General features: G+C 46.6%; 2 protein-coding genes, 2 long non-coding RNA genes and 1 pseudogene across 5 annotated transcripts; 3 read left to right on the forward strand and 2 right to left on the reverse strand.

Moving 5' to 3' along the window:
• Nucleotides 1-2,109: 2,109 nt before the first annotated feature.
• Nucleotides 2,110-3,988, reverse strand: LOC148005394 (uncharacterized). The gene is made up of 3 exons (XR_015623233.1): nt 3,757-3,988; nt 3,488-3,674; nt 2,110-2,217 (listed from the first exon to the last, which is right to left on the reverse strand). It is a non-coding gene; the product is annotated as an uncharacterized LOC148005394 (long non-coding RNA).
• Nucleotides 3,989-4,429: 441 nt separating this feature from the next.
• Nucleotides 4,430-7,298, forward strand: Fos (Fos proto-oncogene, AP-1 transcription factor subunit). The gene is given in 4 exon segments (NM_022197.2): nt 4,430-4,722; nt 5,483-5,734; nt 6,139-6,246; nt 6,360-7,298. Coding segments are annotated over 4 exon segments (1,143 nt in total). The 5' UTR covers nt 4,430-4,581; the 3' UTR covers nt 7,002-7,298.
• A 6,028-nt stretch (nt 7,299-13,326) lies between these two features.
• On the forward strand, nt 13,327-40,272 carry LOC148005395 (uncharacterized). 2 transcript variants are annotated; one of them, XR_015622504.1, is made up of 6 exons: nt 13,365-13,891; nt 14,505-14,628; nt 22,824-22,951; nt 23,236-23,452; nt 38,399-38,498; nt 39,514-40,272. It is a non-coding gene; the product is annotated as an uncharacterized LOC148005395 (long non-coding RNA). The 2 variants fall into 2 exon arrangements; XR_015622503.1 differs by lacking the exons at nt 22,824-22,951; nt 23,236-23,452; nt 38,399-38,498; nt 39,514-40,272 and adding an exon at nt 18,722-19,128 and having other exon boundaries at nt 13,327-13,891.
• Nucleotides 40,273-44,473: 4,201 nt separating this feature from the next.
• LOC148005396 (large ribosomal subunit protein eL21 pseudogene) lies at nt 44,474-44,815 on the reverse strand (annotated as a pseudogene).
• Nucleotides 44,816-45,030: 215 nt separating this feature from the next.
• On the forward strand, nt 45,031-45,950 carry LOC148005397 (GPI alpha-1,4-mannosyltransferase I, stabilizing subunit). Its single transcript, XM_087554963.1, has one exon. The coding sequence runs from the start codon at nt 45,437-45,439 to the stop codon at nt 45,887-45,889; it is 453 nt and encodes a 150-aa protein (XP_087411089.1). The 5' UTR covers nt 45,031-45,436; the 3' UTR covers nt 45,890-45,950.
• The last annotated feature ends 24,793 nt before the right edge of the window (nt 45,951-70,743 follow it).

Here is a 70,743-nt window from a genome sequence, read left to right on the forward strand (position 1 = left end):
GCCAGATCCAAAGCCATCCCCCTTCCTCAGCTGGCTGAGCACTGGGGCTACAGGCCAGAGCTAATATACCCACCTTGAATTTATTTTATATTTGGGTTAAAGCCAGACTAGAGATTCTGTGGCCTTTTGGCTCTTGATTTCCAATGAGAGGAACTCAGCACACAGATAAGGATTCATTGTCAATGTTGGGGTGCTTCTGTTCAAGCTTGCCCAGGGCACAGAATCCCTGCCCTACCGGGAGACAGCACCAGGCAATGTGTAGCTCAAACACCTGCCTCAAAGTTGCTCTGACCTTTGCAAATGACAAAGATAATTTCTCATGCTGGGGACGATTTGTCTCTATTACCAGGCTACATCAAGTACGCTTCATTTTTTATTTTAAAAAAAGTTTATTTTTAATTGACAGCTCATTGTATAGATTTGTGTGTGGGGTATTTTAATACATTTATATTTTTCGTAATGATCAAAGCAGAGTTGATTAGTGTCCCTACCATCTCCAATGTTTATAATTTCTTTGTGGATAGAGGGATCGAAAATCCTTTCTTCTGTTTATGGATATTTTGAAATATATGTAATTAGCCAGGTTTAGCAGCATGTGTCTGAAATCCTAGCACTTGTGGGGAGGTCAGGGGGGGTCAAGATTATCCTCAGCTATGTACGTAGTGAATGTTGGCCAGCTTTGAGGCCCTGTTTTAAAATATGAAAATCTGTGTGCTTATGCGTGTTTGTGCTTCTGCATGTGTGGGTGTACATGTGCATGTGTACACATGCATGTGTGAGTGCATGCGTGTGAGCATGCATGTATGCATGTATGTGTGTGTGTGTGTGTGTGTGTGTGTGTGTGTGTGTGTATGGTCTATTAATACAAGACCACAACCTATCCTTCCTGCCTAACTGTATCTTTCTACTTGCCCACCATCTTTCTGGCTCCTGGTAATCCGGTTTCTACTCTCTTCTTCCAAGAGTTCCACACTGATCTTTCAAATGTAAGTGAGATCACATGCTATGTATTTTTTTGGTGTCTGACTTATTTTACCTAGCATGATGTCCTTTAGGTTCCGCCATACTATTGCAAATAACAGATTTTTTAAAAGACTGAAAATACTATTTTGCTGTCTGTGTACACCATATTTTAAAAATCGATTTGTGTGTTGATGGATGCGGGTGTTTCTAGCTACTGTGATGAACACTGCTGTAAATACCTGTGCCAACACACTTGGCACAATTTCTTCTTCCTGCTTGCTATCAGGTTTTGTAGTGGTGGGATCAAGCTGAGGGCCTTGTGCACATCAGGAGTCACTGTGCCACTGAGCCATACCCCCGGTCTGCCTGTTTTTAAGGTGTGACGTTCATACTAATGAATGGGGGCCATGAACAAGTTGAGATGTAAGAGTGTCTTATAGGTCGGGGAGGAGACAGGAGGATCTGATTAGATGGCTTGGATCCCATATGATGATCTGACCTTTGCAGTCCTGGTCTTACCTGAAGGGGAGATGTTTTAGGCCCCACTCTGCATTGCAGTCACTTCCTCTGAATTCTGTCTCGAAATCCTCACTGTGCCCCTGGCTATTCCATTCTTAGATCTGTCAAGCCACTTAATATTCTATTGACTTACTTATCTATCTTTCCCAGAGGCTGGCTCCATGTGAAGGTAAGGATAGGTACACCCCATTCGCTACAGGAAGTGCCAGCCTCTACCCTAGTCCTAGTCCTTCTATAGTTCTTTGCTAGGCAAACACAAGAAGGTACAAGACAATGGTCTGTCCTTTTAAAATTGTATTGTTATATATGTGTGTGTGTGTGTGTGTGTGTTTTGTCTGCATATATGTATGTGCAATGTATGTGTGCCTGATGCCCAGGGATGCCAGATGAGGGCATTGGAGTCCCTGGAACTGGACTCACAGGCTGTGGGGTAGCCATGTGGCCAAGGGACTTGAACCTGGGTCCTCTGGAAAAGCAGCCAGTGCTCTAACCACTAAGTCATCTCTCCAGTCTCTGGCTTGTCCTTTTCAGAGGACAGATGTATTAGATGTCCAACTCTCTGGCCATAATGATGCCAAGAAGGAAAAAAAGACAAGCTATTTGGAGGAGAAGGCTCACCCAAAGACCTTTTTTTTTTTTTTCGTTTTTAATTGCCAAAGTAAGTGATGTACGAGATAAATCCTGGATATAAAATCTTGACACATCTTTGAGGTGTTGGCCAGAGCTGCTTCAAACCTGAAAAGGAAATAAAATCAAATCACTGTGGTTTTTCTCCAAGAGCCCCTGAGATGTGGTTATGAGTGGAAGGCAAGGCCAGACAGAACCAGGAATTCAAAGGTTGACCTACTTTGTCGAAACTAATAAGAGGGAAGAGGTCTGCATAATCTTTCTGTCTCTTCCTTTCATAGTAAAGAACAGTGAAAGCACATGACAGACTAGAATTCACAGAGAACTGAAGGCCAATGAAATCGCTTCAGGATTGACCGGCTATACGAAGCCTGTGTTTCTACATCATGTTGTCCTCTTTCCCTTCCCCCTCTTTCGAGTGAGAAAAAAAAGCGCCTAAATTCCCACCAACATAAACTAATGACATACAATGATGAAATTCTGTTTTCACCTCTGCCTGTGACAGGGAATGCAAAAATAGCAAGTGGCCTATTTCCACGAATCCCCGCCTCCCTGCCCTCCCCGCTCCTGCTGGGTTTGGATCTCTAAGAATGGAGGCTAGCGCATAGGCAGGAGCCAGCCGGGATCGGCCCCCCAACCCGAGGGTGATGTCAGTCGGCGGAGCGGCCGCAGCCTGGCCAGGGAGGCCACGGCTCTTGGGGAGCAGGGAGGGCGGGTGGCCTGGATGGGCGGACCGTGAGCCCGGCCGCGCGGCGTCGCCTGGAGACGGCCCTGGCGGCGCTGTGTTGCTGTAAACAGCCGCTTCGCTGTTACTATCTATAGCAAAATCGCCTAGCTCCCGGGTGCGGCGGCCCAGGGCAGGTTTGTGGTTCTGCACCTCTTGGGCCCCTGAAGATCCATCCGCTGCCCCAATCCTCTCTAGTCCGTCTCGGAATGCCCACCAGTTAGTTTGACCCTTGGGATCCACAGAATGGAGAAGAGGGGACACATGAGTTCTGCGAGGATCTGCGGTTTCCTTTCCCAGAGGTGACCAGCGCTCTGGGGCCGAGCCCAGTCAGTCTAACCCGGCTTGTCCTCTGCTGAAGGACAGGAGGCTGAGGGCAAGTAGGGGTGTGTTTGTTCTACACCGAAGCACCCGGCATCTCCAAAGTTCCATCTTCCAAGACTCAAAGCTGTGCTCAAAGCAGACGCCAACATCTCTGCACAGCTGGGAACCGTGCTTCCAGTCCGTCCTCCCCTCCTCCCCCATCCCCCCCTCCCCAAGTCCGAACTGGAAAATCACCCGCTGCGGGTTCCTTGTAAGCGCAGTTTCCAGGCTGCACGGATTCAGGTCCCCACCTCCCCTGTGCACCGAATTGCCTTCTTCCCGGGAGCTCACCTCACTTGTAATTCTGAGCAGACCCCTGCCTTCACTCGCCCTCTGGCCTCCGCTCAAAACTGAGCAAACGACCCCTTCAGGCATCCTTGCAGGGTGGTTTTGCACAATGTTTATCCGTCAGTGTCTCCCGGGACAGTCACCCTGATTGTTCTAAGTGGCCAAGGGTCGGGGAGTGGGTGCTGTCGTCCTTTAAAACACGAATGTATGAATGAACTCAGTATTGTAGGTAAAGCGGGTTATTGAATACTTACTTAGAATCCTTCACTTACTGCTTCCAACCTCAGGCCTAATGTTGCACTGATTTGGGACGGAGAGAGGTCTGATGTGGGCTAGCTTTCCTTTGGGAACAGAGACTTGGAGCCTTTAGGGCTGCGTGCCTGCTTCTCCTAATACCAGAGACTTTTTTAAAAAGCTCCAGATTGCTGGACAATGGAAAGGAGATGACCCCCAGTCTCATCCCCTGACCCTGGGAACAGAGTACACATTGAATCAGGTGCGAATGTTCGCTCGCCTTCTCTGCCTTTCCCGCCTCCCCTCCCCCGGCCGCGGCCCCCGCTCCCCCCTTGCGCTGCACCCTCAGAGTTGGCTGCAGCCGGCGAGCTGTTCCCGTCAATCCCTCCCTCCTTTACACAGGATGTCCATATTAGGACATCTGCGTCAGCAGGTTTCCACGGCCGGTCCCTGTTGTCCTGGGGGGAACCATCCCCGAAATCCTACATGCGGAGGGTCCAGGAGACCTTCTAAGATCCCAATTGTGAACACTCATAGGTGAAAGTTACAGACTGAGACGGGGGTTGAGAGCCTGGGGCGTAGAGTTGATGACAGGGAGCCCGCAGAGGGCATTCGGGAGCGCTTTCCCCCCTCCAGTTTCTCTGTTCCGCTCATGACGTAGTAAGCCATTCAAGCGCTTCTATAAAGCGGCCAGCTGAGGCGCCTACTACTCCAACCGCGATTGCAGCTAGCAACTGAGAAGACTGGATAGAGCCGGCGGAGCCGCGAACGAGCAGTGACCGCGCTCCCACCCAGCTCTGCTCTGCAGCTCCCACCAGTGTCTACCCCTGGACCCCTCGCCGAGCTTTGCCCAAACCACGACCATGATGTTCTCGGGTTTCAACGCGGACTACGAGGCGTCATCCTCCCGCTGCAGTAGCGCCTCCCCGGCCGGGGACAGCCTTTCCTACTACCATTCCCCAGCCGACTCCTTCTCCAGCATGGGCTCCCCTGTCAACACACAGGTGAGTTTGGCTTTGTGCAGTCGCCAGGTCCGCGCTGGGGGTCGCCGAGGAGGGCACATTGGGGTGTGACTGTCAGGGAAGAGTAGGGGTCTTCCTTGTTTGCTCCGGAGGGAGACTGGCGCGGTCAGAGCAGCCCTAGCCTGGGAACCCAGGACTTGTCTGAGCGCGTGCACACTTGTCATACTAAGACTTAGTGACCCCCCTCCCGCGCGGCAGGTTTACTCTGAGTGTCCTGCGCTCTTCTCTCGGTGACTTGTTTCTGAGATCAGCCGGGGCCAACAAGTCTCTAGCAAAGACTCGCTAACTAGAGCCTGGGAGGCGGCAAACGGCGGCAATCCCCCCTCCCGGGGCAGCCTGGAGCAGGGAGAAGGGAGGAGGGAGGAGGGTGCTGCGAGCCGGTGTGTAAGGCAGTTTCATTGATAAAAAGCGAGTTCATTCTGGAGACTCCGGAGCAGCGCCTGCGTCAGCGCAGACGTCAGGGATATTTATAACAAACCCCCTTTCGAGCGAGTGATGCTGAAGGGATAACGGGAACGCAGCAGTAGGATGGAGGAGAAAGGCTGAGCTGCGGAATTCAGGGGAGGATAGAGGATATTGGGAGACCTTTTTATCTCGGATGAAGTGCATACAGGAAGACACAAGCAGTCTCTGACCAGAATGCTTCTCTCTCCCTGCTTCATGCGACACTAGGGCCACTTGCTCCACCTGTGTCTGGAACCTCCTCGCTCACCTCCGCTTTCCTCTTTTTGTTTTGTTTCAGGACTTTTGCGCAGATCTGTCCGTCTCTAGTGCCAACTTTATCCCCACGGTGACAGCCATCTCCACCAGCCCAGACCTGCAGTGGCTGGTGCAGCCCACTCTGGTCTCCTCCGTGGCCCCATCGCAGACCAGAGCGCCCCATCCTTACGGACTCCCCACCCCGTCGACCGGGGCTTACGCCAGAGCGGGAGTGGTGAAGACCATGTCAGGCGGCAGAGCGCAGAGCATCGGCAGAAGGGGCAAAGTAGAGCAGGTGAGTAGCGATTCTGGACCTGCGCGGGGAGTTGGGGGGGGCGGGGGGGACGGACGCACAGGCGACACGGCAGAGTGGGTGAAACCCTACGCTACTGACTGCACTTCCTGACCAGGGACCGTGGCTGCAGCCCTTTCCCACCCTCGTCAGACACTGACAGTTGGCCCCAAGAAATACTCTAGTTTCCCTGACAGCTTCCAACCACATTCTCTAGCTTGGGAGCTTCTTTGTTCCCCTCCTAAAGATCTCACTTTAAATGCAAATCACACTCAGCCTGCCAACTGCAGGTTAGAAAAACTGCTTCACCGTGAGAGGTGCGGGTGCTGTAGGAGCCAGTTTCACTGGGGTGACTGAACAGAGGTGACACTAGACCACCTTATTGAATGTTGGTCCTTTTCTTATAGCTATCTCCTGAAGAGGAAGAGAAACGGAGAATCCGAAGGGAAAGGAATAAGATGGCTGCAGCCAAGTGCCGGAATCGGAGGAGGGAGCTGACAGATACGCTCCAAGCGGTAGGTTGAACCAGCTGCTGCTCCTGAAACTTTATTAAAGTTGGAGGTTGGGACTATGGGGTCAGGGTCCTTGAGGAAACCTGTGTCTTATGCTTTCTTACATCTCTGTGCAGGAGACAGATCAACTTGAAGACGAGAAGTCTGCGTTGCAGACCGAGATTGCCAATCTACTGAAAGAGAAGGAAAAACTGGAGTTTATTTTGGCAGCCCACCGACCTGCCTGCAAGATCCCCAATGACCTGGGCTTCCCAGAGGAGATGTCTGTGACCTCCCTGGACTTGACTGGGGGTCTGCCTGAGGCTACCACCCCAGAGTCTGAGGAGGCCTTCACCCTGCCTCTTCTCAATGACCCTGAGCCCAAGCCATCCTTGGAGCCGGTCAAGAACATTAGCAACATGGAGCTGAAGGCTGAACCCTTTGATGACTTCTTGTTTCCGGCATCATCTAGGCCCAGTGGCTCGGAGACTGCCCGCTCTGTGCCAGATGTGGACCTGTCTGGTTCCTTCTATGCAGCAGACTGGGAGCCTCTGCACAGCAGTTCCCTGGGGATGGGGCCCATGGTCACAGAGCTGGAGCCCCTGTGCACTCCCGTTGTCACCTGCACTCCCAGCTGCACTACCTATACGTCTTCCTTTGTCTTCACCTACCCCGAGGCTGACTCCTTCCCTAGCTGCGCAGCTGCCCACCGAAAGGGCAGCAGCAGCAACGAGCCCTCCTCTGACTCACTGAGCTCGCCCACACTGCTAGCCCTGTGAGCAGTCAGAGAAGGCAGGGCAGCCGGCACTGACTGAGCTGGTGCATTACAGAGAGGAGAAACACGTCTTCCCTCGAGGGGTTCCCGTAGACCTAGGGAGGACCTTATCTGTGCGTGAAACACACCAGGCTGTGGACCTCAAGGACTTGAAAGCATCCACATCTGGACTCCAGTCCTCACCTCTTCCGGAGATGTAGCAAAAAAACAAAAAAACAAAACAAAAAAAAAAAAACAAAACAAAAAATCAAAAGCAACCGCATGGAGTGTATTGTTTGTAGTGACACCTGAGAGCTGGTAGTTAGTAGCATGTGAGCCAGGCCTGGGTCTGTGTCTCTTTTCTCTTTCTCCTTAGTCTTCTCATAGCATTAACTAATCTGTTGGGTTCATTATTGGAATTAACCTGGTGCTGGATATTTTTCGGATTGTATCTAGTGCAGCTGATTTTAACAATACCTACTGTGTTCCTGGCAATAGTGTGTTCCAATTTAGAAATGACCAATATTAAACTAAGAAAAGATAGAACTTTATTTTCCGGTAGATAGAAATAAATCGCTATATCCACGTACTGTAGCTCTTCAGCGTCCATGTTCATTGTCATGTAACTGATCATGCATTGTTGAGGTGGTCTGAATGTTCTGACATTAACAGTTTTCCATGAAAACGTTTTATTGTGTTTTCAATTTATTTATTAAGATGGATTCTCAGATATTTATATTTTTATTTTATTTTTTTCTATCCTGAGGTCTTTCGACATGTGGAAAGTGAATTTGAATGAAAAAATTTTAAGCATTGTTTGCTTATTGTTCCAAGACATTGTCAATAAAAGCATTTAAGTTGAATGCGACCACCTCGTTGCTCTTTTATTCTGAGAGTTTTGGAAGTTTCGGGAAGGCCTTGGAGAGAGACCAGTTTGTCAAGATGGGTGGGTCCTGGAGGGGACACGCCCTCTGTTCCCTTATCACTCAGAGGAAACGCTAGTTCAGGGTATTTTACAGATATGTGTGTTCATATTGCATTGCTAAGATTTTCTACCTGCCTGCCCTGGGGGCTGAGAGTTGCCTGTAACAGCTTGTGCAAGGCTGACGTGCCTTCCTGCTTCTCTGGAGGGAGCATCCTTAAATGTATTTGCCTATCTTCGCCTTAGTGATTTTCCTGGGAAAGGGATCCTTTGAACAGAGCCTAGCTCTATGCAAACTTTTCTCCTTTATTATTATTATTATTATTATTATTATTATTATTATTATTATTGTTATTATTATTATTATTATTTTGGTATTGTTGGAGATAGGATCTTGCTAGGTGGTCCAGGGTAGCCTCCCAACTCCCAGCAGTCCTCTTGCCTCAACCCTGACAGTGGTGGTTATTACAGACAACCAGCAAGTTTAGCATCTTATTCCCATGAAATCAAGGGAAGAGTTACTTTTATCTTAAAAGTGAGTGAACTGAAGAATAGTTGAAATAAGCCACCTTCCTTCCACACTGCAAACCCAATTGCCGCTTCCCCCTCCTGTCCATTAGGCTGAACTGCCTCTTTAAAAAATAATTAAAATATATATTTATTTATGTGGGGAGGGCATTCATGTACTACGGCACTTGAGGTCATGGGACAACTTCCAGAAGCATCTCAAGAAGAACAGGATCTTTGTCTGGGAATTAAACTTAGGTCACCAGGCACCTTTACCCACCAAACCAATCTTGCCAGCCCCCTTCCCTCCCTAAACATATATTTACTTTTATTTTCTGTGTAAGGGTTTTTGCTGGCATGTATGTCTGTGCACCGTGTGCATATACAGTGTCCACAGAGACCAAAAGAGGGTAAGGGGTCCCATGGAACTGGAGTTCAGAGACAATGGCAGCTACCCAAGCAAGTGCTAGGAACTGAAATCTGGGTTCTCCGCAAGACTAACAACTGCCTTTAAGATCATCATCCCAGCCCTCATCATACTTGACCTTAAAAGTTTTCCCTTGGTTAAAAAAAGCAAAACAAAATGAATTTTCAATTGTTTGCTTAAGATAGGTCTAACATAGTCTAGTCCAACCTCAAACTTGCTATGTAGCTGAGGCTGGCCTTGAACTCTTGATCTTTCTGTTTATATCTCCCAAGTGCTGGCTTTACAGGTATGTCCTATCATACCTGGCTTCGGTTCCTTACCCTAACATATGTTCATTTAGTCAACCCTTTTTAATCTCCATAGAGAGCAGGCTATCGTCCTAGGCCACCATGAGAGTCAAATTCCAGCTTCTGAAGTTCCTTTAACACTGGGTGTGATTCACAGTACAGAAGGGGAAAAGGAACCGACAGATTCAAAGATCTTGAGCAGCCTAAATAATGACTGACCAACCAGTCTGTAAATAAGAAGTTACATAATAGCCCAGTAGGGAAGGGTCAGAAGACTCCAGATAAGCTTAGCTTAGAAAGTTTATCATCTCAAAGAAGAAAACGACCTTTGTCTGGGACACCTCAGGTAATTAATGCTGCTGCATGTGTGCAAACCAAAAGGAAAGGAGACTGATCCCCTACCCTTGCTCTCTGGTACCTAAAAACCAGAGACTGTTTCTACCCGTGCTGGGTCGAAGGGGAGCCTTCATGTCATTAGTGGTAATGAAAATCACTTTGTGGTCATGGTGGCCCTCATTCTCTGTCGAGTTACGCTTCAACTTCAAATGACAGTTCCATTACACTTGGGCTGTTAACCTATGATCTACCTGCTCCAACCATAACGATTGACACTTCAGAGCAACTCACTCAAGTCTTTCTAGAACATTCTTTACATCACGCTCCACTTGCATACTGCTTTTGCCAGTCCTGAGTTATGCCGGGCCTTGTCGGTATACCAATAATCCTAGAGCTGAGGAGAGAGTTCCAGGCTACACTGTGAACTCTTATATAATCTAAATGAAAAAAAAAATAAAGGTTTAGGCTTAGCTTCATTATCTGCTGTTTAAAGGGTAAGTAGCCTTTAAATATGGTGTCTAACTTTAGAATTGATGGAACATTTTAAGGACCCAATGAGCTCCTTTAAATGTGAGGTGATAACAACCTGAGAGGAATTTCCCAGATTGGAAAGAGAAGCAGGAAAAGCAGCTTGCCCCCAGGGCCTCACGAATGGCTCTGGCAACTGCAAACTCACCACAGGAGAAGAACATCCCCCTTTCTTTGACAGGTCTGTCACAAAGCCTTCTTCCAGGTCACCACAGCCTGGACTACATTCCATCCACAGGCAAACACTGAAACTCTAGGAAGACAGAATCTCTGAAAGGTTTCCCCGAGTTCATGGGATCCCCTGTAGGACTGACACCTTCTATGCTCCCTGCTAGCTACTTCCATGGTCTAGACAAAAGAAAGGGGTATCTTCCCTGTCTGGGAAAAGGACTCCTTCCAAATCCCCCTCACCAGAGACTCTGGATTTAGAAGCTCCTGAGGATGTCTGAGACTAAGAATGTCACCTTTCTTTTGGGGACACTTCCATCCCTTCTCAGAAGATGAAGCCTCAAACTAGTTTCAGTGGAACAACTACCTGCCTGTCTTCAGTGCCACAAACATTGATACAAGTCCTGAATATGCAACACAAAGGGCTAAAGACCAGGGGCCATTTCCCTTTGGGGACCATGTCAAGCCTGAGCCACCAATGGACTCTAAGACCTAGTTCAGAGGTATACTACAAGACGAAGGAACATTTGGCTCAGTGGGCGAATGAATAAATCCTACACTCTTTTTACAACCAGAAAGTAGTCTTTGCATGTTCTGTAGCTTCTGTTCCAGGCCCCCTTAGGATGTTAGGCAATAGTAATGTTACATCTTTTACATCTGGCTGCAGACACACAGGCCACATCTGTCCTTCATTCCTGGAATTCCTTCATCGCCTCCCCTGGAATCCTTGTGCCATTTCAGCAAAGTGAATGACTGTGCAATGATTGAAATTAATTTTAGATAATGGAAGAAAAAATACTCACCTTTGTAGAATAGAGGATAACCAGCCCCCTAACACCTTTGCACAGGCCTAGAGCTCGTGCAATCATCAGAACTAAAGAGTACTTTTGGCTCTAATTACAGTTACTTTGTATCAACAGCGATTCCCAAGTAAACCAATCATGCTTTGTTTAATTAAGGGACAACAAAAACTCTAAGATGGTTACCCTAAGCAAATGATCCCAAGTTTCAATACATCTGAAGTAAAAGAAGAAACAGAAGCAAAAGCAGCCTTTCAACTGTGTACAAGTTTCCTCTGAAACAGTTCGACAGAGGGCAAGGGATAGAGTGACATTTGAATGCCAAAAGGTGCTGGAGCTTTAAATGGTGCTGGCTTTGCTGTTAACATCAAGGAGTTGACCCCTCGAGGAGTCTCCGTATCCCCTCGAGTCTCCATACCCTATAATCACACAGTGCAAGGGACTCCCTTCCACTCTGCACACGTCTAGTGCTCATTCCTTGAAGAGGGTGTTTGTTTGTTTGTTTGTTTGTTTGTTTGTTGCCACTGAGCCTCTACCTGAGTCTCTTTGTCCAAACTGGCAAAGACATTCAAGGCTCAGCTCAAGGCAAGTCTCCTAGACACCCTCCCTGGCCACTCTATCTAGGGTGTCTTCTGTGTACACTCCTGCATGACTTTCTCATGATTGAATTCATAGCATTTCTCCTGTAGCTGTAACATTCGATGTTGGTTTCATTTTACTTAAAATAATAAATGTCTCCTCCCATGAGAACAATGACCTTTTGTTACTTGATCACAACCGTCTCTCAGGGTTGTTGATTGAATGTAAATAGATGAATGAATGCAGATGACAATTATGAAAATATCATAAGAGAGCTGCACCTTTGGAGGGAAGATTAACCTCATAGACTTCTTCGAGGGTAGAAGACCATGGCCATTTATTAAATACCAATTCCAGGCAGGACAGATAGCTCAGCTGCTAACACCAGTGGCTCTTCCAGAGGACCCAGATTCAGTTCCTGGCATCCACAATGAGTGGCTTATAACTGCCTACCACTCCTGCTATGAGGGAGTAGGGATCGAATATACCTGGCTTTGGTGGGCCGCACCACTGACTCATGCACACATGTTCATGTAAGTGAAGAGTTAAATAAATAAAATGTAAGGAACACAAATAGCCAGCTATCCAAGTGTCTCAGTAGATAAGAGAGCCAGGTGACCGGAGGCCATCTCTGGAGACCATGTGAAGGTGGAAGGAAAGAACTGATGTCACAACATATTCTCTGGCCCCCAACATTTGTGCACCCAGACCTGTTTTATAAAAAAAAAAAATCATGTTGCCCTAAGAATGGTGATTCACACTCCAACACTGGGGAGGCCAAAGCAAGAACATTGTCATGAATTTGAGGTTAGCGTAGACTATAGAGTGAATTCCAGGCCAGCCTGAACCTACAGAATAAGACTCTGTTTTGTTTGTTTGTATGCTTTTAAACGAAAGAAAAAGGAATTGGAATGTTTTCACTTTGGTACGAGATGTTCAGAGTCTAACGCAAGTCTGATGAGTTCCTTCAGTGTGCCGGAGGACGCAATCTGTAATTGAGCCTGTGTTAGAATAGAAGAGTAAGGGTTGCCTGTTCTGTTATCAAGATCACTATCGTTAGTCAAGAGAAGGTGCAGACCGCCGTGGCTAAGATGCACTGGATGCTGGCGAATCACTTTGGTCTCTGGAAGGGGCCAGTTGGGTCATGTCCCTTGTCTTTTCATGCAGGAAAAAGCAACAGAAATCTAAACAGGTTTGGTTGCGATCCATCCCACAGTTCCACAGACCCACTCATGGACTAAGCTAATTGCATTTCCTTTGTCCAGAAAGCATTGTCCTGTTACTCAGAGTAGAAAGGGTTCTGGCTATTGTCCCAAGGAGGCTGCCGGTTCTGGTCATCAGCTTTACCTCTAATCCCTTTCTTACTTTCAGCCCTGGTGCTTGGGTTTGGTTAAAGCAGGTGATTAGAAGTCTGGGGACCCACAGGTGTCTAATTGTCAGTTACGTTAGAAACTCATTGTTCTAGAAAAGGCCCAGAGGCTCAGGAAGCCAAGGTATAGGGCTTGCTAGCCTGTGTGAGGCCTGGGGTTGGCTCCCTGGCCCTGCAAAATGAATAAACATTAGCCGTAAGCCTGTGTGGAAAGGACCCAGTTTAAAAGGTTTGGGACAAAAAGCACCTTTATCCTGACTGTAGGCGGCCCAGGGTCCAGCTGCTATGTTTATTTAGGGGAGAAACTTACTGGGTTAACTGATCATAGGACTGTCATGACAGGTAAATTTATCGAGACAACGTGATAATGGAGTCTGGATCCAGTATTGCAAAGTGTTCCAGAATGTAGACTTGGTTCTGAATTCCTGGCTTCTTGACCTTAGGCAAATCAAGCAGTCTGCACTCAGCTTCCTCAATGGTAAAAGGGAGATGGTAATTGTGTCTGCCTATTGAGACTGTTAGGAGCATTCAGCAAAGCAAATCAGCATGCAGAGAGGGCGTATCACAGCTCCTGGGTGTGAAAAATGCAGTAGAAGAGCCGGTTGTTATTACAACTTTGGGAGATCGTCGTCAGTCAGAGAAACACAGAGGGACCGCATTATGTAGACTAACAGGGTTCTGGGTACCTACTGTGTAATCACGCTTTGGATTCAGAAGTGAGCAAAATATTGCTGTATTTCCAGAGTTTGGAAATCAATAAAGGCAAAAGACACATAAACACATACACTATAATACACGGTGATACCAGAAGTAGGCTTGAGGGATGAAAGGGAAAGGGAATCCTCATTAGAGGGGGGGTCTCTAAGTGACCCCTGAGTTGGACTTTGGAGGTGGAAGTTCAAGGCATTGAAACCACTTTAAAGGCACAGACTCATAAAACAACCAATTTGAATTTGCCAGGCGAAGTCTATGAAATGCTCGCTCGGGTAGAGGTGAGTGGAGGGGAGGGTGGGGATCTAACAGTCACATCAATATTGTAGCATCACAAGCAAAGGGGGTTAAAGGTAGGTCAAGAAGAGATAACCGTGGCCAGATTGCTCCGAGCCTGGTATTTAATTAGATCAGTCTGTTCGAAGACTTAGTTATGGCAGTGGTGGCGGGGATGGAGAGGAACAAGTGATGATCAGGAGGAAGGACTGCCCAGGCTTGGTGATGGGGGAGAGGTGGGTTGTGAGGGAGAGGGAGGAATCTATGCTCACAGCTAGGTTTTTACCAAGCTTGATACACAGGGAGGCTTATGGCTCCCCAGGGACTCTGAGTCCATAGAAAGAAGCCTGGGTTTAGGGGATGTGGGTTGTGTATGGAGCATGTTAGCTTGCAATGCCTATAGGATCCATCTAGCGGGAGAGGGAGGGTAGTCCCAGCAACTCAGTAGAAAATGGAAAGAGTTAATAGGATTTATTCAGAGCCCAAGGTTGGCACAGAACCTGTGGCCCTGGGGTTAGGTTTCACAACCTGTTCTGTGCCAGGTTTTGCTTTATACTTTACAGAATGTTCTGGGTCAGGGATTGCACTGCTAATCAGTGTCCCTCTAACAACCCACAGCTGATAGGCACACAATCATCACGTTGTCAAATGGCTGCCTCGTTTGGTCCTCTCAACGCCAACAGTCCACTGAGGCAGATATTAGGGTCTTCATTCACAGGAGCAGAGCACGATCTGGGAAACAGTAAGTCCATTGGTCAAGGGCCCACAACTGTTAAGTAGCAGACTTATGAGATTTGAACATACGCTTTGTGACTCTAAAGCCCAAATTGCTTAATCACATTACCAGATCATTAGAATTTGACTCTAGTTATATGATCTACTCCTCTGAGAAAATTTTTATGCCCATTAGGGGTGGTGGGATTAAAATATCTCTAAGCTGGGGCTGGAGAGACAGCTCAGCAAGTAAGTGCTTGCCAAAGCCGGACAACCCGTGTTTGATCCCAAAGACCCACACAATAGAAAGAAAAAAGTAACTACAGAATGTTCTCTGACTGCCACATACATTCAATGTAAATAAATAAACAAAGAAGCAAACACATGCACTCTTGGGGCTGAGGAAGATAGAGCTCTGGATTTTCCATTTATTTCTGTATGTGTGTGTGCACACACACTTGTGCCATGGTGGTATGGAGGTCAGAAGATGACTTTTGGGAGTCAGTCCTCTCTTTCCATTTCTACATGGCTTCCAGGATCAAACTCAAGTCATCAGGCTTGCTCTGTGAGAGGTTTAACAGGTGAACTCTCATCATCACCACCACCACCACCACTACCACCACCATCATCATCATCACCATCACCACCACCACCATAACCACCACCACCACCACCACCATCTTTTTTTAAAAGATGTGTCATTAATGTATTTTATGTATATGAGTACTTTGTGTGCATGTACATCTGCACACAAGAAGGTGGCATCAAGACAGGTCTGAGCTGCCATGTGGATGCTGGGACTTGAACTCAGGACCTTCAGAAGAGCAGAGAGTGCTCTTAACCATTAAGCCATTTCTCCAGCCCCCACAACCCTTGCCCCCAGCTGAGCTATCTTGCTGGCCCCTTTAAACCAATTGTGTTTGTTTGTTGATAAAGGATCTTATCATTTAGTCTTGGTTGGTCTGGAAATTGGGAGTAAACCAGACTGGCTTTGAACTATAGAGATCCTACTGCCTCTGCCTCCTGAGTGCTACCCACACCCCCCCAACCTCCAAACAGATCTGACATGAAGTAGTTAGTTATGGCGCTCTATATGTGTAACCCCCAAATTGAGGAGTGGATAAAGGAGGTTCACCTCTGAAAGATATTCAAGGCCAGCTTTGGCTGTATACCAAGTTTGAGATCAGCATGAATAGTACAAATCCTTTCTGGAAAAAGAAAAATCAGGCAAAACCAAACTGATACAACATAGCTACTGCGAAGGCAAACGGAACTTGAGATATTTCAGTTAGCCCTGTTACTGTTGTATGAGCACTGGGGTTTTGATGTGTGTTTATAGGTAACCTTTTGTCGTGCTTACTGGCAAATGCAAAAACATTTTGTATGTTTATTATTAGCTGTACTCTTTAAAACGGAAGATTTCTTTAAAATTGTTCGCTTTGAAACTGCAGGACAATCAGGAAAACATGACACCGGCCGTCGAGGTACAGTTAAGCTACTCTCCTGCTTCCAAGGAATAGGCAGTCAGCACTAAACACTGCTCTAAACTATACAACTTTTACATTTCTTTTTGCGCGGGGGGGGGTGTGCTGTTGAGATGGCTCAGTGGTGTACAGTGTACACTGATCTTGTAGAAGACCTGAATTTGGTTCTCAGCACGTACCTGCACCCGGCACATCTGTACAAACGTGCACAGACACAGACATAAAAAATAGTAAATGTAGATTTTTATTAAAAATAGTCACAGGGCTGGCGCTGTGCTTTAGTGGCTAGAATGCTTGCCTAACGTTAAAGAAGTGCTGGGTTTGAGCGCTAGAACTGTTTGTACAGGGTACGGTGGCTCATACCTGTCATGTCACTATGTAGGTCTTGCTAGTATGCTTACGTTATAGATGACAGTCTAGGGCACAGAAAGACTATGGCCTGTACTTCATTATCCACCTGGAGTGGCGGCCCTGGAATCTGAACCCGGTGTAAAGTGTCCCCAACGCCTGCACGCTCAGCGGCTAGTAAGGAACACCAAGTCAGCAACAACCTTGCAGGCTGATGAAACGCTCGGGAAGGTTAGGAAGGCTCCTCTCTGCGAGCTTTCCAGGCTCCTCCCGGGGATCTCGGTGTCCCTGCACCCTCCTTTTCGGCACTCTCCGGGCACCCCCGCCCTGCTCTGCCAAGGCCAAGGTGTCACCTAGCCCTTCCCAGCTTCCGGCCCTTTCCTCCAGGTCAGCTCGCTCGGGCAGACAGCACCAGGATCCCGCCAGTCCTCTATTTACTGTTTGGTTTCCACGGTGACACGTAGGCGCCGTCAACGCCTCCCGTCAGAGGCCCCCACCCGGCGCCGTGACGTCTGCCCGCTGCTTCCGTTCTGCCCATATTTGGAAAGGCGCCGCGGGCAGGGAGGGGTTGGGAGCTGGACTCCCGCGGCGCCCCGCCCCCTGCTCGGCTCCGCCCCCGCGCGGGCCTGCAGAGCCCTGGGTTGCGCACCCCTCCTTCTACCCCGACCCTGCGGAGGCGGGCGGGGGCTCGGGTCGCCAGCATCCTTGGGCTAGTGGAGGCTGCAGTCAAAGCTTAGGACCTGGCTCCTCTGTTCCCGGTGGACGATCCAGGATCACGATTTTCTCTTTCTGTGCCCGGAAATCCTGGAAGCAATCCTGGTCTAACCCTCCCTCCCTTTGATATACTTGATTTCAGATTCTCGTCATTGCCGCAGTGGAAAGCTTTGAGGACAGACGTTTTGGGGTCTGTGTTTTTCCCTTGGGACATAAGTGGCCTTGGGAAGGCCACTTTCTCCTGGCTAGGGAGTGGGGCCTTTCTTTTTTTTTAAACCCTACCATCCAGCTGGCGAGGTCTTCCATCACCCTCTAACTGACCCCTCTTGATGACATAATTGCAAAGTGGGTGAAGTTCTTGTGGACCCCTGCAGTTCCTATGCCTTCACGAGTTGTATCTGTGCGTCTCCTGGGGCTTGCTCATTTTAGACGCTTAATTAACTTTAGTTAACTGCTGAATGAATGGATCCGAGACGGGTTTCACCTTCATAAGTCCGGACCCCGCAATTCCTTTTACAGGCGGAGGGAATATTGAGATGATTAATAATCGCGCGGCAGGGTTGCTGATGTAAAGCGATTTGCGGATGTAGAGGGCAATAAACATGCGGATGTAAAGGAATCCATCGAGATTCCAGAAGTCTCTGAGGAGCCGTGGGTGTATGCAGCGAGACCGTGGGGGCGGGGATGGGGCGGGCAGTGCCGCAGTGGCTACTGCTGGGTACTCCGTCGCAATTAATGAGATGTGTGGGGCTTATCTTCCCTCAATGCCAATGCCCTCTGCTATCCTCTGCTGGTCGCCCACGTCCCCCAGTCCATTTGGCTATAATAGAAGGTTCTTTTTTTTTTTTTTTTCTTTCTAGAATTTCAAAACTGGAAGGACTTCAGAGATTAAACTTGTTATTTCATAAACAAGGGCACTAAAGCTCGTAGAAGTTGGTTCTCCCAATCAAGCTTGGACAGATAGCTAGAAATAGATAAAAGTCGGATTTCTGGCATTAAATCGTGTCCTTCGGGGCTGGGGATTTAGCTCAGTGGTAGAGCGCTTACCTAGGAAGCGCAAGGCCCTGGGTTCGGTCCCCAGCTCCGAAAAAAAAGAACCAAAAAAAAAAAAAAAAAAATCGTGTCCTTCTCTTTCCTTAGAGGGTATCCAGATGTGCTTAAACCCGAGCTCAGGTGACCGTATTTCTTGGCTTAGCTATGTACAGTTGGGCTAAACATTACATTTAGAATATCTAACGATGCCCACTGTCACAACTGGACAGCAGAATGGGATGAGAATGTTTACTCCTTAAAGCCCCTAGCATTCCTCTGTAGTGCGGCTGGTGCTTTGTCCAGGTCAGAACGGTGGTCAGCTGGGCTGAAACCCGCGCGTTAGACTAGCTTTTGTTCCTACTCATACCCAAGCCATAGGCAGACTGCTCAGACTGCAGCTGGTGAGTAACCTACAGGACCAGCCCTCCCTGATGCTTGGAAGGTTTCTCGTTCTCAGGAGTCTGGCTGCAGGGACTCATCTTTCAAAATTCCTTTTCAGCTTCACCCAGATTCTTCTCACAACCGCTCTTCTCTAACCTCCAGGTTGGCTTCGAAGACAGCTCACTCGGAGAAGATTGGTGCCTCCTCACCACCAGCTGATTTGAGGGGTGGTCTGGGACCGGTCCTCTTCCTTCTGACTGCTCTTGGAGCTGTAGCTCCAGAACAGCAGCTCTGCCACCTGGTGGTTCTGGGAGCCAAGTGTGCCCTCCTCCAGTCCCGTAGGCATCATCACAGTAGTGAGAGGGCTCGCAGGAGTTTGCCGTGAGGAGGCTAGAGGACAAAATGTGAGAGTTGTTTCTCCTCCTCCAACCCGTGGGGGAGCAAACCCAGTTTGTCAAGCTTGGCAGCAGACACCTCTGCCTATTGAGCCAGACTGGGGGCCCACTCTGAGGAAAGAAGAGCCAATCTGGCAGATGAAACCCAAACCAAAATAAAACCAAATAACTCTAGCTGGCTTCTTTCTGTGGCTTATTTCTGAGCATTTGTTTCACACGGATGTAGGAAGACAGTTTTGTTCTTTTTTTTTTTTTTTTTTTTTTTTTGGTCTTTTTTTCGGAGCTGGGGACCGAACCCAGGGCCTTGTGCTTCCTAGGCAAGCGCTCTACCACTGAGCTAAATCCCGAGCCCCAGGAAGACAGTTTTGTAATCACTTTCGCCAGGGCTGCTTTTCAAAACCTACTCCTCTTTCCAACCAGATTTAAAGTCCTACATTTCTTTGAAATAAGTTTCTCTCTCTGTCTCTATCTGTCTCTCTCTCTCTGTCTCTCTCACCTTTTGTAATTTAGCTGCACTGAGAGGGACACATAGGGTATTTATAGGTTCCCTTCTTTTACAAATTTTAATTCATGTGCATGATGTGTGTACTTGTGTGGTTGCATTGCCACAGTGTACATGTGTGGGTTGCATGGACCACAGAGTACATGTGGAGGTCAAAGGACAGCTAGCTGTGTGTGGAATGGTTCTCTCCTTCCATCTATTTTTTTTTTTTATAAAAAAGGTTTATCTGTTTATATGGGTTTTGTCTGCATGACAGGTACACATGGTTGTGAGCCACCATGTGGTTGCTGGGATTTGAACTCAGGACCCCTGGAAGAACAGCCAATGCTCTTAACCCCTGAGCCATCTCTCCAGGCCCTTTCCTACCCACCTTTATGAAGGTTCTAGGGATGGAATTCAGGTCATTTACCTTTGGGGGCTATTTGGCCAGCCCCCTTCCTTTTCTTTCATTTGTTCATTCATTCATTCATTCATTCACTCACTCACTCAACCAACCTTTATTTTTATTGAGACTAAGTCTGTCTATGTAGTATGCACTGGCTTTAAATTCATGATCCTCCTGTGCCAGTCTTTTGAGTGTTGAGAGTATGGGTACATATCACTGTGTGGGGCTGGGAGGGGTATGTACCACCACTCGGTACTTCTTCAGTAACTTTGGGGTGGGGGTCATATGTTGTCTTTTGTATTTGGAGACCCCTCCCCCAATAGGGACCTCCATAGGGCTGGGGACAAAAAATGGCCTCCAGTAAGTCATTGTTTACTGGTCATTTCTACAGACACACTCTGGACCTTTGCATAGATAAGCCTTCTAGAACTCTTAGTTCTTGGTGGTGGTGATGGTGGTAGGGTGTAGAGGGTGATCTAATCAAAGGTGGCTTTGCACAATTCGGAGTTGCACAAGAGAAACACCACCCAGAATGAGACGAGGAAACTGGAAGCTTGTAGCAGACTCAGAAGAAACGAGGAGGAGGGTGGCAACCAGGAAAGGAGGAAGCACAAAGATAGGGGTCTTCTGTGGCTGGGGTTGGGGAGACGCTTTAGAGCTAGCTTCAAGACCAGACTCTCTTTACTGTGCAGCCTCGGGTGTCTTACTCTGCTGTCCCAGCTTTCTTCTACACAAATATGTGCCCAGCTCATGGCTGTGCCAGGGTACAAGCTGAGTTGCCATTTATAAACGCCCCAAACGAGTACAGAGCACGCGGTGACTACGAATGAACTTTCTGGCTTCCCCTCAGCACCATCCTTTTTGGGCTTTCTCGAAGTCTAGGTTGCCTCTTGTCTGTCCTTACTTGTTGACCTTGAGCAGGTCTCTCCAAGTCTTAGACTCATCGTTTTCTCCCGTGTGAGGTAGGCCTAATTGTATCTGCCCCCAAAGACTGCTGTGTTACAACCTTATAAAATGTCTGGTGTATAAGGAGCCTAAAGTCAGACGTTATCATTAGGAATGAGAGGTAGCCCAGTTAAGATGAACAGAGTCCCAAAAATCCTAGAAGTTTTAAGAAAGACAAAATTCATGGACTCAGAATGAGACTGGCGCACCAGCTTCCAGGGTAGGCTGGGCTGGGCTGGGCTGGGCCCGGACTATGTCATTTCTGAAGCAACCAGAAATGATCGGGGCCTCACGAGGTGTGAGCCGCTTATCCCTCCGCTCTAGGAACTGTGCAGCCCCACGGCTACGCAGAGGGTGTGGACCTAGTGAGGCAGGATGCCAAGGCCTGTAGGTTCTCCTGCCCTCTTTCCAGGGAGGGGGGCTTTAGCATCTGAGGGTGTGTGCTGGGTGGGCCTTGGCAACCTATGTTGTTGCATGTGTGTGGGAATGGCCCGGGGAAATCTTGGCCCAGGATGTGGACTCTTGGGCCTACAAGGCTAAGAGCCTGTTTGCACAGCTCCCAGGAGCCGCAATTCCAAATCTTAACTGAGGGGCGCCCTGGGATCGATTGCCAGCAATTATAGGAGAGGTGGGGAAGGAGGGTTGCGGGAGCTCAGTTCCCTTCAGCTCCACGGGTGGAAAAGTACTAACTGGGCTATGCAAATGGCTGGATCCTTCTTTCAATTCTTTTTGAAGAAGGAAGCCGGTTGCAAAACCGTACAGTGTTGCAATTTCAGTGTGTTGGGAATCACAGTATGGATCCCACGCTTGACAGCTCCTGCCCCCTGGAACACACTGGGGCGTCTAAGGGATCCCAGACACAATTTGAGGCTCAAACTCATCTTTGGAGCTGCGGTTGGGGGAGCACAGAGGAAACTGGAAGTCTCCTTCTAATTTCTAGTAATAGCTACAGGGTGGATCCTGGTAAGCAGGCTCGGGAGAAACTCTGTAGGAAGGAGACAAACGACAAACAAACAAAAGCAAAACCCACAAAACAAAAACAAACAAATGAAGCCACCCAGCTTGCAAAGCCAAGAGGGTGCAGAAACTGGTTGTGCCCTGAAGGAGAAGTGCGGGGTTTTTTTTTTTTTGTTTGTTTGTTTGTTTCTTCTCTGCTTCTTCGTACTTTTTGACTGGTTTTTTGTTGTTTCTGGTGAACCCGTATTGCTTTTGTAAGATGTTTTAAAATGTTCTCAGCAGAAGAGCTTTTTTTTTTCTTTTTTCTTTCTTTTCTTTTTTCTTTTTTCTTTTTTTTTTTTTTCCGGAGCTGAGGACTGAACCCAGGGCCTTGCACTTGCTAGGCAAGCGCTCTACCACTGAGCTAAATCCCCAACCCAGCTTTTTTTTTTTTTTTTTTTTTAAAGAGATAGATGACAGAGCATAATTTGCCTTGCCCTTTCTTTCCAAAAGAAATAGATATTCCTGGTTTAAACACACACACACACACACACACACACACACACACACACACACACACACACACACACCCCTTTGAAATTCAGACAGTAAATATATACAGAATATTAAAAACGATCATAATTCTTTCATAAGAAAACTCACTGTCAATAGTTTCATTCTAACTTTCCAATGCCTACTTCTTGAGTGTTTTGGTTTTTGAGATTGGGTTTCTCTGAGTAGCCTTGGCTGTCCTAGAACTTACTTTGTAGACCAGGCTGGCCTGGTACTCAGAGATCGGTCTGTTTCTGCCTCCTGAGTTCTGGGATTAAAGGTGTGCAACCACCATAGCCCAAAGTGGTCTGCCTGTCTGACTTGCTTCCTTTCTGACATCCTTCCTTCCTTCCTTTATTTTCTTTCTTTCTTTCTTTCTTTCTTTCTTTCTTTCTTTCTTTCTTTCTTTCTTCCTTCCTTCCTTTCTTTCCCTTTCTTTCTTTCTTTCTTTCTTTCTTTCTTTCTTTCTTTCTTTCTCTCTCTCTTTCTCCCTTCCTTTCTTTCTTTCTTTTTTTCTTTCTTTCTTTCTGATTTTGCTTTTTCTTCTAGTGATGGAGCTTGAACTGAACTCTGCATAAATCAAGGTTTGGTGGTACAGGCACGTGCCTGAAATCCTAGAACTGGAGAGGTGGAGGCAGGAAGAGGACCTCAAGTTCAAGGCTCCTCTCAACTACAAGGTAAGTTTGAAACTAGCCTACATTCTGTAAGGAAAAAAACAAAACAAAACACCAACACCCCCCCCTCCCCCATATCCAAATCACTAAAACATTGAGGCCTTCATGAAAAATTCTACATCTGACCCCAAGACAGGACACAGTCAAAGCAGGTACACTAACATAAATTTAAAAGCACGGGTTGGGGATTTAGCTCAGTGGTAGAGCGCTTGCCTAGCAAGCGCAAGGCGGGAGAGGGGGGGCATTTAAAAGCACCTTCAGGTGGTAGTACACACCTTTCCTCCCAGCATTCAGGAGACAGCAGCTCTCTGTGAATTTGAGGCCAGCCAGATCTACACAGTGATATTTCAACAAAATTTATCTCAAGACTATGAATATAGTTGGTGCCGGCCAGTGGAGTCCACTTCTGAGCTGCGGGGAGACTCAGACCACCTGCTTCAGCCTCCTGACTGCTAAGACTATGGGCATGTGCCTCCATGCCCCTATTTAAGGTACAAAAAGCAAGTAAGTTTGGGTATTAGGGAAAGCATGTGCTGGGTATATTCCCTTTTCTTATCCACAGAGTTCTGTTCTTGAAGAGGACACGCCCCACTCCCCCAACCCCCACCCCTGCTTCCTGGGGGTGGGGGAGCATTGTGCTGGGGTGGAGAAGGGAGTGTCCTCCAGAGAACTCAAAGGGATCCTTATACTTAGGTCACAGGAGCTGAACTTAAGGCAGAGTTCATGAGCCATTAAAAAAAAAAAAAAAACCCTTTGTGAGCTTTCTCAGAGAGCGGAGTAAATTGTTTTATAGGTGGTTTGGTCAGTTATGTCAAAAGCTCTTGGCTGTCAGCCAGGGAGAGCAAGCGATCCCTAGAGAGTGGGGAGGAAGGATCCCTTACCATCTCAAGCACCTCAGTTTCTTAAGTATGCTGCCTCACACAGGAAACAAAAGGCATGTCGTGTTTAGATGTGGTCCATTTATTCAGGTCTCCAGTACATCTGAGTACTGATTAAAGGTCTGTCCAGGGCTAAGTGGTCTTTACAACTGAAAGAAGTAAACTCCTTCCCTCCCTCAACTACAAAATTGGCATATGGTAGGAGCTATCTCATACAGTTGTCTCGTTACTTTTCTTCCTTCCCTCCTTGTTTTGTCACGGTAAGAATTTGAATTTATGGCTGCAAGTAAGCAGTGTGTGTGTGAAGGTTTGAGTCAAGGGAGGAAGGTTAAGAGGCAGTGGAGGGCTGGAGAGGTGGCTCAGCAGTTAAGAGCACCCGACTGCTCTTCCAGAGGTCCTGAGTTCAGTTCCCAGCAACCACATGGTGGCTCACAACCATCTGTAAAGAGATCGGATGCCCTCTTCTGGTGTATCTGAAGACAGCTACAGTGTACTCATATATAATAAATGAATAAATAAATCTTGAAAAAAAAAAGGCAGTGGAAGGGGAGTGTGGAGGGCTTGTGTTGACTGCGTGAGGGTGAGGAGAAGAAACAGCTAGCTGCCAGGGTGATGAAAACTTCACCAACCCTGGGAAATGTGTCCACCTTGATCACTGGGAGCCGGCAGCTTGGTAAACAGTCAAATACAAAGACCTGAGGCCTGGAGAGACCACCTACATGGGTCAGAGGGAGCCGGTATGTCTGATCCCTTTCTGTTTCTCCTTGGCCCCCTTCTTGCCTCATGGTGTGCCTCATTCCGTCCCTTGAGTGCTCCTCTGCTCTTCCCTGTCCCCTGTGACCTTTGTACATTCTGTTCCCAAGCCAGGAACTCCCACTGTTCTCTCAGCCAACTTCTAAGCATCCCTCAGGCCTCAAGTTTGAAGTTCACTTCCTCAGCCCTGCCTTCAGATTATTCCCGAGAAACCATACCCTCAGGGGTGGTTCCTCTCCCCCTTGATAGTCTCGGGATCCTCCCTATGTATGGTACTAGCTCCAAAGCTCCCTGTTGGGGGAAAATCCGTTTTAGTTCACTGTTGGTGTGTGGTGGGCACCCAGTGGGCATTTTAAGGAAAGAGAACAAACCAGTTCATTTGAGACCTGTAAAATGCCCCCTACCCCACTTCAGAAGAGCTTTAATTCTATCCTGATGGATGCCAGCTAACTGACTAAGGAGCTGATTGGAGCAGGGAGCTGTGGGATATACTTAGCCCGTTCCAGGATCATCATCTTCCTGCTGCTCACGCTGCAGTTGCCGGGGCTGTGATTTCACCTTAATATTGAGTTGCTGAGCCCCCTTCTGGCCATTATGGTATATGACAAGGACAAAATTCTTGGGGATGGGAAGCTCGTTTACTAAGGGCCAATGAGCTAGCATACGGTTACAACTCACTCACCCTGTTAAGGACCTCTGCCATGGGGAGAGGAATTGCTGGAACAGAAGAATCCTGGGGCTGGAAGTGCCCTCAGCTATGGAGCCCCTTTTCCCAACTGCCTCCGCTATTTTGCATTGCACAGTCCCTTTTACGATTGGAAATGTTTCTAGTCAGGAATGCATTCTGACTTTCGTGGCACTAGTTTTTGTAGCTGTTCCCCACACCCCAATAAAAAACGTCATGGCAGGCCACACTAACAGTGTTTACCATCTTCTTTCTATTGTTGATGGACACTTGGGTTGCTCCTTTTCTCCCTTTGTGAATAATGCTAATATTTACTGGGGTGCATACAGATATGTCGCCAGGTGATCTGCCTCAGACCGGTTAAGAATACATTCAGAAATAGAATTTCTGGATCGCATATTGTTTTTATTTTGCTTTTTGAGGAATGGCCACACTGCTTTCCAGAGCTGCTGCGGGTTCCCCCACCCCTCGCCCCTTTCAGGGCTTCAGTAGACTTGCCGCTAACATTTTGATGGGTTTGAGGCGGCCTTGATACCTAATAACGTTGAGCATTTTTTTTCATGAGCTTATTGGAGACGTCTCCATTCAGTCTTTTGCACATTTTTTCATTGTTATTCGTGTTTTTGGTTTTTCTTTTCTTTTCTCTTCTTTTCTTTTGTTTTTGTGGGGCTGGACATTAAAACCCAGAGCCTGGTGGGAGTTGGGCAAGGGTAATTGTTGAATTGCACCCCTAGTATCCTTTAACACCCTCACCCCTATTTTTGAACTGGATTGTATGGGTTTTCCTTTGTTCTTTTTTTCTTTCCCTGGTTTTTGAGACAGGGTTTCTCTATGTAGTCCTAGTTGTCATGGAACTTGCTTTGAATACCAGGCTGGTGTTGAATTCAGAGATTTACCTGCTTCTGCCTCCCAAGTGCTGGGATCAAAGGTGTGTGTTTGTGCGCGTGCGCGTGGGGCTGCATGTCTGCTTTGCCGCTGGGGCGCTGATGGCAAGCCACTCAGGGGAGGCGGAACAGCCTGTGATAGTGGTCCCAGCCCATATTTCCCTGGATGAGAAACAGCAGGGTCTGGGACAGATGTTGTGGTTCCCGGCTTCCTGTGTAACCATATGCCTCTGGGGACAGAGGGGAGTTGGGAACGAGGGTCTTAGGGTTTGAGCTTCCCCAGGGCAGGAAGGGGATGGCTGAGCGGGAGCCTGGGATTGGGGCTGAATCTGGTTTGGTTTCTGAGTGAGTGCAGAAAGGCTAGAATACAGAAGGGGTGGAAGAGAGAAGGCCTTCTCCTGAGATTTAGGTGCCACTCTTTAGGATGAAGGCCTTCCTCCCCTTCCTCCCAGTGGCTATCTTTGATGAAGGAGACAGTACTCGCTTGTCCAAACTTTGATGGTGGATGAGAATGCATACACTTTAAGTGGGGCGAACCAGGGATTAAACACTTCTTGTAGGGGCTGGAGAGATGGCTCAGGGGTTAAGAGTACTGACTGCTCTTCCAGAGTTCCTGAGTTCAAATCCCAGCAAACACATGGTGGCTCACAACCATCTGTAATGGGGTTTGGTGTGTCTGAAGACAGTTAACGGTGTGCTTGTATACATACATAAATAAATCTTTGAATATCTTTGTGCAGGAAGGACTGTCCAGGACAAGAAGCTCACTGACTAAACACCCAGGGCCAAGCTAGACACCCCATTAGCATGGGGAGCTCCAGGTTTTTATACTATGTGGCCGATTGCTATGGTCCTCTCAGTAGGGTGTCATGGTTACATATTCCAGATCAAGTAGTTTGGCAGGGAGGGAGCTGGCCTCATGCCTACTGTTCTCCGTCCTGAGATTTCCCAGGTATAGGCTGGCTCAACCTTACCAGTTTTTCTGTCTGGTGACTTGGTCCACTTGCTTTCCCCATCTAGTGATGGGGCTCAAACCCCAGACCTTGCACATGCTTGGCAAACAGTCTACCCAGTGAGCAGCTCGTGCGTCCTAAGAATGTCTTTTTGTTAAGACAGAAGCGGAGTCAGACCTTTCTCTAACGCTACATCATAGGCTAATTCTGTGTAGGTCTCTCTACGTAGCCTTGGCTGGCTTGGAACTCACTATGTAGACTAGGCTGGCTTCAAACTTACAGAGATCCACCTGCCTCCTGAGTGCTGGGGAAAAGGCGTGCACCACCATGCTTGGCCCAATGTCCACTTCTGCCTTATGTTTGCCTTTAATGTAGTTTTAGGTCTTATGCTTAAGTCTTTGTTGTGATTCCTTTTTTCTTTTTTTTAACTTTTAGTACTGGGAATTGAACCCAGGGTCTCATGAATGATAAACACATGTTTGTTTCCACTGGGTTACATTCAGATCCCCATTTTGAATTAATTTAGGACGTAGAGTTAGAGAAAGGTCCCACTTTGTTCTTCGCATGTGGATGTCCCGTCTTGCTAGAGCCAATTGTTAGAAAGAGCTCCGTTTGTTAAAATATAGAATTTTTGTCTTTTAAAAAAGTATATTAACCTATTAAGGAATTCTGAGAGCACAGGGTGGCGTTATTGACCCAGTTTCTAGATTTTAGGCCTAGCAGAGCCTAGAGGTTGACCTCCCCAATGAGGGCGATAAGACTGTTCTTTGTATCAAATGTTCTTATCGCTCTTGCCAAAAAGCATTTGACCCCTGAAGCTACAGTTTATGTCTGCGTTATTATAAAGGGGAAAGTGTTAATACTCGACATGAAATAGTTTTTCTTTAAATCCATTCATTCGTTACTCTTCTACTATTATCTACTATAGTAGTAGTATATATAGTAGTATAGTAATAGTATAGTAGTAGTATTAACTACTACTATTGTTAGTGCGTGGGTATGCATGCCCTCGGGGACATTTTGTGGAGTAGCTTCTCTTCTTCCCTCTATATATGCATCCAGGGATGGGAAGCAGACCACAGGGCTTGTTTAACAAGCCGGGCTGCTTGTTACCGTTTTGTTTTACCGGGCTGTGAGACCGCTTAGTGGTTAAGAGCACCGATTGCTCTTCCAGAGGTCCTGAGTTCAATTCCCAGCAACCTCATGATGGCTCACAACCATCTGTAATGGGATCTGGTGCCCTCTTCTGGTGTGTCTGAAGACAGCTACAGTGTACTTGTATATAATAAGTAAATCTTTAAAAAACAAATGCTTTACCTACTGAACCATCTTGTCAGCCCTATGCTAAATATCTTCCTTCCTTCCCTTTTCTCTTCTTTCTTTGTTTCTTTGTTTCTTTCTTTGTTTCTTTCTTTCTTTCCTCCTTCCTTCCTTTCTTTCTTTCTTCCTTTCTATTTATTTATTTATTTATTTATTTATTTATTCATTTTTGAGACAGAGATTCTCTGTGTAGTCCTGGCTGTTCTGGAACTTGCTCTGTAGACCAGGTTGGCCTCAGACTCACAGAGTTCCACCGGCCTCTGCCTCAGGAGTTCTGGGATTAAAGGTGTGCATCACCCCCACCAGGCCATTTTTCAAATCTAAAAGTTTTGGGCTTTTTTTTTTCCTTGTGATTTTTATTTTATTTTATTTTATTTTTTTTGGTTCTTTTTTTCGGAGCTGGGGACCGAACCCAGGGCCTTGTGCTTCCTAGGTAAGCGCTCTACCACTGAGCTAAATCCCTAGCCCCCGTGATTTTTAAAATAAATAAAAACACTTTACACTGGTTACGCTTGCCTGTGGCACGCCCAAGACTGCTTTAGGTCTTTGAGTGCAGTCTGCTTTGTAAGCCTTGCCGACCTTCTGTCAGGTAAGCAATCAAGACCTAAGTGGGCTGGAATTGTTCTGTGTGTCCCGTGCTCCCCGCATGTCCTGTGAACTGCAGAGCACCTCGAACTCTGCGAGCTGACAGGGTAACGTCACTTTCCTCATACCACACAACTGGTAGGTGGCAGATCAGAGACTTGAACCCGTGGCAGGTCCCATCTCTCCAAAGGCTGTGTCCTTCCTCTGTGACAGAAAGTGGGATGAACTGGTTTCTTAGGCTGTGTTGTGGTCTTCCATAGGAGGACTGCCTGCTGGGCAGGATGTCAGGGAGGTTGGCCTGTCTTGGGAGGAAGGGGAGACTGGGAGAAGGTTTTGAAGAGAGGGTAAGGGCAGAGACGAATCATTAGGGAAAGGTCTTGGAGACTATAAGGTTTGTATGTGTAGATGACAACAGCTTATCTGGGAGACCAGGAGATACCCAAAGGGAGGGGGCTGGAAGGAGAAGGCCAGGGATAGGGTGTAGGATCTGGGCTTAAGCCAGTGGTTTTTTTTGGTGTGTGTGTGTGTGTGGTGTCTTCATTTCCTTGAGCGGTGCAATCTAACCCAGTCTTCAGTAGACAGTTTATAGCTCTCCTTAGTGCGCTCGAATGTTCAAATGGCTGTCAACTCAACATTAGTCTGGACATCTGTCTATTCAGGCAGTCATTCTAGGGCCAGGTCCCTTAGTGGGTAAGGGAGAGCAAGCCCGGAGAAGTCTACAAATCCCTTAACAAACTGAAAAAAAAGTAACCAGCGCCTGCCTGGGGAAATATTACCAGCAGAGGGCGCTCTTCAGTGAGACAAGGATTGCCAGGGACCTTGCTCTCCGCCTTGTGCATTGAGGGCTGGCCTTCCACTGTATTGGTTCTGGGGCTTGAACTCCGGATTGTCAGGCTTACCTGCTGAGCTGTCTAGTCAGGTCCACTGATTGTTACTCTATGTTAAGAATCTTCAAGGTTCTTCTAGCCCTTTGAAATGTATTTTATTATATTTTACATTACATCTACATTACACTTACATCACATTCTTGTTTTTGCTGTAATTCTCATTTACTTATTATTTATTTACAGTGCTGGGGAGTGAACCCAGGACTTTGTGCCTGTTAAGCAAGTGCTCTACCGCTGAGCTACACCCCAGTACCACAATACCACCATAGTCTCTGTCCTATGCCACTGCGCACTGGGACTTCCTGTCCTTTGCTCTCACTCAGTTCCTGTTGGCCAGGGTTCATCACCCCTTCCTCATTCTCCTCTTCCAGCCTTTGGTACCCTTCATCCCCCTCTCCCCTCGACGACTTCTGAAATGCCCCACTGTCTTTGTGACTTCCACTTTGCCCGAGGGGTTACCGTGTGTCATCACACTGGGCTCTGGGAGATATTATTGCCATGCTGGGGAAATACTCCAGGGTGCTAAACTTTTTTTCTTCCCAGGCAGGGAGCTGCCTTCCCTGAATCCAGGGCTTCTGACCTCAGCGCCCCATCCTGCCCCCACCGCAGCCAATCAACAAAAGATCTCCTGCAAACTGACAAGCAAAAGAAAACCTTGCAGCCGCAGCTGAGCTCAAACAGACAGACTTGCCTGAGGCTGAGAGGAGCATCAGGCCTGGCGTCACCCGGCTGCAGGCCAGACAGTTGCCTGGCCATAGTTTGTTCATTTACCAGCAGACAGTTGAGCCGGTTGGGGGAACCCCGGAGGACAGGGGGTGGGGGAGGTGGCGCTGGTGCCACCGGGTTTCTTTAAGTAATAGAAACCACAGGGAGGGCTTGGCCGCTTTCGGGAGGGCACCTTCCTCACACAGGAGCTGGCGGGAAGCCTGGGGGTTGGAGGGTGAGGGAGGCCCTGAAGGAGAGCCAAAAGCAGCTACTGCACCAGGGAGGCTTGTGGGGAAGCTGGAAGGCCTTCCTAGTAGACTGGATTCACAGCTGGGCTGGCTTTCTGGACAAAAGATGAACTGAAGTAGATCACAGAAAGTGTGTGTGTGTGTGTGTGTGTGTGTGTGTGTGTGTGTGTGTGTGTGTGTGTATGTGTGTGTGGTGTGTGTGTATGTGTGTTTGTGTGTGTGTATGTGTGTTTGTGTGTGTGTATGTGTGTGGTGTGTGTGTATGTGTGTGTATGTGTGTGGTGTGTGTGTGTGTATGTGTGTGTGTATGGTGTGTGTGTGTGCGTGTGCGTGTGTATGTGTGCGCGAATGTGTGCCTCCAGTGTTATGGGCAATTTGACTAAGGGAGGGCAGTCGAGGCATGGAGGTGACTGAAAAAGAACTGTTGCTTAGAACCCAGAAGAGGCACCAGTGCCTCAGCAAAGTAGGAAAGAAAGTTAGGCCCATTCTTCTCAGGAGCAGTAGGCCTCCCTCAGCTGCTCAAAAGTCTTCTTCCTTTGCTCTGGCTGAATTGAGAAACAGGTTAAGCTTGCCCATTTCCCAGGAAATGAAATGAAAAGAAACAGTGTCCAAATATCATCTCACACATTTCATGAAGGGGAACAGCCTGGTTACAACAGAAAGCTGGTGGCAGTCATGGAGTCTAGGACAGAGTCGTACTGCTCCAGCCAAGAACTGGGAACAGTTTATTAAGGCAACACCTCCAGGCTAAAGAGTGTCACAGGGTTGGGGGGAGGAGAAGGTGGTGGGGGAGGGGGGATGGTGGGTGGAGAGACCGCTCAGTTAAGAGCACTGGCTGTTCTTCCAGAGGTCCTGAGGTCAATTCCTAGCAACCACATGGTGGCTCACAACCATCTGTGATGGGATCTGGCGCCCTCTTTTGATGTGGGTGAAGACAGCGACAGTGTACTCATATATAATAAATGAATAAACAAACCTTTAAAAAAGGAAGTCGCTGGTGTCTGCCAGCAGTTCCTGAACACAACTGTGCCTGTATCCCAGGTGCCCAGAGACAGTGAAAGCTGTAAGCGGGGCTGGAGAGATGGCTCAGCGGTTAAGAGCACTGACTGCTCTTCCAGAGGTTCTGAGTTCAATTCCCAGCAACCACATGGTGGCTCACAACCATCTGTAATGGGATCTGATGCCCTCTTCTGGTGAGGACAGCGACAGTGTACTCACATATATAAAATAAATAAATCTTAAAAAAAAAAATTAAAAAAAAAAAGAAAAGAAAGCTGTAAGCAGCCTATCTATCTTTTTAAAATTCACTTAAGAACCATGAAAGGGGAGTTTAAAAAAAAATAGACAGCAACAGGAGACTCCTACTCTTTTGTTTCCCTTTTCTTTTTGAGAATTTCTCTCTCTGTAGCTTAGGCCTCACACTCTCCATCTTCCTGCCTCAGTTTCTCCCAAGCACAACAATTGCAGGTGTGTTTGGTCTTTGTGATGTTTATTTCCTGATCCTTTTCATGAGAATAATGTCACAGCCAGAGAAGTGGAGCGGCTTGCCGGCCTCCCCACAGCTGGGGGCAGCAGTGTCAAAATTCGAATCCAAGTCTTAATCCAAGAGCGTAAGCTCTGTTCTTAAACAACAGTGTGCTGGAGAAGACACTGCGATTAGAAAGTTACAACACAAAATGGACAATGAGTATCACACTGTGGGGGGCAATTAGAGTGACTGCTAAGGTGCTCTAGCAGGACGTTTGTGAGGTCACAATGACATTCAGTGGGGAAGAGCCCGGAAGGTCGTGAGCAAGGAAAGATTTGGCTTGAAAGTTAATGAAGTCATGGAAAACACAATGTATAGGATGTGAAACAAGCTTGGCTGTGTGTGTGTGTGTGTGTGTGTGTGTGTGTGTGCATGTGCACTTGTGTGTGTGTGGGTAGTGTATGGGTGTGGCTGGGTAGAAAGGCTGTGTAAGTGAGGAAAACTTGTATGGTCTTTGAGCGTGTGACACTGAATCACACACTGTAGCAGCCAGCACTTAGTTTGGACTTGAGCAGGGGGTTCCTTGTTTCATATACAGTAACTCATTTGCCTTCACAGCACTACCGTGGTTAATTATAGTGCATTGCATGTGATAGATGCACAGAAAGACCAGCCCGTCAATAGGAAGTTGGGCTGAGATGTGGAGCCAGGCACATTGGCGGCTCCTTCGCTTCTGTTCTATTTATTTATTTATTTATTTATTTATTTATTTATTTATTTGGCTGGTTGGTTTTTGAGACAGGGTCTTACTATGTTGCTATAGCCCTGGCTGGCTTGGAGTTCACAGAGATCTACCCACCTCAATCTCTCTCTCTCTCTCTCTCTCTCTCTCTCTCTCTCTCTCTCTCTCTCTCTCCTTCCCTCCCTCCCTCTCATTCCCAATTTCTATTTAAAAATTGTGTGTGGGATGTATGCATATGCTTGTCTGAGTATGCACAAGCGTGCACAGAAGCCAGAGGTTGACAACTTGTCTGGGTGTGTGCAGGTGTGCAGGGAAGTCAGAGGTTGACATTGTGTGTCTTCCTCAACTACTCTGCATCCATAGTTTTTTTGAGGTAGGGTCTCTCGACAAACTTTTAACTCGTTAACTTGTCCAGATTGCCTGGCCAGTGTGCTCCAGGGATCTGTTTTCTTCTGCACCCCAAGAGCAGGGCTGTAGACATGAGACACAGCACTGGATGTTTACTTGGGTCCCTGGGATCTGAACTCAGGTCCTCATGCTCCTGTGACAAACATCTTACTATGTCATCCCCTCAGCTCCTCCTCCTTTTCTTCTTCCTCTTCCTCTTCCTCCTCCCCTCCTCTTCTCTTCCTCCTCTTACATTAGCAGTTTAGGACAAGCCTGTCACATCCCTGCCCCATTTCTGTCTGCTTGTTTTAGAGATAGGGTCTCATTATGTAGTCCAGGCTGGCCCAGACTTCTCCATCCTCCTGCCTCAGTTTTGTAACTCCTGGGATGACAGGGATGTGCCACTGTCCCTGGCCAGAATGGTTTCTAATCCCATGACCTTCTATTCTTCCCATCACTTGTGCTGCAGGCATCGCACTGTGATTCAACAGTCACACTAGGAAAAATGATACGTTTTTGGATCTGTTTTGTAGTCAGAGAACATGGTTACAGTATGACACTGCTGGCTGAGACAATCCGCACTCCTTCAGCCAGCACAAGCCAGGGTGAGCCATTTAATCTTGATACATTTGATGATTATTAAGAGCTGACAAGAGAACCAGGGAGCTGGCTCCGTGGGTAAAAGCAATTGTTGTAAAACCCTAGCAACCCAAGTTTGATGTTCAGAACCCACAGTGGAAGGGGGGAACCAATCCCCAAAGCTTGCCCCTGACCCCCACACCCATGCTGTGGCACGTGCACACACAACAAAAACAAATTAGTCTTTGAAAAGAACTAGGAGCTGGAGAGATGGCTTAGCTGTTAAAGGCACCGGCTTCATGCACAGAAGACCTGTATCCAGTTCCCAGGACTAAACGCTTATATGTGGTTCACAACCATATATAGCTTTAGTTCCAGGGGTCCCGATACCACCCTCTTCCTGCTTGTACAGGCACCACATGCATGTGATGTGTAGACATATATTCAGGCAAAGGGCTCACACACATTAAATACATCTTTTAAAAAAGGAACCATGAGGGTTTGTCAATATCGTATGTTTCATGTTTGTGAAGTGTGTGTAGACAAAAATAGCTTCGTTGGTTTGCGTCAATTAAAACAGGGGCCACAAGGGCGGGGGGTGTAGTTCAGTGGTTTGGCCTTATGTGATGTGCATAAAGCTCTGGGTTTGGTTTCTAGAGCCTCAGAAAATAAAGCAAAACAATGAAGGACCACTTAAGAGACACCCACACTGTGGCTCGGAGGTGTTTGTGTACCGCTCTACGTTTCAGGCGTCAGAGTGCGGTTCACAGCGAGGTACTGAGAGAGTTGAAGCTTGGTCTGACGATGGTATTTACTGAGAGGCAGGGCCTTTTTGAAGGTGATTAGGACAGAGCCTCCATGATTGAATTTCAGTAGTGTTATAAGGAGGGAGACCAGGGGTCTTGTTCCTGTACACACCCAGCTCCCCGACTCTCCATGTTTGATGCCCTAAGGACTTTGACAGCCAAAAATTTCATCACTCAATGAAGCCCCCTAGCCTCAGGTCAGAACAGTGAGAGAAAAAAAAAGCTCTTTTTCCTTAAAACAAAACAAAACAAAACAACAAACAAACAAATAACCCCAGTCTGTGGAACTGTGCTGTTAGACACAGTTTGAAAGCAGTAGTATGAATAGGCCAGAAGTTCTGTCACCAGGACAGGCTGAGCTCCTCTGGTAGGATGGTGTTCTCCTTGCCTTTCTCCGGTTGCCTTTCTAGGGCTTGCCGCACTAAAGGTAAGCTTGACAGAAGGCAGTCTTTGGTCATGCCGCTCAAGGTGGAGGAGTCTGAGTCTGTTACTACAGCAGCACAGGGGAGCTGGCTACACATCCCATAAGTACTTACTGGGCGCCTGTCATGTGGCTGGCTGTTTTACCTCAGTGATGAGTGAGATAAAGTAGATGTTCTTACGGAGTGTTCGTTCTAGTGTGGAAAATAAGGAAGCCAATATAAGTCCAGAAAGAAAGATGGTCTGTGAGGAAAACAGTGCAGTGTGGGGTGAGGAGATAGGGTGTGAACAGAGGCACATAGCAGGCTGGAGTGGCCCCAGGAGGCTGAGATCATGCAAAGAGGGTAATATAATTAGCATTAGAAATCTGATTATTTTATATATGGCTGCCATCAGCTTGGGCGTTCACTATCACTGAGATGGCATTCTTCATGGTACTCTTCTTTTCTCAAGGATCCAATGGCACACAGGTCCTCAGACTCCTGCAGGATGGAGGTGAATGGGAGTGAGGACAAGATGGAGGGAGACCCCTAGGAGGAGTGAAGCGCCAAGGGGAGGCATGGGCAGAGCAGTGGCTGCTCACCCCTCTCACCTCCTCCCATGCCCAGAGAACACCCAGATTCTCCTTTTGACGAATTATTGAAGGGACTTGCAAAGTGGAAATTTCTGGTTTCCTTGGAGACTCAGTGGTGTCATGTGCTGTTTTTCTGGAAACTGTCTAATGAGAGGATGTTTTGCTAAGAACAGACACGTGGTGTTTTTCTGGAAGCATCCTAGAAAAGGGGCATGTGATGTTTGGCTAGAGTGGACGCCTGAGAGTGATGTTGACAAGGGTATGACTATAACCCCGCAGACAGTAGATGATGCCGTGTGGTATTGGTAGGCCTTACCACTCTTTGCTGGTCGTGGTTGGGCTTTGCTGGTGCTGGTCCTTGCTGATGATGCTGTATGGTATTGGTTTGCCTTGCCATTTTTGCTGGTCATTGTTTGTCGTGACTTCAATGAGAAACACCACCAAAGGACTTTTGGTGGTTCTGGTGGCTTCTTGCTGCTTCTGAGGATTTGGGCGGATTGTCAGAGCTTCACCCTTGCTGATTCATAAATGGTATTTGTGAGTGGGTTGAGCTGTTATTGATTAGTGTGAACCAAACTGCTGATATCCTGACAATGCAGATTGGATTTGCTCAAAAAACTAATTCTAAGCAGGTCCACATCCTCCTTCACTCTATTAACCTTTCCTTTCCAATACCTCAGGTGGATGGTAGACTAAAAGGGATGTTAAAGCATTAAAAAAAAACCCTTATTAAAAGTAGGTTTTAAAAATCTAAGCCCACAGACTTTGGATTGTCTTAGGCCAACCAGAACAATAGCAGTCCTTTTCCAAGTAGGGGAGGATGACATTCGAGTCTTCTGAGGGGTACAGAAGGGATACACTCTCCCCTTGTGGTGTAGGTACAGGTGCCTGGAGTTCCAGGTCCATCTCTCAGCCTTCATGGGGCCCACCTAGAGGTCAAAGGTGACACGCAGAAGCAGTAAGGGAACAGAGACATGAGCCAGTGTTATCACTGAACTACTGCAGAAACCTATGTAACAGGAGTTCTGTTTGTGAGCACATTTTTGAGTGCCTGTTTGTGATTAGCATAGGAGCGGTGTCCTAGTCAGGGTTTCTACTGCTGGGATGAAACACTGTGACCTAAAAGCAAGTTGGGAAGGAAGGGGTTTATTTGGATTATATTCGGTCATAGTCCATCACTAGAGGAAGTCAGGACAGGAACTCGAGCAGGGTTGGAACCTGGAGGCAGGAGCTGATGCAGAAGCCACGAAGGGGTACTACTCACTGGCTTGATCCTCATGGCTTGCTCAACCTACTTTCTTATAGAACCCAGAACTACCAGCCCAAGGGGTGGCACCACCCACAATGGGCTGGGCCCTCCCACATTGATCACTTATTGAGAAAATGCTTTACAGCTGAATCTCATGGAGGCATTCCCTCAACTGAGATTCCTGCCTTCTGATGACTCTAACTTTTGTTAAATTAACACACAAAACCAGCCAGTACAAGGAGCGTGGACAGATAATCAGTAGAGTCCACACTGCCTGGATTTCAATCTTGTCATTCAGGCTGAGTGACTGCAGGCAGGAGATCCCACATTTCTATGTAAAAGTATCTATCTGTAAAAGAAGCTGATTCCAGCCAGGAGGTGGTGGCACACACCTTTGATCTCAGCGCTCAGGAGGCAGGGGCAGGTGGATCTCTGAGTTTGAGGCTGGCCTTGTCTACAGAGTGAGTTCCAGTACAGTCAGGGCTGATTCCACAGGACTCTGGTCAAGATTAATGCTGTTTGAGTGTTCAATCACTAGATCTACAAAGATTGCCCCAATAAAATAGAGACTCACATTGCCCGGGGCCATTCTTTCTGAGAGCTGCCTGAGTGATCTGTCCAGAATGCTAGCAGATTCTGTGGCTTAAATAGTAGGAGCTGTTCCACAGCTTACTGTTTCAGTGCACATCTTAGTGTTTCCTTTTGGCCAGACTGAGGGCAATGTGACCTTTCGTGATCATCTGCATGGCAACTGGCTTTGTCACATGATAATCTCAGAGAATCCTCTTTTTGGGTAGGTGAAGATGTGACAAGAATTTATACATAGAGATGGGCCATAGAAATGACAATACCAGATCTCCTGCCAGCTCTTGGCACTGGAGGAACAGCATGTAACAATTGAAAATACAGGGGCACACCTACACAGCCATAGATACAATATGTGTGGGTGTAAGTCATCCCAACATCTTCCCTTTAGACCCAAGAGAGGACTTTATCTATAACCTCAGTAAACTATATAGAATAAAAACAATTGTGAGAATTACATTCACAATGTCCAGTCCGATTGTCCCGTTTTGGTGAGTGCAGAGTTCTGTAGAGGGTTGTGTCAAATGAGCGAGGAAAGCGTACATACCTTAAGTCATTTTCTTATCACCATTAAGCTTTCATATCATCCAGCTTCCACAAGTTGCATTTGCCAACCCGGAACCATCTTCTTAGACTCTAAGATGCTTTCTACCTTTAACAACTTAAGCTTTTATGCCTTCTGACCTTTATAAGTTTTTATGAAACTCTTCTGTGTGTTTCTCTCTTCTGAATCTGGTAACAGGGGAAGCTGTAGACAGATGTGCAGTTCCAGGGGAGTGGTGTCTGTGGCCTGAATTTTGCACGTGAAGGTAACAGAGAAGGCAGGTAATCCTGATAAACAGGTAACTATGACTAGCTTAGTCTTCAACCTCATCAGAGATCTGAGGAGGATAAATTTCACCTGTGTAACCAGGAAGTGCAGACCAAGTAGCTTCCAAGTCTATAAAAATGACATAAACTTACTGACTGCCTGGAAGTCACCCCAAGGTTCCTCTGTATTAGTGGGGAAGTCACCCAAGTTTCCTCTGTATCAATGAGGCATCCATCTTCAGACACCAGGCCCAGAAGATCTGACTAACTTTCCTGTGAAGCGGGACAACCTTTCCTTTGTTTCTTCCCTGTCCTTGACCATGAATAACCTGCAATTAATGCCCCTAAATGACAGTGATCCACGACCCACCAAAAGACCGATAACTACACACCCCACTTCTCAGGAATGAGAACAATGTGTTCTTTAGGTTGCTCCCTGCTGTCCAGGGGTGATGGCATCTTTAGGAACGCTAAGAAAGTCAGCTCTCTCAGGACTTGGACAGCATCTCAATTCTTTTAAGGTTCCTAAAATGAATACATGTACACCATACAGTTGATACCTTCCAGGATTCCAATGGCTTTCTGCCTTAAGTTCCAAAAAGACTGATTCCATAATAACACATTTACTACAAATAATGGCTGTCAAATTAAAACTCTACAAAGCTACAAATTAAAACTGATAATGCTCTGGCATATGTATCCAGTAAAAAACAATGTTTTATGTACTGTAATGTAAAACTTGTTACAGGTATATCTTATGGTCCAAAAGGTCAAACAATTGCAGAAAGATCTAACCACACTTTAAAGGAGATGTTTATAAAACAGAAGGGTGATATGAGATCTCCCAAAGGAAGGTTATGCAATGCTTTTTAATTTAAAAATTTTTAACTGTCAGTGAGGTTGGTAGCACAGCTGCTGAAAAACACCGGGTTTTAGGAATAACTGCTGAGTTAAACCAGCCTATCTACTTTAAGGTTGTGATAACCTCAGAATGGAAGCCAGGACACATGTTGTATTGGGGACGAGGCTATGTCTTTATTTCCACAGGAAACCAAAGGCTGCAGATTCCTTCAATGTTAATAAAGATTAGATTTGACTGTGGAAGACCTCCTGAGAATCTTGGCGGCCATCACAGAAGGTGCAAAGGAAGAGGCCCAGAAAAACAACAAAGCAGGTGGCATGAATGCTGATCCTCCTGTGTGAGACAGCTTGGGAGACTGAGGAGACATGGAAGTCTCGGCAGTAGCCAATGGATCTTTTTGGCTCTCTCATCCTCATGACTTATTGTTACATGCATCCATCCTTTTATATGGCATAGATGGGGATTTATTACACACTATTGCAGTTTGGTTAGTTGGTCCAAACTGACTTACACATGCCTTTCCCCTGCTCAATCACGGAGCAGAGAAACATCAGTAGCTGATTTGTGCACACTGCACAGCACACATGTGTGCGTTAATGCAGAAATATCCTCACAATGTTACTTTTAAAAATTTGTGTGTTTTCAGAGAAAAACAGCCAAACACCAGAAGTCAAGGGAGCTAGCCCCAGGTAGCCCAGTCTCACAGACCAAACTCTGTAAAACGAAACACAACCATCTGACAAGTTGCATTTGTTTGTCCAACTTTAGTGTTATTTTCAGTAGGTAATGAAGCTTGATTATAAATAACACAGTTAATTCTGAATCATTTGGAATAAGGTTAGCAGATTTTTTTTTGTGCAAACACAACTCTTTCTGCATATTGAGAGCCAGTAATTATATTAAGAGCTTCTGGAAAATCTAATAAAACCATGAAAACAGCATATAGCTCTGACTTTTGAACTGAAGTATATGAACTTTAAGCTACTTCACTTACGTTTTTAGACTTATAACTTGCCATTCCTGGCTAATTGGCATCTGTCTAAAAGGTAGGAGCTTTAGAAACTGGTATTCCTCTCACTATCCAAGAAAGAATTCAATTAGTTCTTTTTATGAACGTCGGTCTTTTGCTTTTGGGGTATTATTGTTAATTTCTCCCCCCAAATTATTGTAAGCTGTTTGCCAATCTTTAATGATTACCCACAATGAAGTAATTTCAGCATTAGTATAAGGCATTATAGTTTCTGCTGGGTCCGTTCCTGTCAGTTGACAAAGTCTTCTTCCTTTCACAATCAAATCGGAAACCTTTCTATATAGGGTTTTAGTTTCTTTACTCTGTTTATGGGCTAAAAATATCCATTCGAATATATAATCTCTCTGCAAAAGAATTTCCATGGAAGAATGAGTAGAAGGCAAAATAACTAAAATATCATCCAGCTTGGGATCCAAGTGGTTCACAAGTGCCTCCTTCTGCAATCTCTTTCCCACAAGAGCCAATTCTGTCTCAGATTCAGATTCAGATAATATTTTCTTTGGACTTTTAAGTCTGAATCACCTTGTAAAGTTTGAAATAAGTTACTTAACTTTTTGAGTAGTTAATCCAACAATGAGTTGTAGCCAATTAGTATCTCCCAATTAGTATCTCCCAGCAATTTTTGAAATCCATTGAGTTTGCGACTGATCTCTTCTGATCTGTACTTTCTGTGGTTGAATTTTTGGTAGACGTATCTTGTCTCCAAGACAATTGATGGAATGTCCTTTTTGTATTTTTTTTTCAGGAGCAATTTGTAATCTCCACCAAGGCAAACTTCTTTTTACTCCAACAAACTTTTTTTTAAAGTATCTGTATTGGAATCATCTAGCAAGAAATTATCCATAAATGATAAAGTATAGATTTTGAAAACCGTTTATGAATTACTCATAACGGCTATTGTACAAAATATTGACACAATGTGGGGCTGATTAACTTGCCTTTGGCAAGACTTTCCATTGAGGCCTTTTTGTCAGCTGTTTCTGGTTAAATGTGGGCACAGTGAGAGCAAACTTTTCTCTCTAGTTTCTGCAAGGGTATTGAAAAAAAGCAATCTTTTAAATTAATCACTATAATAGGCCACACCTTAGGTAACAATGAAGCTAAGGACTGCAGGTTGTAAGGAGCCTTTAGGCTAAATTGCCTTATTGATAGCTCTTAGATCAGTTAGCATCCTTTAGTTTTCAGATATCTTTTAAAATATAAATGTAGGAGAATTCCAAGGGCTGGTGGAATGTTCCATATGTTGAGCCTGCAGCTGCCTCAGTTGAGTGATCCAGTTGAGACCACCACTTAGACCAGCTGTTCTAGGGCCTGAAACTTTCCCTTAGTTAAGGGCCACTGCTCTACTCAAACAGATTTGCTACTTTGTAGAGCTGGGAAGCCATGGGATGATGCGGGGGCGGGGATGGGACAGGGGTGGGGAGGCCTGGAGAAAGAGTGGGGTTGAAGGATGTCCAGAAACCTCATCCCGAGATCAGCATGAGTAGGGCTGCTTTCCTCCTGCTCCAGGTCTGCATGTGTAGGGGCACATAGCCCCTAGTCCCCATCTTTGCCCCCAGGAGGCAGTATCCTGGTAGCCCAGTATCCAGGTTAAACTTCCTCTCTCCTTATAAGGTCATGTCCTAATGCTAATGAGGCATTCCCAGCACCCTGGTCCTGGTCAGTGATGTACACTCACTCTGATAGTCTGAAGTCACCCCTGAGAAGTTTAAATAACTTTTGTTACCCCCATTAAAAGGAGCTGTCTCACCGAGCTGCCTCCTGAGAGTCTGTTCTAACCATGCTCACTGCTGCCTGAGGTCCCTTAGCACCTGGCCATCCCACCTTGCTTCCCTTCCTGGGGTCCACTGGTTGTGATTGTGGGTGACTATGCTGCTACTTTATTGGTAGAGCAGTTGGTAGAGCAGTTGGTACTTTATCAGTAATGGCCCTCCTTATAAATTCAGAGAGCCAACATTTGCTGTGTCCTGCCTATGGCGGTCTGGATGTCTGTAATTGTTTTTTTTTTTTTTTAACATTTTCAATATCTTTATCAGGAGCATCTCCTATTTTATGTCTTGTTCCTGAAGTTGAAGGAATGTTAATCTGTTTTCACTGTTATAATAGATCTTCTCCCCATAAATTTATGGCTACCATATATCTACCATATATAGCCTTAATCTTCCTATCTGACTTTCTGGTCCTATATATTTAATTCATTTTAGACTCTGTTTTACCTGGGGCAATGTCCCAATTCCTAGGACCACCTTTCAAGGTGGTCAAGTTGGATCCCAGGAATCTTGTGAAATTATTGTTGTATTTGCCCCAGTATCCAGTAGGCCTTCAATCTCAATTCTAATTGTAATTTCAGCCTTGCTCTCTGATGATATATAGCACTTTTCCAAAATACTTGTTTCCCAATACCTTTAAAATCTCTTATTCTGTCCCTCCGAGTAGTTAAGCTTAGAGCAGTACAGTCTGTCATATCAGGCACTAGGTGTTTTTAGTTACTCTCTAGAACAGGCTCCCCTTGGCTGACTGGAAATGTTGATTTCGATAGGACCTGAACAACAACCCTTAGGCGGTCTCCCAGCAGTAAGGAATTGCCTCATCTCTCTGTGGCTAATCTACATTCAGAAGCTCTATGTCTGCCCTTCCACATCTTGTATACGTTATAGGAAGCTTTCTCTCTGGCCCATCAGCACAGGAAATAATCGTCTCACAAACTGTTTGTCTACAGTCCTTTAGGAAATGTTTTAGTCTTCCACAGCTGAAGCACTGGTCATTTTGAACTCTACTATTTTAGCAGTTGCCTGTCCAATCATAGCAGCATTGTAAGCAAAGTATTAAATCCAATATCCACAGACGTTTCAATCCATTTATAAATCGGAGCAGATCTGGCCTCTAAAGGCTTAGCAGCCTTTTACATCCGGTGTTAGCATTCTCAAAACCCAGAGACTCAATTGGTACCTCTCCTGCATTTGACTCTGATTCTGCTCCATTTACACCGGAAGCTAATCTTTGTTGAAGATCAGGAAGATTTATCTGAGCCCTGGGTTATCTTGGTAAATGATTCAGACCATTTTCCCTGTTGTTCCCAAGTATTTAAAGCTACTGCCGGCCATTGGTCTAAGGTGGCATCACCAATCGGAATCTGCATTCGTAACTGGGCATAGTCACCTCACCTAGCAGCTGGCCTTTGACAATGTTAACACTTCTAGTTCTATTTCACTGCTCCACAGCTGGAACCTGCTTTCTCCACCAGGCCCACCATTTGTAGCTGAGGGCCAGGTTCTAATATAACTGTCACTAAATCTTTCCAATCTCTTGGAATTATACAGTTTCACCTGGTTCAGTTATTTAGCACTGACTTGTCCCAGAGAGGGTGAGTGCATTTCGTAGGTTAACATCACCTCTTTAAATCTCCTTAGATCCAGCACCTCTGTGGGTTGCCACTGGAACTCATTAAAACCTTTTAAGTTTTTCTGACCAGGTGGTAATTGTATGGTGGCTGGGAGAGCATTTGTAGGTTTTCTAACAGGTTTGGCTGCCGTCCTGCAATCTCATCATAAGGTGGCGCCATAGGCACCATTACCTGCCTTGAGAAAATTACTCTGATTTAAAAGAGCCTCTAATATCACTTTAAAAAAAAAGATTTATTCATTTATTTTATGAGTATGAGTACACTGTAGCTGTCTTCAGACACAGCAGCAGAGGGCATCAGATCCCATTACAGATGTTTGTGAGCCACCATGTGGTTGCTGGGAATTGAATTCAGGACCTCTGGAAGAACAGTCAGTGTCTCCTTATCAAAGTCTGTTTTATTTTGGTCTTTCTTTGAGAGGGCACAGAAGACTGCAATCATTACTGAGCATATTGTAAGTAGCTCTAAGATAATAGCTAAAACAAAACTCTACGGGGTCCAGGCACCTTCTGCCATAGTGTTTTCCATTTTTTTCTAATCAAGAGTATATTTTCTGCACACTAAGCAATATCATTTAGAAGGACAATTAGTGAAATCTGAACAGCAAAGACAATGAAAATTTGCTTTAACATTTTCTGTCAGGGAGAAGATACCACACTTCAACCTAAGGAAAACACTTTGCAGTCTGGGTCCTTAGTTTCCTTTGTGTACATTAGACCACGAATTCGTATGGCATGGGCTCCAGCAGCTCAGGCTCCTTTCCGTTAGTCCTCACAAAGTGGGCTTCTCTGGGTGGCACAGGCTGGGGCTTCAGCTGAACCCAGGTGCCCTTCTCTTTGGCTTCCTTTTTCTTCTGATCGTTCTCCTTCACCCGCTTCAGGAAGCTGTCTCTGTTCTTGATGTGCTCAATCTGCACATTGATCCTCTTGGCCAGAATCTTGCCTTTAACTTGCTTGTTTACAATGATACCCACGGCATGCTGGGTGACATTGTAGACTCTTCCGGTTTTGCCGTGGTAACACTTATGGGGCATTCCTTTTTGAACAGTGCCCATTCCCTTGATGTCTACAATATCAATCACCCTTCTTGTAGATTCACATGTATGTGGCCAAAGGAATGACTCCATATTTCTTAAAAGGTCTAGAGAATATATACTGAGTACCTCTCCTCTTTCCTTTTGTGTTCCTCATTTTGGCGAGTTACTGGAAGATGGCTGCCCTGGCGAAAAGGTGTTTTCCATTTTTTTAAAAAGATTTATTCATTCTGTCTGGGTCACCGTGGAAGGTGGGGGTACGCTCTGCGTGCTCAGGTTCCTCCCGTGACCGCAGCTTGCTCCGCGCGCCCCTCTCGGGCGTCGGGCTCCGGCGTCCTGGCTGCCAGCGCCCTTGCCTGGCTGCTCCTCTGGGCAGCTGGGCTGGTCGGCAGGCTCGCCGCAGACATCAGCGACGCCCGCTTCAGCGATGGTGTAAGGGCCACTTGTTCTGAAATTATTTTGAGGCAAGAATTTTTGAAAGATGGTTTCCACAGAGACCTTTTAATAAAAGTGAAATTTGGGGAAAGCATCGAGGACCTACAGACCTGCCGGCTCCTAATCAAACACTACATCCCAACAGGACTCTTTGTGGACCCGTACGAGTTGGCTTCATTACGGGAAAGAAACATAACAGAGGCAGTGATGGTATCAGAGAGTTTTAATCTAGAAGCCCCCAGCTATTTATCCACAGAGTCTGCGGTCCTCATTTATGCCCGGCAGGACGCACAGTGCATCGACTGCTTTCAGGCCTTCCTACCTGTGCACTATCGATATCACCGTCCACATAAGAAGGATGGAGACACCCTCATTGTGGTCAACAACCCTGACTTACTGATGCACTGTGACCAAGAGTTCCCAATTTTGAAATGCTGGGCTCAGTCAGAAGTAGCAGCTCCTTGTTCTTTGAAGAGTGAGGAGATCTGCCAGTGGAAAAACATGCAGTACAAATCAATACTTAAGAATTTGACAGTGCAGGTGCCAGTGGGACTGACTATACACACCTCCTTAGTGTGCTCTGTGACACTGCTCATTACGGTTCTGTGTTCTACTCTGATCCTTTTAGCTGTTTTCAAATACGGCCATTTTTCCCTGTAAGTTTTATGCAGTTAAGTGTTTTCTACCTAATAAATGAGACATATTCATTGTGAAAAAAAAAGATTTATTCATTTATTATATATAAGTACACTGTAGCTGTCTTCAGATACACCAGAAGAGGGCATTGGATCTCTTTACAGATGGTTGTGAGCCACCATGTGGTTGCCGGGAATTGAACTCAGGACCTCTGGAAGAGCAGTCAGTGCTCCTAACCACTGAGCCATCTCTCCAGCCCCCATTTTCCATTTTTTTTCTTTTTTTCGGAGCTGGGGACCGAACCCAGGGCCTCGCGCTTGCTAGGCGAGCGCTCTACCACTGAGCTAAATCCCCAGCCCCCCGTTTTCCATTTTTTAATATGGAAATATTTTCTTTTTGAATCTTGCTAACTCTCTTCTCCCTTCGCAGAGTTCACTTTATTATATGTGACTTATTATTTCTTTCTATGACTGTCTACACTCCATTTCTTCCCTTCCTTCAGCACCAATGCATATTTACAAAACATTTCTACCTATTTCTCTTTTACTGTTCCCAATGTAATATTCCTTTCTGCACTAAAGCTTTCCTAAACCCTGACCTCTGAGAATTGCCTACTCCGAGCACACAGCATTGACTCAGAGACCTGGGATTTCAGCTTACCTGACTCTGATGTCTCCTCTCCATGCTCTTGTGCCTGGATTTTCATGTCTGGAACGCGTGTCTTTAACCTCATGCCTTAGCTGGACTTGGGCCCCACATTGGTGCACCAGGTATTTTGGGAGGTTTTCGGGGTCCCACTTGTGATTTAATAACAAAGATTCGGAGACATCTATATAGTTTAAGGCTGTTGGCCTTTTTGCTGGGGCAGTCTCTCAGCTAGCCCATCTAAATTAATCTGTTCTCTGTTGTGTCCTTCTGCGTGGCTGTCTTTACTCTACCTCCCTGCTCTGTCCATGCATCTGTCCTGCCTGGTTCTCTCCTCCCTTCCATCTAGGTTCTGCCAGTCTTCATTGATCAAAAGCCATACTCTTTTCCATACCACCCCCCCCAACCCTCCCAAACCCAACAACCTATTAGCACAGTGGGAGATGTTCCACAGTTCCCCAGCTTACTCATTCTGAGCTCAGCAGCAGCAGGACTATGACCAGTCCACATCTTTTCTTTTCTTTTCTTTTTTTTTTTTTTTCCGGAGCTGGGGACCGAACCCAGGGCCTTGCGCTTGCTAGGCAAGCACTCTACCGCTGAGCTAAATCCCCAACCCCGACCAGTCCACATCTTAGTGTCACCTTTTGGCCAGATCGAGGGCAGCATGACCCTCCGGGACCTTCCCCATGGCAGCTTGCTTTTAAACAGGGTAATCTCAGAGAATTCTCTTTTGCGGCAGGTGAGGAACCCTACAGTTTACTAGTGGTCTTTCATTCTCTCTCTCTCTCTCTCTCTCTCTCTCTCTCTCTCTCTCTCTCTCTCCCCCTATCCTATCCTTCTCCCTACCTCTGTCTCCATGAAGAGGGGGTTGTTAAATAGAATAAAAAGACACTATCCCAACGTTTGCCACTGGCAGAGGAGATAAGCCACATTCCCAAGTGTGGTGCTTTGAATGAAAATGGCCCCATAGGCTCTCAGGGAGTGGCACTATTTGGAGGTGTGGCCTTGTTGGAGTAGGCGTGGCTTTGTTGGAGTAAGTTGTATGTTGTATCACTGGGGGTGGGTTTGAGGTTTCAGAGGCTCAAGCCATGCCCTCCTGATGCCTTAGACAGTCACCTCCTGATACCTGTGGATCCAGATGTAGAACTCTCAGCTCCTTCCTCCAGAACCACGTCTGCCTTTGTGCTGCCATGACAAGAATGGATTAAACTTCTAAACCATAAGCCAGCCCCAATTAAATGTTTTCCTTTATAAGAGTTGTTGTGGTCATGGTGTCTGCTTACAGCAGTAAAACCCTAACTAAGATAGCATAAGAAACCAAATGATACATTCCATGGCATCATGGACATATGGGGCCAGACAGACTGACGCTCAAATCCCAGTCCTGACTATTGGAGAGTGTGGTTCTCTGTCTGGCCATAACGCAAACATGAGCTTATATAGCTCACTGGCATGAGTTACAGTTGGAGTGAATTATCTCCAGGTAATTTCTGGAATGTCTTGTCTCTGGCTTCCTGAACAAATCCCCAAGAAGACAGGGATTTTCCCACAGGTGACTCTTGGGGACTTCTCCCTGGAGGAAGGCTGTGAGGAAGTGAGAGAACCAGGACAGGCCAAGTGACAAGTGACAAAGCCCAACCAGGAAGAGGATCAGTCATGACACATTCAGTCTGATTCACCACTGAGCTGGATTCCCTGGAGGAAGGAGGGGCACCCTGTGTTTCAGATCCCATGTGGTGGGATCCTCTCAGGGCACGGTCAGCACCTGCTACAGGGACCTGTCCTCAACTCCTCTCCCAGGCTAGTTCTTTCTCTGTTTTTTTTTTTTTACTATTTTTATTTTATTGAAAATAGATTTTTCCATATAATATATTCTGATTATGGGTTCCCCTCCCATCTGAATTCACATCCTTTCTGTCTCTCATAGGAAATCACAGGCACCTAAAGAATAAAATAAGATAAAATGGAGGCAAACAAACGGAATAGGTCAGAACAAATAAACAGAAGAGAGTCGAAGAAAAAGCATGAGAAACATATAGATGTACGAACACACATTGTTCCTCATGGGAACTCTATAAACACACAAAACCAGAAACCATAATACATATACAAAAGAGCAGGTATGGCTTAAAAAAACCAAACCAAACCAAACCAAACCAAACCAAACCAAACCAAACCAAACCAAATAAACCCAAGCCAGCTGGTAGTGGCTTTAATCCAGAGGCAGGTGAATTTCTGAGTTTGAGGTTAGCCTGGTCTACAGAGAGTGTGCCAGGGTAGCCAGAGCTATACAGAGAAACCCCATCTGGAAAAAAACAAAACAACAAAACACACAGACAAATATTATGAGACAAAGAACCCCTAAAGATGCCATGGAGTTCATTTTGTGCTGACCACCCACTGCTGGGCACGGGACCTGCCCTTAGAGTGGTTTGTATCCCCAGGGAGACGCCATTGAACGGAGACAGTTTTTCATTTCCGAGTGGTTATCAAGTGGACATTGCTTCTGGGTTAGGGAGAAGGGCTAGGGTCTACTTCTCTTCTTAGTGCTGGGACCCCATCTGGTACAGCCCCGTGCAAGTCCTGTGGATGTCACCTCAGTCTCTGTGAGTTATCTTCCAGGACCAAGGACATTAGCCTGCAGGCTGAAGGCTTTAGACAGGTACCAGCTCAATGTTCCCATTCTCAGTGAGTGATGTAGATGCTGACTTCAGCAATAGGCCTTGCTGTCAGTTTGTGGAGAGCGGTAGCCCGCGTTGTTAAGGGGTTTGCACGGGGCCCTTTTATCCAACAACTCGATGAGCTGTAACCCGCCAGGTGATTTCTAATGGAACTGGAGAGAGAAGGGAGCTAAGCAGATTGGGAACACATCGGCAAAGGACCAGAAAGGCAAACTAATTTGGAAGTGTCTGAGAACCAGAGCAAGAACAGATCTTATCGGGGTTGGGGATTTAGCTCAGTGGTAGAGCCCTTGCCTAGGAAGCGCAAGGCCCTGGGTTCGGTCCCCAGCTCCGGGGGGAAAAAAAAAGAACAGATCTTATCCCGTGGGTAGGAAGTCCTAGGGACGCTCTGTGTGAACCCAGAGAGGGTTCCTGAAGAGTCTGAAGGCAGAGGCACGAGTTGAGAGGACACTGCTCTCTGAAGAGAGGGTGCAGCTACTCATGTAGTTTAGCATCTTTTCGGCTCTGAGGCTTTTGGTAACTATATACTCAGGAGGCATCTTACCAGGCCTACTTTTGCAGCCGTCTCCCTGGCCTGGGTGAAGCTCACCAGGCGCTGGTAGGCCCCACGTGTGGATGGACGTATTGCTAAAGGCTCTCAGTTCAGTGCCTGATCTGGGATGGCTGCGGCGGTAGCTGCTGCAGTCCTACATCCTGCACAGTTACCGAATCTCCATGTCTGTGGGCTGGTAAGCCTCGGGCTTTCATCTGAGGGGAAATGGCTAAGTGACACCTGCAAGACAGTGATCATTGGCCTCAGACAAGGCCAGTCTTTAAAGACGGAGGGTTTTTTTTTTCCAAAGTGGAAACTCACCTGTCAATGAAAACCCTGTGAGTGTGGCCCCACGGAAAGGACACATCTGCAGAGTTTTCTAGAAGTGCAGATTTCTGGGCCCTGGTACAACAGCTCTGATGCAGTAAGCCTGGGTCGCGAGTGGGGAAGAACTTGCATTTTAAGTAAGCCAAGGGTACCTGGGGACAGGTCTAAGATAGTCTTGTTAGGAGGTAACACTGCTTTTTATTATTTTCAATTTCAAAATAGCTAAATTAGCCTAAAATGGATCGACGGAACTTCCCAAGGTCACAGTGCTAGTAAATGGTAGAACAGGGCTTCTAGAAACACACTTGATTACAGCCTCTGCGGTTCGCTGAAGGAAGAATGAACGGCAGGGAATTGAGCCTAACTAGAGGCACAGGCTAGCCCCTCGATCTTCCCTGAATAAGGCCCTGTTTGAGCCATGCCGATGGCTGAGTCAGGAACAGGTTCGGTTCTGCTGTAGTAACAAGTGAACCGGTTCATTTGTTCGCACTGTGTGGCCATGGTCCAGCCTGAAGCTCCCTCCATTCAGATGGTTCCGCTATCATGGTGGTGTGGAAAGGGGGTTGCTGGCTCTTGAACTATGCCTTCTGCCTGGAAAGGACATGGGTGTCAGAGCTGTTGAAATGTCATCACCAAGTAAGCTCTGAGACCTGGCCTTTCATCGGGGTGCGGGGATGCCAGAGGTCACTCTGTCCTCTCATTCTCCACCTTTTGCTCTCGAGACAGAGCATCTTCCTGAACCAGAGTTGGCCATATTTAGCTAGGCTGAGGGCCAGCGAGGCCTCAGAGATCCTGCTTGTATCTGCATGCCTGCTTTTTTTTTTTTTTTTTTTAAAATGTGGGTCTTGGGAATTGAACTCAGGCCCTCGTGCCTTCAGGACAAATTATTGACTGAGCCATCTCCCATCTGAAGTTTTTGTCCCAGATTTTCATCTGGGCTAACATGTTACCCTGAGGGCCTAATTCTGGATCACCTTTCACTAGCCTGGGTTAGCTTTTCCCAATCCACCCAGGCTGGATAGATCCCAATCTCTAGGTCCCTGGAGGATGTTGGGTTTATTTGTATTGTGGGGCATGCTGTGTTGCAAATTAGAACTGTTGGTTTTCTTGTCTGTTCCCTGTGGCACAAGGCTCTGGGTATGGGGATGTGTAGAGACAGGCCTTGCATCTCTAGCCCCTAGGAAGCAGATGTGCAGGCGCCCAGGATAGAACGGCCTGGTGAGTAAGAGCCAGGCTCTGGGCCTTTCCCATAGGAACGAAGGGCCTCAGAAAATGGGGAAGAGGAAGGTGAGCCCTCTGTGGCCTCCGGATGAGCCAGCTGCAGATGGGTAAAGAAAGCCCCGGCAGAAGCAATGGACTTTTTCTGAGGTTTGCCCTGTTATGGAAAGTCTGGCCTCAAACCTGGGTTAGTCACTACTGAAGCCAGCTGTGTCACCACAGGGTGGACTCTCGGGGTCCTGTGAGAGGGCATTCTGCAGCTGGAAGAAATGCCTGATGTCCTCTGTATGGGCTGCTGACCCTAAAGACTGGAGTCAGGGAGAGGGACAGGTGTTGAAGGTCTCCCAAGAGGTAGCCTCACTGGGGAACCCAGTCAGGACAGTTTCCCTGCTGGGTGCTCACACCTGGGGAAGCACAGCAGAGAGGCCCTACGTTGTGTGTAGAGCAGGTCCTGCCTTGTGTCCCCGGTGCAGCATGGCCTCCTGGGAAGGGTTCTAGGGAATAAACCTTTTCAGCCTCAGAAAAGCCCCAGCCCGCCCTCTCAATACCGCACCTGTGTGTTCATTAGCTCCAGTGTAATCCTAGGCCTCCTCGTTGGCATTTCTTTGCTGGAGAACGGATTCTTCCTGTGATTGGCCTCTTTCTGATGTGGCTTTTACCTTGGCTTGAGGAAGGCAGGCTTGGCTGCACTCAGGTCTCTTACTCATTTCCTTCCTCTAGCTTCTCACCTGGATTCTGGAGGAATACACAGGCTTCTCCCCTGACCGTGCACTTCAAGGCTTCTTCCCTGGAAAGCCTGCAGCGGAACCACCAAGTGTTCTGTGTCGCCGTCCACAGCCAAAGGGTTCTGTAGACAACAGGTTATAAGGAAAACCTAGGGTGTTGAACACACAGGAGGCTAGGAGTGGGGATGCAGCCAGGCTACAAGGCCTTTGAGGCAGATCTAAGGTCTGGTCTGTGGCAGAGGCCTGGGTGAGAAAGCCCTTGGGAAAAGCACAGGGGTCACTCAGCTCCCTCCTTGTTTGCCCTGTCCAGCCTTGCGTTCTTCCTGCTACATTGCTGGCTGCTTTCTGGTTCTTGTTTGTTGCTGTTATTGTTGATGGTGGTGTAGGTAGGGTGGATGTGGTGCCTGAGAAGAGGCCAGAGGTCAACTTCGGGTCTTCTTCCGTGGCTCTCAATCCTTTATTTATTTATTTATTTATTTATTTATTTATTTATTTATTTATTTATTTATGACACTCACTGTTGCTTCACAGGGTGAGGTCCTTGACACAGAAGGGTGCTTATGTCATGGCCAAGCCGTGGCCAGTGGCCAGGATGCAGGAAGGCTCTAAGTCCTCTCTGGGCTTGGCTTTGAGTGGCAGCCAGCTGTCCTTTGCAGGCGACCAGCAGAGTAGTTAGCTGCTTTGCAGGGTCTTTGCTTCTGAACCCTAACGTCCTTATTCTAGAGTCAGGTGTCACAGCAGCTGTTGGTGAAGCCAGCTGCACTTACTTGGCTGTGCCAGGAGATAGCTATGTTTTTTCTCTCTTGGGGCTATTAAGCTAATGTACCTTCTAAAGAGTTTGAAACATTTATTGTTTCCTATAGATAAAGCTGTCCTCCCATTCTGAAATGAATTGTACCTCCAGTGGAATACATATATCTTGTTTACTTATTGTAGTTGTGTGTGTATGTCTGAATGTGTGTGTGTGCGTGCTAACACATGTGCACATATGTACACACTGTATCCCGATTGCCCAAGGAAATTAGAGATATCAGATCCCCTTGGAGCTGGAGTAACAGGTAGTTGTGGACAGTCCCTTGTCGGTGCTGGAAACTGAACTCAGGTCGTCTGCAAGAGCAGTACATACTGTTAGATGCTGAACCATCTCTCCAGCCCACAGATATTTTGGGATGTGTATGTCAGGCTCTTACTCTGTAGCCCAGATTGGTCTTCCTGAACTTAAAATTATTCCTTCTTTCTCTTCCTCCTCCTCTTCCTCTTTCTCTTCCTCCTCCTCTTCCTCTTCCTCTTCCTCTTCCTCTCCTCCTCCTCCTCTTCTTCATTGTTATTTGTGAGTGTGTACACTCACACACATGCGTATGCATGGGTTTTTGCAATAGTGTTTATGCCAAGGTCAGAGGACAACTTTGTGGAACCACTTCTCTCCTCCAGTTTCTGTTCTTTCCCCCCTTTTACATGAGAGTTGCCTTTAATCGCCAGTTTGACACAAGGTAGAATCACCAGGGAAGAGAATCTTAAGAAGGAACTGCCTAGATCAGATTGGCTTGTGGCATGTCAGGGGGCGGGGTACTGTCTTGATTATCTTAACTGATGCAGGAAGGCCCAGCTTAAAGGTGGCAGGACTGTCTTCAGGTTTGGGTCCTGGACTATATGTGACCTGAGTAGTAGGCATGTAAGCATTAGCATTCTCTCTGCACTTGGCTGTGGGTGTCGATTATTTTCTGTACAACACTCGGCATGGTAAGGGCAGACAACGAGTCCATATTGTCATTGCTGGTAAGCGTCTTGTTAAGTGCTTGAAGGATGCCAGGGAGGATGTTAGGTGTCTTATATATGCTATCACCATAGGCACTGTCCCATTATCCAGGTGAGACAGTTGAGGCTTGGAAGGGCTGTGTCAAGAGTCACAAAGATACTCCACGAGACAGACACACACCTATTTTGTACTTCTGCAAGAACACAGTGCACTGTGTTTTTGTCTTGGAGGCAGGAAAGCCTGTCTGTGCATTTGAATAGTTCTGTATGATCTAGACTCCAGAGCAAGGAACCTAGCCTCTCTTACCCTCAATATTTTCCTCTAGAAAATGGGGTTTGTGTGTAGAGAAGGGCTAGGACTGTCTGGTACGTGAGAGCATTTGAAGTGCATTGAAAAATATTGATGCCCATCGGAAAAATGAAGCCACAGAAACTGTGCCTAAAAAGACTTAGCTATTGGTGGTGGCAGTGCATGACTTTAATCCCAGCACGAGGGAGGCAGAGGCAGGTGGATCTCTTTGAGTTTGAGGTCAGCCTGGTCTACAGAGTGATTTCCAGGATAGGCAGGGCTACATAGAGAGACCCTGTCTGGAAAAAACAAACCAAAACAAAAACCAAATAAAACAAAAAACAAAAACAAACAAAGAAAGGAAGGAAGGGAGGGAGGAAGGAAGGAAAGAAGGAAGGAAGGAAGGAAGGAAGGAAGGAAGGAAGGAAGGAAGAAAAAGACTTAACTATGCCACAGCATGGTGGACACAGTCAATCTAGGACTGACAGTGCTCACCAGAGCTTTAGTAAGTTTATCCATCCAGCTTCCCGAGCGAGTTAACCTCAAAATGTGTGCTAGACCCGAAACACTCATGTCGGTAGCTCTCATGTCTTTTTGACGAGAAATAAAGGCCAATAATGAAGGAAAATGAAAGCATACAAACTACTCGGGTTAAATTGAATTATGGTGCAATTAGGGACCTCCCTGCAGTGTCCTGCCTCGCTTCTACCAAGGCCTCTAACCTCACCAAGCATGCACCTTCCCAGCCGTTCAACAGGGTTAGGGCCGGCTCCCACCTTGGGAGAGAGTACAGGACTAAAACCAAATATGAGAAAGCTGGCTCAGGGTCTCCGTCACACAGTAAGCAATGACCGTCAAGAGTTAGTCTGCATGCGGTCATCTAGAACAAGGTTCTGAGGTGAAAGTTGAGTTTACCTTCCGTTTGTCTTCAGCAGGATCAGCAGGATACTTGGCAGTTCTCAAGGACTGAGCAGAGATGGCTAGAATCACCACAGAGGGGGCCAGCTTCCCAAGGCAGGTATCACATGTGGTCTGTTTGAAAGTCTCTAGATGGCAACATCCTTTTTTTTTTTTTTTTTGGTTCTTTTTTTGGAGCTGGGGATCGAACCCAGGGCCTTGCACTTGCTAGGCAAGCGCTCTACCACTGAGCTAAATCCCCAACCCCTAGATGGCAACATTCTTAAGGCTCCTGTTTACCTTTTGTGACACAGCATGTGCTCTGCATTGTCTCAGTGATTGGTTTGCAGACAGCGCCTCTCGTGGTCCAGGCTGGTTTGGGAATCACTGTACCGCTGAGGTTGACCAAGTTTTGATCCTGTTTCTCCCTCCTGAGTGCTAAGATTACAAGTCTGTTCCACCTTGTTCAGATCTTATTTTTATCTTTCAGTTTTTGTTTTCCCATGAGGTCCAGATTCTTAAAGGCTCCACCTGAGACATCTATGTATCTATCTATGTATCTATCTATGTATCTATGTATCTATCTATGTATCTATCTATGTATCTATGTATCTATCTATGTATCTATCTATGTATCTATCTATGTATCTATCTATGTATCCATCTATGTATCTATGTATGTATGTATGTATGTATGTATGTATGTATGTATGTATATATGCATGTATCTATCTATCTATGTATCTATCTATCTACGTATCTATGTATGTATCTATATATGTATCTATATATGTATGTATGTATCTATCTATCTATCTTTCTCTCTCTCTCTCTTTTTCTTTCTGTCTTGATATTAGAGATTTATTTGGTTGTGCTTGATAAATCATAGCTGCCTCGAATCGTGTTAATTTTTTCCCTCTCCTCTGATTTCCCAGGGTTTTGCCCAGACTTAGCTGAAGCACTTGCAGTCAGTTGCATTGTCTGCCTGGATCCCCAGAGACCCAAGCTCCTGGCTCCGCTGCAAATCACAAATGGAGAAGCTGAAGGGCCTGCCTGCCTTCGCAGGCTTCTGACAGGGACAGAGCCACAGAGCGGGGACTCTGCAGCCCCCACCCCTGATCCCTTCCAGCCGCCTGATTCCACTGTGACTTTGTGAAACAGCTTAAAAGGCACCAGGGTTTTGAATGCTGGCCTTGGTGACCTACCTGATGGTTTAGTGCCTAAGAAAGAGGCTGTGTTGTGGACACACAGGGTAATGGAGGGGGAAACTCAAAGGCGTACAGTGAGAGGGGGTAGAGGAAAGGACATGTCTGCAGATTTTTTAACCTCCTTGGCTGAGGATAAGTTGTTAGAAAGAGGAACTTCATACCCTCCCAACTCTAACGTTATTCTTATCCCACCCTCAAAGAGATAAAAGATTGAATCCAAGTAAAAACAGCTTTCAGTGTCCAGGAGAGTGTAGGAGTTTGTACCCTGTTTGTATCTGTGGATCTAAAATTGTTTATCTTTTCTTTTCCTTTTTAAAATAATATTTATTTTATGTGTAAGTACACTGTGGCTGTCTTCAGACACCCCAGAAGAGGGCATCAGATCCCATTACAGATGGTTGTGAGCCACCATGTGGTTGCTGGGAATTGAACTCGGGACCTCTGGAAGAGCAGTCAGTGCTCTTAACTGCTGACCCATCTCTCTAGCCCCTATCTTTTCTTTCTTTCCTTCCTTCACTAGTTTTTTTTTTGAGATAGTTATCGTGTAGCCCAGGCTGGCCTGGAACTTGTTATGTGTCCCAGGTTGGCCCTCTAGCCCATCCATAATCCTCCTGTTTCAGGCTGCTGAGCCATCCCACATCCCAGTACACACAGTAAATTCTAGCCTCTTGAAGGTACTAGTAGTTTCCCAGCATGCCTCAGTCTCAGGGTTCTGAGATCACAGACCTGTCCCACCAGTTCAAGTATCTGCTGGCTATCCTCCATGCAGATCCCTTGTCTAGTACCGTGGGTACAGCCTCGAGTGAGAAAGGCCTGGGCCCTGATTTCTCAGGCCTGGCAGGATGTAAGGGCACACGAATGGCAGGTTTTACAGTGCTGATAGGGTGGTAAGGAAGAACCCCAGACTCACGCTGGAGCATTCAGGAGGTTTAGCCTGCTAGACAAACACACGGTGTCTAGGTAGGGAGCGGGGTGTAGAGAAGAATCCAGAAAGGACAAGGTTGGTCCTAATGCGGCCATAGAGAATGGTGGAAGTGCTTGGGGCACACCTGCAATCCCAGAACTGAGGGGACTGGGGAAGGAGGATTGCACGAGTGTGAGGCCAGCCTGGGCTACAGAGTGAGACCCTCTCTCACAAAACCAAACCCCAATGACACCAGCAAAGTGGGAACGTCTGCGGGGCTCTCAGTATCTCAGCAATTCAATTTGAGAGAAGCTTGCTTTCCATCCCTCTGAAGTCTGACGTGAGTTCAGCACCGGACTGTCTTCCCTGTGTGACTCAGTGATCCGTGCTAGCAATGTCTCCCGGGTCACACATGGTGTTTGGTGAGTCACACTGTCTGTGCCACACAGGAAGACTGAGGAGGACGTGAAAGTTCTTCTTAGGACACGATAGAAGGTACGGCTTAGAAAGATCAGGTTCTTATTTGGGGGTAAGGCTGGGCGAGCAAAATTAGACAACAGGCCAGCAGGGGACTGTGGAGATGGCCCAGCTATGCTATACTTCAGTAAGCTACACTAGTGTGAAGAGCAGAGTTCTGATCTTTGAGGCCCCCGCAAATGCTAAAGTGGGTCAAGCTGAGATGGCAGAGATAGGCGATCTCCAAAGCAAACTAGCTATTTAAGCTAGCCGTATCGGAGAGCTCTGGGTTCGATTGGGTAATCCTGCCTGGCTGAATGAGGTAGAAGAGTCACTGAGGATGATTTCAGCATCAACCATGGGACTCCACATGCACTTGTGCACACCCATACATGTGCACACTATGCACATATAGGTCTACGTATGTCCACACCTCATGCATGGAAATGGAAAAAGAAGAGGCAATATATATATATATCACATATATATGTATATATATATATCACATATATGTATATATGTATACACATATTTATATACACATATATTTATATATACATATATTTTATATATACATATAATATATATTCATTAGGTGGGAGATCAGGGTATTCTGAGAGAAGTGGGGGTAGGGCTCACACTTTTGGGGCTGAGCAACTGTAGGAGAGATCTGTTCATTTATTTGGGCATTGCAGAAATCAATTTAGGGGACAAACAATGTGATCAGTTGGGGACTTACTCAATTTCTGGCATCAACAGAGAGAAGTCCAGAGGACACTGGGACTGAGGGGCTGAAGCCGGTGAAGATGAACTACTGAGGCCTGTAAGCAACTGGGATTCAAGGTGAGCACACGACCCAGTGATCTCACACTCAGAGAGGATCAAATAAGGCTTGACAGAGGCCAAAGTAGCGAGAGAACCCGGCAGGAGGACCAGAGAAAGGCAGCCCACGTGGACGGCGCAGAGGCGTGGAGTAGCTTTGCCCAGCTAAGGAAGCCTGCTTCCCCGAGCATCTCTGTGTGTCCGTCTGTGAGAGGCAGGGACTGATCACCAGCAGCTCCTCAGCACACGCCGGCCTCAGAGCTGCACCACACGGTGAGTGCGAGGCACCTCACGTTTGTTCTTTTTACCGTCTATCTGTTCATGCCTGCATGCATGCACAGGCCCGTGGAAGTACAGTGTGTGTGTGGAGGTCAGAGGACGTCTTGCAGGAGTTGCTTCTCTCCTTCCACAGTATGTGTTCCAAGACTGAACTCAGGTCCGAAGGCTCGTGTGGTAAGCCCCTTACCTGCTGAGCCATCTTGCCGGCCCTAAAACTTCATATATGTTTAACATTATGATAGCTTTAAAATACATTAAAAAGATAGAGAAGACAGAGCAAACTCGCGTGTGACCATCACCCAGGCTCAACAGATTTTCAATCTGCCAGTCTTTGTTGGTGACTTTATTTATCCCACGTCGATGGCCTGAGCATCACTTCAAAGTTTGTATTGTGAGGGAATCAGGAAGAGGAGTAGAAAGAACTGGGATGTCCCTTATTAGTCAAAAGAAATGACACTCAGGGCCATTGTTTCCTGCCTGTGCCTCATCTGCTTACTGGCCATCTACACTGTTCTGAAGCAGATTCCCGAAACTGTGTCCCTTTTCTGTAATAGATGCGAACCAATTCAAAGGGAGGTATTTTGAAATCCCCAGGGATGTGTTTGGCAAATCCAGAAAGTCCCTCAACTATGCGAGCCCTTCAGGAAGATAACATGGATGGTTGGGTTAGTTCAGATCTGAGTCTTTTAGCCAACTATACTGCACAAGCCAGTGGTGGTTTAGGAGCCAGGCCAAAGTGGCTGTCACATCTGTGTCCCTCTAACGTGCTGTGCCTTCCACATGGACTGCCCTTAACTGGCCTGCCTGCCAAGCTCCCACTTAGTGTTGACCCCTGTAAAACATCTCGACACACCACTCACTAGGGACATTCAGAGTTGTGGGCAGAAGGAACTTGTGGGACTGGGAGAAGCAGGTATGTGTGTGTGTGTGTCTGTGTGTGTGTGTGTGTAAATATATGTATATGTATGTGTGTGCTTGTGTGTATGTGTGTACATGTATATGTGTGTGCTTGTGTGTATGTGTGTACATGTATGTGTGTGCATGTGTGTATGTAGATGTGTGCCTGTGCGTATGTGTGTATGTGTCTCCCCTCCACTCTACTGAGTACCCTTGGTGTGTAGAAAGTTTCATCCAAAGGAGAGAAAGTGGGAGAAGGATGAATCGGGAAGTGGAGGCGGAGACAGGGGCTGGTGTCAAGCAGGGAAAAAGATGAAAAGTGCTAAGCAGAACAAATGATCATACAACATCCACGTAGACCTGGTAGGAACCAGGCGCCTTGTCCCACCTGACAGGCTCCTAGAGAGGCTTTCTCTCAGGTGCTTGGCCCCTTCAGTCTGTTCACTCAGTTTCTCCATTGGCAAGGGCAGTTAGGGGCAGTGTGCATAATGTACGAAATGAGTGCACCACAGCCCTAAGGACGTTGGGCTAAGTGGCTGTGGAGGGGCAGGCTGTTCCACCAGTGTGCTTAGGGCAGCCGCTACCCAGGCCTTGGCAGAAAGGACTCAGAATCCAGAAAGCTCCAGACTGGTACCCGGCCACAGAAAGGGCAGAGGAAGCAGCTGGAGAGGTCACGGAGTGACTGGCAATGTGCCTCCCTCACAGGCCTGGTACCGAGCATGCCTCACCACCCTGTGGTGGGTGGAAACTGGCCTTCTTGTGTCCTGCTGCTGGGAGAGCAGCACCAGGTGTGGGAGGGGCCCCAAGGAGATGGAGTGGAGTAGAAGGTTGTTCATAAATACACAGGGATTGTTTGTGGAGCTAGAGGTGGGGCAGGGTGGCCAAGGTTTGGGCCATGGTGACTTCAATGTGCTCTGACTTCCTCCAAGTTGCCAAGCTGGGGATGGTGTCACCCATGGGGAGAAGAATGTTGAGGACAGGAAGCTTTCATCCAGACTTTAGAGGAAAAGAGAGACAGGGTGTGGTGGCACACACCCCCCTCCACCTCCCCCAGGAGGCACAAACCCCCAAGACTCAGATCTGAGTCTTTTAGCCAAGTACACTGTGCAAGTCAGGGGTGGATTAGGAAGTCTGAGGAAGTCTGAAGTTTCCTCCTAGAATCTTACGGTTCCTTCTCAGACAAGCTCTCTGATCTGGGTGGAGTAGGCGTGCCATGGGCAGAATTGCGGTTTGCCTCTGCAACTGTGACAGTTACTTGTTACTTAACCTTCAGTCCAAAGTGTCTGACAAAGCTGGGAATGCAAGCTTGAGTCCTTCCTTCCCATGTGTGGCAGCATGGATCCAGAGAGGTCCGAGTGGGCCCAGTGAGAGATCTGACCCAGGGAAAGAGCTCTTTTTTTTTTTTTCCTTACTAGAAAAGACAGAGGCTGAGGCTTGACTGGTTGACTGGAACAGACATAATGACTAGTGGCCACGTGAGGCCTGGAGATGAGGTCATTGGTGTGGTTACCAAGACTTAGCAGGTTAGTGAACTTATAGTAAAGGAGGTAGTGTTAACTCCTTACAGAGACTTCCATTCACAGTCACCAAACACTTAGATACCAAACACAGTTCTAAGTATTGTCCTAATGTGGCCTCTAAATATGCACCATCTGATTAAAAAAATACAAGATGATTCCCAGTTTCAGATGAAGAACAAAATCACAGCAACCCAGAGATGACAACGCTTGACCGAGGTCACATAGTTTCTGGGGCTGGGGTTGGGAAGAAGAGGAACTCGCACTCCACTTTGCGGAGGGAGATCTTGCTGATGTTAGGGTTTCTCTAGAGAAAGCACATTTCAGGGCAGATGCTGACATCACTATCCGTTCAGCAAAAACATCCCAAGTGCTGAACTCACTCCTGTGCTCCTGGCTTCATTTTCTCACACGTGGCACAAACAGCGTTCTCTGCCGTGACATCCAACCACTGAGGAAAGATCAACTTACAGAGGGTAAAGCTGCCTAGCAGGTGGTGGACGGAGGAACAAGCCCTAAAAACGTCTTGATTAAAATGCAATTACTGAACTTAGGAGTTTGCTTCTCTGAAGGCTTGTCTGTCTTGGAGCTGGGGACATGCTTCGTTGGGTAATGGCATTTGACACCAAGCCCTGAGGATCTGAATTTGATCCCCAGAACCCATGTGACAGAGAGAGAGAACTGGCTCTGAGGACCACCTTCCGACCGACATATAGGTGTTATAACAGGCTCACCCCTTCACCCTGTGAATAAAGATTTGAGAATTTTTAAAAAGAAGAAAAGTTTGGTTGTCTTGGAAACCCATCCCAGAGGATGCTTGGTGTGAAAAGTTGTCCTCTCTGTAGGATTTGTCTGTGATGTCACCAGAGTCATTGTGACATCTGTGAAGCAGAAAGGGACAGAGTCCTACCATTGTTTGACTGACAGTGACCCCAGGAGAGGGTAGAGATCATGTGACAGTGTTCCCTTTCTTCCTATGGCCCAATTCTGAAATTCCCCAGATGTAGGGCCTCCCAGTGCTAGGCAAGGCAGCTGGCATTTTTCCAGCACTGCCCTGGCATCGTATCCCGTTCACACAAAGCAGATATTGTTGAAAAAAGCCACCATCCTGCAATCGCTTGGCATCATCCCCTGCCGGGCATGCATGTGGGAGAAAGAGCCTGCTCACTGAGAAGAATAGATTCTATCTTATTGTAGGTCTTTTTTGGAGAGAGGACTCGCAGGAGAATGACTTTGCTCAGAGGTGAGGATAGGGCGAGTCACGTGAGGTGATTTCCTGGGACATCTGGTAATGCCACCGGGATATTGCAAATGCCCTGTTTGCCTCCTTGCTCCCACTTTCACTGACATTGACTCTCACCCAAGCCTCTCTCATTGTCCAAGCCTCTTGGATTTGTGTTACACGGTGGCGCACTTGGTCCTCAGCCAGGGTCAGGCATTCTGAAGTTAGTGGTCTAGAGTTTGCGTCTCACCTTTTTTATTGTTTGTGGTTGTCTCAGGCAATGCTCTATTGCCGTGAAGAGACACTATGACCACCCACGGCAACTCTTGTAAAGGAAAGCATTTAATTAGGACTGGCAGACCATCTCATAGGGAGGCTTAAGTGTTATAGCTTGGGTGGGAAGGTATCCTGGCTGTTGGGACCCAGGTTTGATTCCCAACCTGTCTGTAACTGTTTCTAAGAGACATCTCATCCCTGAATGTGTGTGTGTGTGTGTGTGTGTGTGTGAGTGTGTGTGTGTGTGCGTGTATGTGTCCATGTGTATGTTTGTGTATATGTGTATATGTATGTATATGTGTATGTATGTGTCTGTGTGTATATGTGCCTGTGTGTATGTATGTATGTGTATAAATGTGTATATGTGTGTATGTGTGTATATGTGTGTTTGTATGTGCATATGTTTATGTGTGTGTATGTATTTGTATGTATATATGTCTGTATGTGTATGTATGTGTTGTGTGTGTATGTGTATATATGTCTGTGCATGCATATATGTATGTGTGTATTTGTGTGTATGTGCTTATGTGTGTATATGTATGTGTGTATGCATGTGTGTGCATGTGTGTGTATGTATATGTGTGTGTGTATGTGCATGAGAAAGTCAGGGGACAGCTCTGTGGAGCTGGTTCTCTCCTTCCACCTTTCCGTGGGAAAATAAGCAAATCCAGACATGGCGACTCACCTGCAGTCCCAACACTTAGCAGGGCTGTTACAACTTCCAAACCAGCCTGAACTCCAAAGTGAGACCCCAGTCTCAACCCTCCCATCCCCCCAAAGCCATGAAACATAAAAGCTGTCATTTGGATCATTTTCGTTTCCCACAGTAAAGTGCAGACAGCAGCAACATGACCAAATGTTGGTGAGCTTGGCAGAGGTCTGTGAGGTGTGGTTAGTTGTTTTATGCCCACTGTAACTCTCATTCTACTCCGAGCCTTTTTCTTCTCCTCCTTTTTCTGAAAAGTGTACTGATTTCTTGTACTAATTTACACATGTTTTGTCTACACATATGTCTGTGCATGCCCTGTGTGTCTGATCTTCACAGACAGAGGAGGGCATCAGATCCCTTAGAAATGGAGTTATAGACAGTTCTGGGAATCAAACCTGGGTCCTCTGGGAGAACAGCACACACTTTTAACCTCTGAGCCATCTCTCCAGCCTCGTTGAAACTTTTTCAAGTAAAAAAGTTTTCTTAAGAATATTTCATAATCTGAGTGGTGGTGGCACCCACCTTCAGTCACAGCACTCAGGAGGCAGAGGCCAGCCTGGTCTACAGAGTGAGTTCAGGCTCAGCCAAGGCTACACAGAGAAACCTTGTCCAAAAAAACCACAAACAAACAAACAAACAACAACAAAAACCACCAAAAACAGAGAGAGGAAGGAAGGAAGGAAGGAAGGGAGGGAGGGAGGGAGGAAGGGAGGGAGGGAGGAAAGGAAGGGAGGAAGGGAGGGAGGGAGGGAGGAAGGAAGGAAGGAAAGGAAGGGAGGGAGGGAGGGAGGGAGGGAGGAAGGAAGGGAGGGAGGGAGGGAGGGAGGGAGGGAGGAAGGAAGGAAGGAAGGAAGGAAGGAAGGAAGGAAGGAAGGAAGGAAGGAAGAAAATTTCAGGTGACAGGCACTTGTTACAGTTAAGCCTGATGACCTGAGGTCAATTTCTGGAACCCACTTAAAGGTGGAGATGACCTACTTCACAAAGTTGCCCTCCGACCTCTAAATGTGTACTGAGGCACACGTGTCCCCCACAAATAACAATCAATAAAATTTTTAAAAAGAAGGCTCCATTAATTAAGAAAGGGAGAAAAGAAATGAATGCGGGTTCATACGATAATTTGTGTCTGGAATGTTTGCCAAAGGCTAGCATGTTAAAGGCTTGGTCGCGGCATAGGGTGCTGTTGAGAGATGAGGCCCTGGGTATGTTTTTGAAGGGTGTTGGGGGAACCACAGCCTGCTCCTCTTTTTTCCCCCTTGTCTGCTTCCTTGCATGAAGTGATTTCTGCCACACATTCTTGACATAATGGGGTACCTTGACTACACAGGTCTCAAAGCAATAGGGCTTACTGATCTTGGGCTGAAACCAGGCACTGAAATAAACAGGTCTCTCCTTGTAACTAGATCACCTCAGGCATTTGCTACAGTCAGGGAAAGCTGGTGAACATGGGCACGGCGTCCTTAACCAGACCACGGACTACACCTGGATTTCTTCCGTTCATTTTGTTGCTTTTGAGACAGAGTTTCTCTGTGTAGCCTTGGCTGTCCTGGAACTCACTCCGTAGACTGGACTGCTCTCAAACTCACAGAGATCTGCCTGCCTCTGCCTCCCAAGTGCTGGGATTAAATGTGTGTGACACCACCACCATCCAGCATTGAAAAAAAATTACGTTTCCATGTTTGTCACACATGTATGTATGTATGTATGTATGTATGTATGTATGTATGTATGTATGTATATATGTGTGTATGTGTTGGCATGTGTGTGTGAGGGTGTACATGTGTGCATATGCATGTGGAAGCCAAGACTGTCTTTGAGAACCTTCCGGGATACAGATCCCTCTCGCACTTACTGAGGGAAGAGATTTCTCCCAATTGAACCCAGACCTCCCTGACCTGGGGAGCCTACTCTGCTTTCTGAGTCCTGGAATTGCAGGTGGGCTCATGGCTCCTGGTGTGCCAGGGATCCGAAATTCAGTCTTCCGGCTGAGCCTCACCGCCCTCCGAGCCACCTCCGTAGCCTCTAGCTTGTATAGAATGTTCTTTTTCCTGCCCCGGGATCAGATCCAGGCCAGCTGCACTTAGTTGTCACGTCTCTTCTGAGCTGTGAAAAGTTCCCCATTTTCCATGACCCTGAATCACTTTGAGTTATCAGAGTTTTCCCATGAGGAGTCAGACCATGGCTATGGACTTAGGGGGAGATCACCATAGAAATAAGATGCTGTTTTCCTTTGAACTGCGGTAGAAGGTACAGGATCCCAACATGCCATCAACAGAGGGTGGGAATGGCTCACTGTGGTCCCATGACTAAGGTGGTCAGCTGTCTTTCTTCACAGTGAAGGGACTATTTTTTTTAATTCTACTTTTTTTTTTTGACGTGAGTCACTAAGTCTGGGTTATATTCAGCATAAAAAAAGGGAAGCCCTCTCTCTAGAAGGGATTTTACAGATGGAATTTGAAGCTGTCTACAAAGAAAATATATCTCTTGTCCATAATTTTATTTTACCTTTCTTTAAAAAATAAATAATTAGTTTTCATTTGTTCTTCAAGAATACCACACAGGTATATAATGTACTTTGGTTCTATCCATCCCCTATTGCCCCTTCCAACCCCACCCGCACAACCCTCCCCATAGCTCCCCCCTTCAACTTTATTTCCTCCTTGTCTTCTTTTTATAAAAATAACACACTGGGCTCAATTAATGCTGCTTCTATGTGCATGGGTGTGGGACCACTGGGTGGGAGCGACCTACAAGTGTTCCATAATCCCAGAAAGAAAAATGACTTTCTGTCCCCGAACAACCATGAACTGAGAGCAGTTCCTTAGCTGTGCTGGAGCCTTGTGACTTGCCCTACAGCCATGCTGGAATTTTTACTGACTTGATTGAACATGAATAACCACAGCTGTCGAGAGTTCATAAATGCAAAGGCCGGGTTCTATCCAGAAGCCACAGCCTCACAGCACCCTTCCCACCCTCCACCCCTCCATCATGTTATTCCTAGAGCTGTGTGTGTGCGTGTGTGTGCATGTGTGTGTGTGCTCGCGAGTGTGTTTGCGCGTGCATGCATGAGTGCGTGTGCGTGTGTGCGTGTGTGTGTGTGTGCGTGTGCACGCGAGGGTGTTTGCGCGTGCATGCATGAGTGCGTGTGCGTGTGTGCGTGTGTGTGTGTGTGCTCGCGAGTGTGTTTGCGCGTGCATGCATGAGTGCGTGTGCGTGTGTGCGTGTGTGTGTGCGTGTGCGTGTGTGTGTGCGTGTGCACGCGAGGGTGTTTGCGCATGCGTGCATGAGTGCATGTGTGTGTGTGTGTGTGTGTGTGTGTGTGTGTGTGTGCATTTGGGGATATCTCATTTAGGGCTGAGCACTAACAGTCACCTCTTCTTAGCACTTTGATCAGTTGAGTCTCTGCATTAATCATTGCTTATTATGGAACAAAAAACTTCTCTGATCAAGGTTGAGAGCAGCACAAATCCATGTGCCCAAACATAAATATTTAGAAGCCAATTTGACAGTATAACCAGCAAAACTTTAGTAGCTTCCCTCCCCCTAATGGCCAATGGCCTCCCCAGGCATGAGCTTTTTGTACAAGGCATGAATGCCCTCTGTGAAGCTGGCCTCAATCCAATCAATGATTGGTCTCCCCAGTAACAACCATGCCACTATTGCGCTGGTGGGCGCATTTTTACACAGCAGTTCCATATTATAGCATTCAGGCCTGCTACTAGGTAAGATCGCCTAAGTCTTCTCCCCTCAGTGAACTGAATAATATCCCTTGGCACCCTTAAAGTGAAACAGCAGATAGGAAACTTGCAGATTGATTTCTTCATTTCCTGAGCCCAAAGTGTGTAACGTCCTTCTCAGCAGGGTCTTAGCGTGTAGATACTGTGGGAAACATAGAGCAGTAGACATAATCCGCGTTGTCTCAGGGCCCTATGGAACCTCCCTGACCAATGTCATAGGAAGATTGTGAGTGTTACAGCTTGGATGGAAAGGTATCCCGGCAACTGGGAGCTAAGGAAGACCATAAAGTCACAGCGTACAACAGACTTCACACAGGAGATTTTCACACAGGGAAAACTCCAGAAGGGGTGGCCACCTCTGGTTGGGTGAGAAACAGCCATTGGGTGGGTCTAGCCGTTAGGGCAGTTAGAGTGTTGTTTGGGTGGAACCTGGTGATTCTTGAGGAGGGACCTGACCACTCATGTGCTTCAAGAGGCTTACAGACACAGTCCATTCCCAGCACTGAGAATTTTATTTCATGACCCATGTCTTGGGGGGGGGGCAGGACCACCCACCCATGCAGGATATCTCTGTTCAAACTCCTTGTAAAGTTAGGTATCTAAGTTAGCTTACAAAGAAGTGGGATTCCATAAGTTTTCTTCATAATCCTTAGTTTTGGTCAGTCAATTCTTACTATTCCTTTCTCCTATCCATAGTTTATTCACATCAGTATGTATTTGCAGATACTTATTTTATTCTTTGAACTATCGTCTAACACTTCTGCTATTTTGTTGAACAAATTGTCCCAACCTTAGTCATTGGGATGCCTTCCCCAGTTCTTGCTTTTTGGATTGGCCCCAATTTCCCCTGCCATCTCCTCTCTTTCTGGCACACTGAGAAGCTCCTGGCTCATCCCGCCATCTCCCTGCTTTGGCTTTAGAACTGGTCCTTTCTCAAAGGAGCCCTGGCTTCTTTTACTGGAGAATAGTTTAAAAATTTTTTTAAAGATTTACTTGTTATTATCTTTGTTTGTTTGAGTGTTTTGCCTGCATGTGTGCATGTGCACCATGTGTGTGCAGTTGCCCTTAGAGACCAGGAGAAGGAGTCAGATTCCCCTGGAACTGGAGTTACAGATCACGATAGGCTATTGTGTGCTGGGAGCCAAACCTGGGTCTTCTGCAAGAGCAGGAAGCCTTCTCTTCAGCCCCAAGAATGGCATTTGAAACAAGTTTCTGGGTTCTAAGAGTGCTTCTTGGTACTTGTGAAATTGCTTCTAGAGCCTTCCAAAGGAAAGAGATAAGAAATATATACCTAAATACCACCCCATATATAAGCATGTCTGTATTTGTGTCTTTCTATCTGCATATATGTATACATACATACATACATACATACATACATACATACAATTCATACTGACCACTCTGACTCTGGACACGGCCTTACAAGATTTGTTTGAGATTCCTCATCCTAACAGCAGAAACCTACCTGTTATCTACAACTTATTTAACTCTAGTAGACATGGAAAATATTTTCAGAGTTGCTTATCCATCTCTTTATGAGAATCGAATGTATCCTTTGTCTTCGGTCTTACAGATTTCAATTAAAACACCATTTCCAGGGTTACCTAAGCTCATTCCTTTTTCCCCTCACGACTGGAACATCTTCATCTTTGCAAAGTATTTCAGTATCCAGTTTCCTCTGTGAGGGGAGAAGCCAGCAGGACACGTGGAGATTGAACTGGTTGGTTCTGGTCACATGACCGATTGGTCTATGATCAGTGGTAGGCAGGGCGTTTAGGTTTACTACATCGTAGTGTCTTTTTTTTTTATTATTATTAACTTGAGTATTCCTTATATACATTTCGAGTGTTATTCCCTTTCCCGGTTTCCGGGCAAACATCCCCCTCCCCCCTCCCCTTCCTTATGGGTATTCCCCTTCCAGCCCTCCCCCTATTGCCACCCTCCCCACAACAGTCTAGTTCACTGGGGGTTCAGTCTTAGCAGGACCCAGGGCTTCCCCTTCCACTGGTGCTCTTACTAGGATATTCATTGCTACCTATGGGGTCAGAGTCCAGGGTCAGTCCATGTATAGTCTTTAGGTAGTGGCTTAGTCCCTGGAAGCTCTGGTTGCTTGGCATTGTTGTACATATGGGGTCTCGAGCCCCTTCAAGCTCTTCCAGTTCTTTCTCTGATTCCTTCAACGGGGGTTCTATTCTCAGTTCAGTGGTTTGCTTCTGGCATTCGCCTCTGTATTTGCTGTATTCTGGCTGTGTCTCTCAGGAGCGATCTACATCCGGCTCCTGTCGGTCTGCACTTCTTTGCTTCATCCATCTTGTCTAATTGGGTGGCTGTATATGTATGGGCCACATGTGGGGCAGGCTCTGAATGGGTGTTCCTTCAGTCTCTGTTTTAATCTTTGCCTGTCTCTTCCCTGTCAAGAGTATTCTTGTTCCCCTTTTAAAGAAGGAGTGAAGCATTCACATTTTGATCATCCGTCTTGAGTTTCTTTTGTTCTAGGCATCTAGGGTAATTCAAGCATTTGGGCTAATAGCCACTTATCAATGAGTGCATACCATGTATGTCTTTCTGTGATTGGGTTAGCTCACTCAGAATGATATTATCCAGTTCCAACCATTTGCCTACCAATTTCATAAAGCCGTTGTTTTTGATAGCTGAGTAATATTCCATTGTGTAGATGTACCACATTTTCTGTATCCATTCTTCTGTTGAAGGGCATCTGGGTTCTTTCCAGCTTCTGGCTACTATGAATAAGGCTGCGATGAACATAGTGGAGCACGTGTCTTTTTTATATGTTGGGGCATCTTTTGGGTATATGCCCAAGAGAGGTATAGCTGGATCCTCAGGCAGTTCAATGTCCAATTTTCTGAGGAACCTCCAGACTGATTTCCAGAATGGTTGTACCAGTCTGCAATCCCACCAACAATGGAGGAGTGTTCCTCTTTCTCCGCATCCTCACCAGCATCTGCTGTCACCTGAGTTTTTGATCTTAGCCATTCTCACTGGTGTGAGGTGAAATCTCAGGGTTGTTTTGATTTGCATTTCCCTTATGACTAAAGATGTTGAACATTTCTTTAGGTGTTTCTCAGCCATTCGGCATTCCTCAGCTGTGAATTGTTTGTTTAGCTCTGAACCCCATTTTTTAATAGGGTTATTTGTCTCCCTGCGGTCTAACTTCTTGAGTTCTTTGTATATTTTGGATATAAGGCCTCTATCTGTTGTAGGATTGGTAAAGATCTTTTCCCAATCTGTTGGTTGCCGTTTTGTCCTAGCCACAGTGTCCTTTGCCTTACAGAAGCTTTGCAGTTTTATGAGATCCCATTTGTTGATTCTTGATCTTAGAGTATAAGCCATTGGTGTTTTGTTCAGGAAATTTTTTCCAGTGCCCATGTGTTCCAGATGCTTCCCTAGTTTTTCTTCTATTAGTTTGAGTGTGTCTGGTTTGATGTGGAGGTCCTTGATCCACTTGGACTTAAGCTTTGTACAGGGTGATAAGGATGGATCGATCTGCATTTTTCTACATATTGACTTCCAGTTGAACCAGCACCATTTGCTGAAAATGCTATCTTTTTTCCATTGGATGGTTTTGGCTCCTTTGTCAAAAATCAAGTGACCATAGGTGTGTGGGTTCATTTCTGGGTCTTCAATTCTGTTCCATTGGTCTGTCTGTCTCTGTACCAATACCATGCAGTTTTTATCACTATTGCTCTGTAATACTGCTTGAGTTCAGGGATAGTGATTCCCCCTGAAGTCCTTTTATTGTTGAGGATAGTTTTAGCTATCCT

Source organism: Rattus norvegicus, chromosome 6 (genome assembly GCF_021556685.1).
Source record: "Rattus norvegicus strain SHRSP/BbbUtx chromosome 6, alternate assembly SHRSP_T2T, whole genome shotgun sequence".
NCBI classification, from domain to species: Eukaryota; Metazoa; Chordata; class Mammalia; order Rodentia; family Muridae; genus Rattus; species Rattus norvegicus.

Coding starts and splice junctions, on each gene's coding strand:
- LOC148005397 (XM_087554963.1), top strand. CDS start 45,437: ATGGTATCAGAGAGTTTTAATCTAGAAGCCCCCAGCTATTTATCCACA.